This window comes from Salmo trutta, chromosome 5, assembly GCF_901001165.1.
Source record: "Salmo trutta chromosome 5, fSalTru1.1, whole genome shotgun sequence".
Classification (NCBI taxonomy): domain Eukaryota; kingdom Metazoa; phylum Chordata; class Actinopteri; order Salmoniformes; family Salmonidae; genus Salmo; species Salmo trutta.
The window spans coordinates 55850395-55916169 of NC_042961.1; the positions used below are offsets into that span (position 1 = coordinate 55850395).

Below are 65775 nucleotides of genomic sequence, written 5' to 3' on the forward strand. Positions count from 1 at the left end.
GAGTCTTCTAATGACAGTGGTGAGGAAGAAACGGTGTCGTTGTCACGGAAGAAGGTGACCGAGTTTTGAAATCAGTGGAAGCAGGGAGTTGATTGCCAAATAAGGAGAGAGTCCAAAAGAGAACACAGAAGGCTGTTGTATAAATCTTCAAACTAAGGGCAACCATAGAGGGAGAAGCTTTCATCCATGTATACGAATAATAGTATAGCTACATTTTCAGATATTATACGCTTTTAATTTTGTCGGAAAGTTTTTTTTCATTGCAAGTTAAAGTGTACTGTTAGATAGCTGTCTAGCTAACGTTAGCTGGCTGGCTCACTAGCTAACATTACTTATATGATTTGTGTAGTAATGTTATTCGTATCTCGGAAAACAATTTGCATTGATAGTTATAGCCTAATGTTCGCTAGCTAAAATTGAACCTATTTGGTTAGCTTTAGCTGTTGCAGATTCATGCATTGTTGTATTGCCACATTCAAAACAACTGGGAACTCGAGTTCAAATCATGACGTCAGTGATCTTCAGGTCGGAAAGTCGGTCTCTAGAAAGAGGCTTGAGTTCCCGAGTTGGAATTCCGAATTGGATGACTGTATAAATCGATTTTTCCAGTTGGAGCTAGTTTTTTCCCAAGTTCCCAGTTGTTTTGAATGCTCGGAAGTCAGAGATTTCCCAATTGATTTGAACGAAGAGTTAGGTGAGATTATGGTTCATTGTTTAGCTAGCTAGCTACATGTCTAAACAAAAGACTCCAACATGCAACTAACCATTTCACTGCACAGTTTAGACCTTCTGTATCCTGTGCATGTGACAAATAACCTTCGATTTTATTTGATGTTTATGTTTACCAGACACGGTAATCTGAAGAACAACATGACCTGCACCAAAGTCAAATTAGGATATAGGCCAAATCAAATCAAACTTTATTTGTCACTTGCGCCGAATACAGCAAGTGTAGACCTTACCGTGAAACACTCGGAAGTCAGAGATTACCTGTATAAAAGACACCTGGGAGCCAGAAATCTTTCTGATTGAGAGGGGGTCAAATACTTATTTCCCTCATTAAAATGCAAATCAATTTCTAACATTTTTGACATGCATTTTTCAGGATTTTTGTTTGTTTGTTATTCTGTCTCTCACTGTTCAAATAAACCTACCATTAAAATTATAGACTGATAATTTCTTTGTCAGTGGGCAAAGGTACAAAATCAGCAGGGGATCAAGTACTTTTTTCCCTCACTGTAGGTGTTCCTTTTGTCCAGGTGGGAAAGGGCAGTGTGGAGTGCGATTGAGATTGTGTCATCTATGGATCTGTTGGGGCGGTATGCGAATTGGAGTGGGTCTAGGGTATCCAGGAGGATGCTGTTGATGTGAGCCATGACCGGCCTTTCAAAGCACATCATGGCTACCGACATGAGTGCTACAGGCAGTAATCATTTAGGCGGGTTACCTTCGCTTCCTTGGGCACAAGGACTATGGTGGTGTGCTTTAAACATGTAGGTATTACAGACTTGGTCAGGGAGAGGTTGAAAATGTCAGTGAAGACACTTGCCAGATGGTCCGCGCATGCTCTGAGTACACGTCCTGGTAATCCATCTGGCCCCGCGGCTTTGTGAATGCTGACCTGTTTAAAGGTCTTGCTCACATCGGCTACCGAGAGCATTATCACACAGTCATCCAGAACAGCTGGTGCTCTCGTGCATGCTTCAGTGTTGCTTTCCTCGAAGCAAACATAAAAGGCATTTAGCTTGTCTGGTAGGCTCGTGTCACTGGGCAGCTCGCATCTAGGTTTCCCTTTGTAGTCCGTAATAGTTTTCAAGCCCTGCCACATCTGACGAGCGTCAGATCCGGTGTAGTAGGATTCAATCTTAATCCTGTATTGACGCTTTGCTTATTCGATGGTTTGTCTGAGGGCATTGCGGGATTTCTTATAAGCGTCCGGATTAGTGTCCCGCTCTTTGAAAGCAGCAGCTCTAGCCTTTAGCTCAATGCAGATGTTGCCTGTAATCCATGGCTTCTGGTTGGGATATGTACGTATGGTCACAGTGAGGATGACGTCATTGATACACTTATTGATGAAGCCGATGACTGAGGTGGTATTCTCCTCAATGCCATTGGATGAATCCCGGGACATATTCCAGTCTGTGCTAGCAATACAGTCCTGTAGCGTAGCATCTGCATCATCTGATCACTTCTGTATTGAGCGAGTCACTAGTACTTCCTGCTTTAGTTTTTGCTTGTATGCAGGAATCAGATGAGAACTCTCTTGGTCGATAGTGTGGTCTACAGGTACTCAACCTCAGACGAGCAATATCTTGAGACTTCTATGATATTAGACATTGCGCACAAGCTCTATATTATCCGTGTCGTCGTTCAGACACGACTCTGTGAAACATAAGATATTACAGTTCTTAATATCCCGATAGTGATAATCATGATCGTAGGTCATGAATTTTATTTTCCAATGATTGCATGTTAGCAAGTAGAACGAAGGCAGTGGGAGTTTACCCGCTCGCCTATGGATTTTCAGAAGGCAACCCGATCTGCGTCCTCTCTTCCTCCATCTTTTCTTCACGCAAATGACAGGGATTTGGGCCTGTTCCCGGGAGAGCAGTATATCCTTCTCGTCTGACTCCTTAAAGGAAAAAGCTTTTTCCAGTTCGTGGTGAGTAATTGCTGTTCTGATGTCCAGAAGTTATTTTCGGTCATAAGAGGCGGTAGCAGCAACATTATGTACAAAATAAGTAAAAAAATAAGTTACAAACAACGCAAAAAAACTAACAAAATAGCACAATTGGTCAGGAGCATGTAAAATGTCAGCCATCCTCCTCGGCGCCATCTTAACAATCATGAGATAAAGTGTATTTTTCACTTTTTGAAATCTTTTGTTTTTTACTACACTGTGAATCCTTAAAGAGATGAGTGGGGCTAAGGCGTAAGAGTGTGTGAACGATGCGGAATGGGTGTAGACAAAGAAGAGCTCTCCAGTTGGTGTACCAAATATTCACGGACCGTTTTCTCAAAAGTGGGATTACAAGTTATCCTGTTAAGGCTAGGGGGCAGTATTTACACGGCCGGATAAAAAACGTACCCGATTTAATCTGGTTATTACTACTGCCCAGAAACTAGAATATGCATATAATTATTGGCTTTGGATAGAAAACACCCTAAAGTTTCTAAAACTGTTTGAATGGTGTCTGTGAGTATAACAGAACTCATATGGCAGGCAAAAACCTGAGAAGATTCTGTACAGGAAGTGCCCTCTCTGACCATTCCTTGGGCTTCTTGGCTCTCTTTATTGAAAACTGAGGATCTTTGCTGTAACGTGACACTTCCTACGGCTCCCATAGGCTCTCAGAACCCGGGAAAAAGCTGAATGATGTAATTCCAGCTCCTGGCTGAAAAACATTAGCGCCTTTGGTAAGTGGTCTATCAGAGGACAATGAGACTGAGGCGCGTGCACGAGGCGACCCCATGTTTTTATTTTCTCTGTCTTTGAACTAAAACACGGTTTCCCGGTCGGAATATTATCGCTTTGTTACGAGAAAAATGGCATAAAAATTGATTTTAAACAGCGGTTGACATGCTTCGAAGTACGGTAATGGAATATTTAGAACTTTTTTGTCACGAAACACGTCGGTCGCGTCACCCTTATTTACCCTTCGGATAGTGTCTTGAACGCACGAACAAAACAGAGGATATTTGAACATAACTATGGATTATTTTGAACCAAACCAACATTTGTTATTGAAGTAGAAGTCCTGGGAGTGCATTCTGATGAAGAACAGCAAAGGTAATGGTACCTTGCCTACCGGCCTGAAAATCCCAGGCCTCACCACAGCCCCAACCCCAAAGCACGGGATCTGTCCAGTCTGCCCTACAAGGGTACGGGGAGCTGGCCTGGGGCTGTAATCTCGCCCCGCCAAATAGCCCTTGTGCCCCCCCCTAAAAAATTCTTGGGGGTGCCTCTCGGTCTCCCAGTCCTTGCCAGCCTTCTTCCGCCGCTTGGTCGTGTGTCGGTGGGGAATTCTGTCACGGTTTTCTTCGTGGATATGAAAGGAGGACCAAGGCGCAGCGGAAGTGTGGACACTCATTCTTTTTTATTACCAAAAAAAGGAGTAGAGCATCCACTTGAGAAAAAACAAAACAACAAAACAATGAACGGTACTCACGATGTGACGGTGTGGCAGGCTAAACCAAACAAAGCAGTGCACACAACAATTCCCCACAACCCCAAAGACAAACACACACACCTATATAGGACTTCCAATCAAAGGCAACTATACACACCTGCCTTCAATTGGAAGTCCCGATCATCCAACCAACATATACAAACACAAACCTGTCACGTCCTGACCCCAAAACTAAAACACTAGCTCCATCTGCTGGTCAGGACGTGACACTAGCTCTGAGTCTATACTTTTATCCAATGTAAAAAACACATTTTCAGATTTGCTACATAGGACCGAATCCAGGTGGTGGGTCACATTTCTGCTTAATTCTGCACAAAATGTAGACAGGCCCATTGGGCTAAAGATGGACCAGCCAATCTGGCATTTGTCCGGACATCCCTATAACCAGTCCGTTTCTGCTTATGCTTAAGCTTGAATAGCTTTTTAAAACAATAACAATAACTAAACGGGAGATAGATACTAACCTGAGAAAATTACAATGAGAAACACCCCAAGTTCCATGGTTCTTTTGGTATTCCCTCTAATACATGGATGAAAAAAAGATGAATCAAATTCAAAATAACTTATAAACAATTATTATTTTCAATTATACATTTAAATACTAATCAATAATACAAATTGAAATATGTTGTCTCAAAACAAAAGGTAGCCTAAACAGTAAGCAGTTAAAAATCTCATTCAGTTTTTCTAAGTGAGATTTTTCTATCAATACGGAAAGCCTACCTGTAAGTGACAGTGTTCACTATTCTATACATTTACATTTTGATAATAGTGCATGTACTTTCAATGTATAATAATTGATAGAATAATAGAAAACGTCTCACCAAATGGTTGCTGCTTGTCTTCCTCAGTGTTCAGGCTTCTGTGAGCTCCTCATCAACTGATCACCATAAGTTTCTGTTTTATAATTTGTTCCCTGTCAGCTGGCATCCCAAATGGCACCCTATTCCCTATATAGTGCACTACTTTGTCTAGGGCCCATAGGGAATGGCGAGCCATTTGGGATGCACTCTCAGTCTCTGGTAGTTACATAAACTGTGCAGTTAAACAAGGAAGAAGAAACTACATTCCAATACTATCATGCCAGTAAGCAACTTCTGGTAACACTTGAAAATCAAGCAAGGATTTTTCAGCATTTGTGACTGCATTTCTCTATGTGAACTTCTGTCAAATGTTGAAGGTGATCTTTTTTGTACATATAAAAGTACGGATCATAGCTTCAAAATGGTATATCATACACTGTAGTTGGTGGAAACATAGGAAAGTTATACTGCTTTTAAAGTTGATAAACGTGTTATCCCACTTACGAGACAATAGGAGAAAATGCCCTTGAAAGTGTTTCACACTTGCTCAAGAGCTCTTCTATGAGTATGCCCATTCAGCATTGTTCACACCATCTTACGCCTTAACCCCACCCATCTATTTAAGGACTCACATGTGAGGACATGTACTAAAAACAGAGTGAGTAAGGTAGTAAAGTAAGCAAGTGTTGAAAGTAATAGCCTACAATCAGGAAAAACTCCAGGTAAAAATATACTTCATCTAGTCCTTGGACTATATCTTAACATGTTGTTCTTCAAATGATGGTCTCTTGTAAACACACTCCATATCAAATAAAACCAGCATTTATTTGTCACGTACACAGGATACAGAAGGTGTAAACGGTAGAGTAAAATGCTTCCTTGCCAGCTCTTCCTCAACAGAAAAGTATCAATAGAAAATATAGAAAAATTGTCAACAGAAAATAATCAATATGAAGAAATAGAAGGGAAAAAGTCTAAATGCCAGTAAAGAAAGAACAAAAGAATATACACTAAGTAAAAAACAATATAAATAACGACGGCAGTAATACGGGTGACAGACAAGGTAGATAGTTATATGTGTACATTCAGGCGTAAAGTGGCTGAGCAGCAGGATTAATATAAAAAGTAGCAGCAACATATGGTGGTTGAGTGTGTTAGTGTGTGTGTGTGTGTGTGTGTGTGTGTGTGTGTGTGTGTGTGTGTGTGTGTGTGTGTGTGTGTGTGTGTGTGTGTGAGTTTGTGTGTGTGTGTGTGTGTGTGTGTGTGTGTGTGTGTGTGTGTGTGTGTGTGTGTGTGTGTGTGTGTGTGTGTGTGTGTGTGTGTGTGTGAGTTTGTGTTGTGTGTGTGTACGTGTGTGAGGGTTAAGAGAGAGTAATGTGAATGTGTATAGAGGCAGTGCAGATAGTCCAAGGGCGCCGGTAGACAGCCATTGACAGTAGCAAGAAGAACAGTCTATGGCTGAGGTGTTTGGATACCTTGATGATGTTGCGGGCCTTCCTCATACACAGCCTTGTATAAATGTTCTGGATAACTGTGAACTCCAGTGATGGACTGGGCCGTCCGTACCACACATGAACAAGGGATTCTATATTCGTAGAGCCTGTTTCTGACCTGCTCTTGGCTTTGTTGGAGGGCTTGTGATGTCCATGGCCTCGCACTGATCTAAAATAGAGGTTTGTCGTGTTGTGTCCAGTCCAGGTGGTGCTTGTACAGGCAGACCATCTCTGGGAAGAGTGACATCAGTGTTGCGCAGCGGCTAAAACCTGGTCTCAACACTGAGCTCAAACCTCAGTCCAAACACTGCTTTATGACAACACCAGACCCCAGAGCATTAAAGCTGTTAACGGTCATGAACAGTTCAAGTGTTTTTCATGAAATGGGATGGTATTTGGATGAAACCAGATCAAAGTATGATGACCAAAGTATGAAGAATGACTTTTTCTTCTACGTTGATAACGTTTTTCAGCAGCAGGGAATGGGAGACTAGTCAGGAACGAGCGAAAGATAAACAGAGCAAAGTACAGAGCTCCTTGATGAAAACCTGCTCCAGAGCGCTCAGGACCTCAGACTGGGGCGAAGGTTCACCTTCCAACAGGAAAATGACCCTAAGCACACAGCCAAGACAACGCAGGTGTGGCTTTGGGACAAGTCTCTGAATGTCCTTGAGTGGCCCAGCCAGAGCCCGGATTGAACCCGATCAAACATCTCTGGAGAGACAATGAAATATCTGTGCAGCGACACTCCACACTAAACCTGACAGAGCTTGAGAGGATCTGCAGAGAATAATGGGAGAAACTCCCCAAATACAGGTTCTGTCAAGGTTGTAGAAGACTCGAGACTGTAATAGCTGCCAAAGGTACTTCAACAAAGTACTCATTAAAGGGTCTTAATACTTTTGTAAATGTGATATTTCAGTTTTTTTTATTTTTTATTGATTTGCTAAAGTTGCTAAAAACCTGTTTTTGCTTTGTTATCATGGGGTATTGTGTGTAGATTTTAGAATAAGGCTAATACTACAAACTATGTAAAAAGTCAAGCGGTCTGAATACTTTCCGAATGCACTGTATATATATTTAGTTGTTTATATTAGATTGTTTATATTAGATGTGTAGCAGTTTTTATTAGTTGTATTAGTAGTTGTAGCAGTAGATTAAATTATATGTAGACCTATTAGTAGTTGTAGTTGTAGTTTACATTAAATGTAGACCTATTAGTAGTTGTAGCAGTAGTTTGTATTAGCTGTATTAGTAGATGTAGCAGTCGTTTTGATTTGATGTAGACCTATTAGTAGTTGTTGTAGCAGTTTATATTAGATGTAGACTTATTAGTAGTTGTAGCTGTAGTTTGTATTAGCTGTATTAGTAGATGTAGCAGTCGTTTTGATTAGATGTTGACCTATTAGTAGTTGTAGTAGTTTATATTAGATGTAGACCTTTTAGTAGTTGTAGTAGTTTATATTAGATGTAGACCTATTAGTAGTTGTAGTTTACATTAGATGTATTAGTAGCTGTAGCAGTCGTTTTGATTAGATGTAGACCTATTAGTAGTTGTAGTAGTTTATATTAGATGTAGACTTATTAGTAGTTGTGGCAGTAGTTTAAATTAGATGTAATAGTAGTTGTAGCAGTAGTTTATATCAGTTGTATTAGTAGTTGTAGCAGTAGTTTGTCTTAGATGTATTTGTACAACAACTTTTCTATGCTGTTAATGTACATTTTTATTTTCATTTATTATTTCATTGTTATATTAGACAGTATTATTCTTGTCATTATTCCGGTGCCAGAACGAACCAGTTGGACGGGCCTTTGATTTCCATAGGCGGGCATGTTTTTTCACGGGACCTCCTATGTGTGTGCACGTGCTTGCGTGTAATAGGGTATTTTAGTCAGTGTTGCCAACTTAGCGACTTTGTCGCTATATTTAGCGAGTATTCAGACCCCTCTAGCGACACATTTTCAAAAAAGTGACTAGCGACAAATCTAGCGACTTTTTCTGGTGTTATTGGAGACCGACATGAAAGCACGTATCGTTCCTACTCTTCTCAATGAGCAGCGGGTGCTGCCGAGGGCCCCACCCCGGTCCCAAAGCACTCACAGGCGGCCCAGTCCTCGCATAGCAGTCCTTCCCAGCTGCAGTCAGAGCAGGAGATGTTCACCCCTCCGCGTCCAGACTGCAAATGAATCGCACATGCGGGAAGCCGCCACTGGCTGATCCCGCCCTGGCTTACATTAAAAAAAAGAGTTAACCTGAATTAGGGCCAGACAAGTTACCATAATTTGCAACATTGTATAAAATCATCGCTGGGTCCAGCAGAAGCTGTTGCTTGCAAACTTGCAACGTTGTATCAACTAGCCTATTCCTCAGTGTTTCCTGCACCAGTAAACTTGTGACAGAAAGCTGCTTTTTTATGACGTTTCCACCGGATATATGGGATCATCAGATCATGATATTTGCTCTTTCACACCGAGGCCTTTTGATTATCGAGGCCGAGAGTGTTGGAAAGATTTTTCAAATACTGAGGAACTATCATTCGCAATGGATGATAAAAAAAAACGGACTTCATTGACTAGTTTGAGGTGAAGAAAAAAATGACTGTGAAGCTCATCTTATTATTGGTGTACGTGGTGAGTTAACATTGAGTCAGACATTGCCAAATGGGCACTTTCCTACATATGGGTACATTCTGGAGAGAGACGCACCATATACTGTATTTGTCACACACCCCTCCCCTTCTTCTTGATGCAACATTTTAAATGATAAAATTCACACATTTTAGACGTTTTTCACTGACAGCTTCAACTCAGTCAGCTAGACCCATTGCCACACGCACTACCCAAAATGCATACTTCCCAAATAGACATAAGCCTATACACTTGTGATGTCAAACAATCCACAGCTACTTCTTTCAAAATAAGCTAATGATCCTCTGTGGCTAAGTCATGCTCCATGGTGAAGTGTTTTGAATGATTTTATTTAAAATTCAATAGGCACTCTTTTGAGCTTTTGCTCTGATGAAGGCCGTCAGACGTTCCGCTAGCGGAACGTGTAGATGTAAGAGGTTATTAAAGAGCATTGATTTTATTTTGACGGGAGAAATTATATGCTGAACAAAAATATAAATGCAACATGGAACAATTTCAAAGATTTACTGATTTACAGTTCATATAATGAAATCAGGCAATTGAAATAAATTCATTAGCCCTAATCTATGGATTTCACATGACTTGGAATACAGATATGCATTTGTTGGTCACAGATACAGAATGTAATGTTAGGGCTTGGATCAGAAAACCAATCAGTATCTGGTGTGACCACCATTTGCTTCATGCAGCGCGATACATCTCCTTCGCTTAGAATTGATCAGGCTGTTGATTGTGGCCTGGAGAATGTTGTCCCACTCTTCTTCAATGGCTGTGCGAAGTTGCTGGATATTGGCGGGAACTGGAACACGCTGTCGTATACGTCAATCCAGAGCATCCCAAACATGCTCAATTGGTGATATGGCTCGTGAGTATGTAGGCCATGGAGGTACTGGCACATTTTCAGCTTCCAGGAATTGTGTATCGATCCTTGCGACATGGGGTCTTGCATTATCATGCTGAAACATGAGCTGATGGCAAACGATGTCATCTGCCAGGTACAATTGGAACCAGGATTCATCCATGAAGAGCACATTTCTCCAGCGTGCCAGTGGGCATCAAAGGTGAGCATTTGCCCACTGAAGTCGGTTGCCACTCCAAACTGCAGTCATGTTAAGACCCTGGTGAGGAAGACAAGACCCAGGTGAGGAAGACAAGCACGCAAATGAGCGTCCCTGAGACAGTTTCTGACAGTTAATGCAGAAAGTCTTCAGTTGTGCAAACCCACAGGTGGATGGATTATTTTGGCAAATGAGAAAATGCTCAAAACAGGGATGTAAACAAATTTGTGAACAACATTTGAAAGAAATACACTTTATGTTCATATGGAAAATGTCTGCTATCTTTTATTTCAGCTCATAAAACATGGGACCAGCACTTTACATGTTGGGTTTATATGTTTTGTTACTAGCTAAGTATTGTTTGTTTGTAGTTTGTTGTTTTTTGGAAAATGTGTTAATTTCCTTGAAAATGAGAATGTAAATCTCAAGAGATTTCATCCTATAAAATTTCTAATAAATAAATAAACTATAACAAATTAAATATATCTGCTTTTAGTTGACTGAAATTGCATTAACCATAATAAATAAATATCCACTAACCTTAAGCCGAGCCCTCACCCCTAACCTATTCCTGGCCCCTAACCATAATTCTAACTTTAACCCCAAACCAAGTTGTTGCCTATCAGCAGAGTTGCAGTTGTTAGTTTATTGACATTGAATATTACACCCTAACTAGTTTTAAGTGAAATATATACAGTACCAGTCAAAAGTTTAGACACACCTACTCATTCAAGGGTTTTTCTTTATTTTTACTATGTTCTACATTGTAGAATAATAGGGAAGACATTAAAACTATGAAATAACGCATGGAATCATGTAGTAACCAAAAAGTGTAAAACAAATCAAAATATATTTTATATTTGAGATTCTTCAGAGTAGCCACCATTTGCCTTGATGACAGCTTTGGACACTCTTGTCATTCTTTCAACCAGCTTCATGAGGTTGTCGCCTGGAATGCATTTCAATTAACAGGTGTGCCTTGTTAAATGTTCATTTGTGGAATTTCTTTCCAACTTAATGTGTTTGAGCAAATCAGTTGTGCTGTGACAAGGGAATCAATTAAAATCAAACTTTATTTTGTCACATGCGCCAAATACAACGTGTAGACCTTATCGTGAAATGCTTACTTACATGACCTTAACCAACAGTGCAGTTCACGAAAGAGTTAAGAAAATAATTACCAAATAAACTAAAGTTACATTTTTTTTAAACTAGCACAATAAAATAACAATAACGAGGCTATATATGGGGGGTACTGGTACCAAGTCAATGTGCGGGGGTACAGGTTAGCCGAGGTAATTTGTACATGAAGATAGGGGTGAAGTGACTATGCATAGATAAACAGCGAGTAACAGCAGTGTACAAAACAAATGGAGCGTCAATGTAAATAATCCGGTGGCCATTTGGTTAATTGTTCAACAGTCTTATGACTTGGGGGTAGAAGCTGTTAAGGAGCCTTTCAGTACTAGACTTGGCACTCCGGTGCCGCTTGCCGTGCAGTAGCAGAGAAAACAGTCTATGACTTAGGTGAATGGAGTCTTTGACAAATATTTGGGCTTTCCGCTGACACCGTCAAGTGTATATAGGTCCTGGATGGCATGAAGCTTGGCCCCAGTGATGAACTGGGCCGTACGCTCTAACCCCTGTAGTGCCTTATGGTCAGATGCCGAGCAGTTACCATACCAGGCGGTGATGCAACCGGTCAGGATGCTCTCGATGGTGCAGCTGTAGAACATTTTGAGTATATGGGGACCCATGCCAGATCTTTTCTGTCTCCTGAGGGGGAAAGTTGTTGTCGTGCCCTCTTCACGTCTGTCTTGGTGTGTTTGGACAATGATAGTTTATTGGTGATGTGGACACCAAGGAACTTGAAACTCCCGACCCACTCTACTACAGCCGTGTCGATGTTAATGGAGGCCTGTTCAGCCCGCCTTTTCCTGTAGTCCACGATCAGCTCCTTTTTCTTGCTCACATTGGGAGAGAGGTTGTTGTCGTGGCATCACACTGCCAGGTCTCTGACCTCCTCCCTATAGGCCGTCTCATCGTTGTCTGTGCTCAAGCCTACCACTTGTGTCGTCAGCCTACTGAACGATGTTGTTGGAGTCATGTTTGGCCACGCAGTCGTGGGTGAACAGAGAGCACAGGAGGGGACTAAGCACACACCCCGGAGGGGCCCCAGTGTTGAGGATCAGCGTAGCAGACGTGTTGTTACCTACCCTTACCACCTGGGCGTGGCCCGTCAGGAAGTCCAGGATCCAGTTGCAGAGGGAGATGTTTAGTTCCAGGGTCCTTAGCTTAGTGATGAGATTTGTGGGCACTAGAGGTGGTAGACAGAAAATAGTCCTATTTGGTCCATATTATGGCAAGAACAGCTCAAATAAGCAAAGAGAAACGACAGTCCATCATTACTTTGAGACATGAAGGTCAGTCAATGCGGAACATTTCAAGAACTTTGAAAGTTTCTTCAAGTACAGTTGCAAAAACCATCAAGCACTATGATGAAACTGGCTCTCATAAGGACCGCCACAGGAACCAGAGTTACCTCTGCTGCAGAAGATAAGTTCATTAGAGTTACCAGGTTCAGAAATTGCAGCCCAAATAAATGCTTCACAGAGTTCAAGTAACAGACACATCTCAACATCAACTGTTCAGAGGAGACTGCGTGAATTACGCCTTCATGGTTGAATTGCTGCAAAGAAACCACTACTTTATTTATTTATTTCACCTTTATTTAACCGGGTAGGCAAGTTGAGAACAAGTTCTCATTTACAATTGCGACCTGGCCAAGATAAAGCAAAGCAGTTCGACAACATACAACAACACAGAGTTATACATGGAGTAAAACAAACATACAGTCAATAATACAGTAGAAAAATAAGTCTATATACAATGTGAGCAAATGAGGTGAGATAAGGGAGGTAAAGGCAAAAAAGGCCATGGTGGCAAAGTAAATACAATATAGCAAGTAAAACACTGGAATGGTAGATTTGTAGTAGAGGAAAGTGCAAAGTAGAAATAAATAATGGGGTGCAAAGGAGCAAAATAAATAAAATAAATATATACAGTAGGGGAAGAGGTAGTTGTTTGGGCTAAATTATAGATGGGCTATGTACAGGTGCAGTGATCTGTGAGCTGCTCTGACAGCTGGTGCTTAACCTGTTGGGGGTAGGGGGCAGTATTTACACGGCCGGATAAAAAACGTAACCGATTTAAACTGGTTATTACTACTGCCCAGAAACTACAATATGCATATAATTATTGGCTTTGGATAGAAAACACCCTAAAGTTTCTAAAACTGTTTGAATGGTGTCTGTGAGTATAACAGAACTCATATGGCAGGCAAAAACCTGAGAAGATTCCTTACAGGAAGTGCCCTCTCTGACCATTCCTTGAGCTTCTTGACTCTGTTTATTGAAGACTGAGGATCTTTGCTGTAACGTGACACTTCCTACGGCTCCCATAGGCTCTCAGAAGGCGGGAAAAAGCTGAATGATGTAATTCCAGCCCCAGGCTGAAACACATTAGCGCTTTTGGCAAGTGCTCTATCAGAGGACAATGGGCTGAGGCGCATGCACGAGTCGACCCCATGTTTTAATTTTCTATCGTCTTTGAACCTAAACACAGATTCCGGTCGGAATATTATCGCTTTTTTACGAGAAAAATTGCATAAAAATTGATTTTAAACAGCGGTTGACATGCTTCGAAGTACGGTAATGGAATATTTAGAAATTTTTTGTCACGAAATGCGTTGTGCGCGTCACCCTTCTTTACCATTCGGATAGTGTCTTGAACGCACGAACAAAACAGAGGATATTTGAACATAACTATGGATTATTTTGAACCAAACTAACATTTGTTATTGAAGTAGACGTCCTGGGAGTGCATTCTGACGAAGACAGCAAAGGTAATAACATTTTTCTTATAGTAAATCTGATTTTGGTGAGTGCTAAACTTGGTGGGTGTCTAAATAGCTAGCCCTGTGATGCCGGGCTATCTACTGAGAATGAGTGCTATAAGTCATAAAACAACTAAATAAACTTTTGTTAGACAAACAACAATCTAATGCAACAGTTTCACATTGAAGTTTCTGAAGTCAATCTACTGTAACAGTTTGACTTGATTATTTATTGTCATGGCTAAGGTGCAATCAGAAACATGTCAAACGTGTGTGGGTGTAGGTGGTGTGTGGGTGTAGGTGTAGATGGTGGGTGTAGATGGTGTGTGCGTGTGTGTGCGTGCGTGCGTGTGTGTGCGCGCGCGTGTGTATGCGCGTGCGTGTAGACAATGATGTGGGACTACCAAGCTTTGATTCAACTCGGAGGAATATCACGTCCTCTATCGAAACGTGAAATCAACCCGGTAAGCCATGGTTAGTCATTTTATGACTTACTTTCACTACTCAATATTTCACATGCTTTTGTTTTTAATACTAACAAATCGTTGTCCTCAGTAAGGACTGAACTAGGGTTTAAGATGTCATGTTGGAGATGGGTTTCCCCCAACCTTTATATGTGTCACTCTCCTTCACACACAGTATATAGACCTGCTATACAGAGAAATGGTGGGTTTTCTCTGTGTTCTTCTATCGCCAGGAGACACCATCATAGGTTTGTCACCAAGATGGTTGAAACACACTATTGGGCTTACCCGATCAGTACTGTATTGGCTGAGATGCAGGGATGAACTGGGGCCAGTAATCTGCACGTGCATTTGTACTACACAACCCATTTTATTCCTATTCCTAATGTTCATTTTGCGAGAAAAATAAAGAAAAAATCTGACAGAGCGAAAGATAGACCATTTACCAGAATTTCCCTTTGGCAGTCCGTCCCTGCTGAAATGTTAACTTTTCACATAGCATATTCCATCACAGCTGACCTAACAATATAAGATTTCTGTGAGGCGTAGAATCATTACTTAGTCCAAGTACATGTTGTCCAGCGTTTCAGCTCTCTCTCGCTCTCTCGCTGCATATGCATATGTTAACATTGCCAAAGCAAGTGAAGTAGATTATATACAAAAGTGAAATAAACAATAAAAATGAAAAGCAAATATTACACTCACAGAAGTTCCAAAATAATAAAGACATTACAAATGTCATATTATGTATATATACAGTGTTTTAGCAATGTGCAAATGGTTAAAGTACAAAGGGGAAGATAAATATGGGTTGTATTTACAATGGTATTTGTTCTCTCTCTCTCTCACTCTCTCACGAACCATCACCTATAAAGGATTCAATCCCTGCTCACTGTAACTTCCTGATTTGGGAGATCCTCCAACTGGGATTTCAACCCTATATACTATACAGCACAGGACATTCTGGCCATATTCTTCACTGTTATCAGTTTACCTACTGATTTACTGGATTATATTGACTCATCAATATGTCAAATGAAACTGACTTGAGCACACTAATAGGATAGTTTTTACTGGTCAGGCTACACAGTGAGGAAATACTCCTGGCTTTCCTAAACATCTGTTTGATTCCGGATTTCCTGGTTATTCCTGGAATCTTCTAAACCATGATTTCTGGGAAACCTGGGAATTTTGGGCAAGTTATCGTAATTTTCCAACCCAAGACAAGAGTTTGTTACCTTTACCTACTATAGCTAGAACCACCAATAACACTGATCAGTGCCTTACCTTACATGATTGTGTACCAATGTCATTGTTCTCTATTGATTGACTTGACCTGTTGTTTTACTGTTAGGTCTCTGGGGTGAGTCAAAGCAACAATCAGCCTAAATCATCAGTAACAGTCACCTGGACAGCACCAGCCTCAGCCTACTTGGGCAACATCATAGTCAAGTGAGTCTCCGCTACAATTGCCAAATTACAGTAACTTTACCAAAATTGCGGGGTTTTCCAGAAATCCTGCTTATTTCCTCCTGATTACAGAATCCTGTGAACCTTACAAACAGGATTTCTGGAAAATATGGGAATTTAGGGAAAATAACACGCATGATTGTTCTCTAGGAAGAAACAGCTCCTAATACAACAACTACAGCTCCTAATACAACAACTACAGCTCCTAATACAACAACTACAGCTCCTAATACAACAACTACAGCTCCTAATACAACAACTACAGCTCCTAATACAACAACTACAGCTCCTGATACAACATCCACAGCTCCTAATACAACAACTACAGCTCCTAATACAACAACTACAGCTCCTAATACAACAACTACAGCTCCTAATACAACAACTACAGCTCCTGATACAACAACTACAGCTCCTGATACAACAACTACAGCTCCTGATACAACAACTACAGCTCCTAATACAACAACTACAGCTCCTGATACAACAACTACAGCTCCTAATACAACAACTACAGCTCCTAATACAACAACTATAGCTCCTGATACAACAACTACAGCTCCTGATACAACAACTACAGCTCCTGATACAACAACTACAGCTCCTGATACAACAACTACAGCTCCTAATACAACAACTACAGCTCCTAATACAACAACTACAGCTCCTAATACAACAACTACAGCTCCTAATACAACAACTACAGCTCCTAATACAACAACTACAGCTCCTGATACAACAACTACAGCTCCTGATACAACAACTACAGCTCCTAATACAACAACTACAGCTCCTAATACAACAACTACAGCTCCTAATACAACAACTACAGCTCCTAATACAACAACTACAGCTCCTAATACAACAACTACAGCTCCTAATACAACAACTACAGCTCCTAATACAACAACTACAGCTCCTAATACAACAACTACAGCCTCTATTCTGACAACAATTACAGCCTCTATTCTGACAACAATTACACAACCAATCCCTGAACTACCAACAACTATACAACCAATCACTCAACAGACGAGCACTACACCTCAAACCACTGGACAGTCATCCACGTAAGTTAATTGAATATTTAATGTAATTGGTAAAAAAGGCCAACCCTGTCACATCCTTTCCTTTTTAAATACTGTGTTTGTCTGTCAGTCTGTTTGTTTGTTTGTTTCACGCTTGTTCGTATTATTGACTCATTGTGTCTCTACAGGATATAAGTTTGAGTTAACCGAATCAGATCTTGAAGCAGGTGAAAGTCACTGTCAAACATACAGTACCCAGTCATGAGTTTGGACACATCTACTCATTTAAGGGTTTTTCTTTATTTTGTACTATTTTCTACATTGTAGAATAATAGTGAAGACATCAAAACTATGAAATAACACATATGGCATCATGTTGTAACCAAGTGTTAATCAAATTAAAATATATGTTATATTTTTGATTCTTCAAAGTAGCCACCCATTGCCTTGATGACAGCTTTGCACAGTCATGGCAAAGGTGTGTCCAGGATGAGGAAAAATCTCACTCATCAAAGGGATTTAAATGTATTGGTTGCTTTAACAAATAAGGATATTGTATAAAGATGGAAAGTGAAGTGAAGGAGTAGGAAGGAGCGTGAGGAAAGTAGCATTAACAAATGTACTAAAGGATGTAACCACTGTGTTAATTCCAGCTCTGTGAGGAACCAATCAGACGAGGGCTGCCAGGGGACTTTACACTGTGGTTGAGAATCGTTCAGAGCTAGTTGACAGGGGGAAGAGGAGGAGGACAGCGGAGAGAAAACACAGTCAGAACGGAATGCAAACCTGATCACAAAGACAGTTTACACACATATTTTACAATAGATTATCTTGCAGATTACATTCTTACCACATGACCTACAGTACTGTAACTATAAGGATTTAAATATCTATCTACTTTTGGTTGTTTGAATTTGCATTAACCATTATAAATATCCTGTACTACCTTTGAAATGGGTTAATGACTATATTTGACCTAAAAATGTTTATTATAGATCAGAATAAGATTTTGACAAATCAAACTTATGTTGCATCTTTTGAAAAGAAAAGGTTTTGTCCTTCAGAATGTCTGTGTGTCAGACCTTTCTGGCGTGGATAGGGTTAAAAGATGGGGAGGCAGACAAAATCATACATACAGCACTGTAGAAAGGGGAGGGGCTAAACTTTACCTCAGCATTTGATTGACACACAGCGGAACCTGATTAACTACACTGCCACCTGAGAGGTCAACCTCCTGTCAGCCAAGGTACGTGACTTAACACAGGGATGCAGGAGATAGAATTTCTGCTATGCAGTTATTTGCTATCAGCTTTAATCTAAAACACTTGGTTGTCTGTCACTGGATTCTGGTTTTCCATAGTTCAGAGTATGATTCAAGATGACACTCTGGACCGCTGGGTGTCTGTGATTCGCTCGCAGGCAGCTGATAAGGCGCTAGGGCTGTATTGACAAGGAAACAAATGGAAGCAAACGGGGAGGGACTAATGTCCCAACTAACGTCCGAACTAACGAACTTGACCAATAAGAAACGTTAATTTTCTAGCAAAACGTCTTCCGTGTGCACTAATGAATAGAGTTTTAAAGTCAACCCTTGTGTTGTCTTTAGGGGCAAAAATTACCCGTCACTTTGTTAAACAGCAGAGAAAAGCCCCAAAATAATATTTTTTTCTACTTGAAATTTGATGTCTTTTCCTAGAGTGACCCCCAACATTAGAAAAAGTGAAACATCGCCTTTATTCATATTTCCATGAAAGCTGTACACCACCAGTGTACAAAGATTGTCTTTGGGTCATTTTTTGACCCGGCAGTTATAAAATCATTTACACACACACACACACACACACACACACACACACACACACACACACACACACACACACACACACACAATGAGAAATTGAAATTATGTGTGCTACTGATTGAACTCAGCCAGCAGCTCCTGAAGAGGAAGATCACCATGGTTGGCACAGTTAGAAAGAACAAGCCTGAACTCTCCCCTGCACTCCTCGCAACAAAGGGGAGAGAGGCCTTCTCATCAAAGTTTGCCTACACCCCCACCACCACATTAGTTTCTTACCTCCCAAAGAGGAACAATAATTTGGTCCTCCTGAGCACACTGCACAAAACGGCTGAGATCAGTGATTATGAGGACAGGAAGCCAGCCATCATCCTGGACTACAACCACAACAGAGGAGGCATGGACAACCTGGACAAGGTGATTGGAACTTACACCTGCAGGAGGATGACTGCTCGCTGGCCCCTGGTCATTTTCCATAACATCATTGATGTGTCCTCATACAATGCTTTCGTGATATGGAACAAGATCAACCCTACCTGGATGGCTGATAAGCAGAACAAGAGGAGGGTGTTCCTAGAGCAGCTGGGAAAGGCACTTGCAACCCCACACATTCAAAGAAGGGAGCACCTCCCCTGCACAGCAGCCTCTGCAGTGCTTGTGGAAGCTGTTCAGGGGGTGAATCTTGTCCTGATCCACCTGAGGCTGCAGCTGGGGCAGGCAAGAGGAGGAGATGCCAATTCTGCCCCCAATGAAGGACTGTAAAACAAATACTATGTGTTGCACATGTGAGAAATACATCTGTAAAGTCCATTAACACACACACTTCCGTACTGTCCTACATGTGCTAATTAGAGTTGATTGATTTATGTTCTTTACTTTTTTGTTTTGTATCTATTATTTTATTTGTATTTCTTGTTGTTTATACACCTTGTGGGTGGGGGCAATGGTTGAAAAAATGGGAGAAGACCAGTATTTTGTAGTTGAATTCCTCATTGTGCAGTATATAATAATATATCACTATGATGTCAAAAACGTTCAAGACTTATTGTTTCCCTTCAATAAAACACATTCAAAACTACTTTCTGCACATTTCTGCTACTTTCTTAGGCTACACAAATGCTATCTCTTGCTAAAAAATTCATGTTTACACCTATGCAGTACCTTTAACAATAATAATAATAATAATAAACCTCTTCTTTAGTAAAGAAAACAATTATGACAGGTATGTTGAAATAAAGATTAGTGGTGTCTATTGATTAAATGCAGTCTTTCTGCATTGTGAAGAGGGAAAACCCAGATATTCACAAAGTTTGTGATGAATGTCAGGTTGTTTCTTCATGAAAAAAAGATTTTGGGTTTAAAATTCAATTAAGCTGCTTTATTTTAGCGGTTTAGTGAAGGCGGTTCATTTTTTTATCTTTCGGACAGGAGGAGTATACAGAATGTTAAGACTACACAAGGGTTAAAGTCATGGTTTATCGCAAAAGCAGCCGCATGCATGTGAACTATGAATGAGTTTGAGTTAATTACTTGATATACTTTCTCTGTTTTATTTAGGATTAGAAGACTTTTAGATATTTATTCATAGTGTTTTATATAGAATTAAAAAGCGTTTTAGATATTTGTCAATAGTGTATTATATTAGATTAGAAGTTATTTTCAGATATTTGTCCATAGTGTTTTATATTAGATTAGAATATATTTGTCCAGTGTTCAAATTAGGACGTTTTTTATTTCATTTACAGTGGATATGCCTTTCAAAACTCTACTTTAGCCGTCACTCTGAAACAGTGTTCCATTCTTTACATTTTTCAACCTGAAGACATGGCTTCTCCCAGTGGTCTATGTTGTGAGCTCTGTGGTTCTTATTAGAAGCATCTTGTATCTTGTTTATCTACTGTTGCCGGCTCAGTTCCATTGGCACAACAGAATGTGACTGTTTTTCTACAGTATTTCCTTGATGGCATCAGACAAGTTCCAAGAAAGAGATAACTGATAGCGTGCAAGTCTTCAATGTGATTTTCTAGGTGGGGTTACACAAGGTTCAATTCTCAGACCTGTAACGGCCGTCAAAGGGAGTAGACCAAGGCGCAGCGGGTTGAGTGCTCATTTTAACGTTTTATTTAAATAAACTTGAACACTTAACAAAACAAGAAAACTAATGACAGCTAAACAGTTTTGCAGGCTAACCCTAGCAGTGCAAAAACAACTTCCCACAAAGGACAGGTGAAAACAGGGCTACCTAAGTATGACTCCCAATCAGCAACAGCGATGTACAGCTGTTCCTGATTGAGAGCCATACCAGGCCAACAAAGAAATAAACATAGACAGAACATAGAAATACAAAACATAGAACATAACCAAAAAACCCCAGAATACTCTAAACAAACACCCCTCTACATAAACACATATCCCAACAAACCCCGAACCACATAAAACAAACACCCCCCTGTCTGCCACGTCCTGACCAAACTACAATAACAAATAACCCCTTTACTGGTCAGGACGTGACAAGACCAACCATTTTTTGAATGTATTTTTTTTCATCAGATCAGATAGAAAGGGAGGATGAAGTGGAGGTCTTGACTGCTCTGGTGCGCTCCGTCGAGAGACGCCAGGCTGAGCTCATCAAGGTGATTGAGGAGAAGCAGAAAGCAGCAGATCGGCAGCCTGAAGAGTTAATCAAGGAACTGGAGCAGGAAATCACTGCGCTACAGAGGAGAAGCACTGAGCTGGAGCGGCTGCCACACACAGAGGAACACCTCCACCCCCTACAGGTCAGTGTCAAACAAACAAACCCTGGCCTACCCTATATAGGCCCCCCCAGATCAGACCTTCTGCCACTTTGGCTGCGTTTAGAAAGGCAGCCCAAATCTGTTTTTTTTCCCACTAATTGGTCTTTTGACCAATCAATAAGCTCTAAAAAAAATCAGAAATAGAACTACCACTCTAGTCGAAGGACTCGACAGGGGAGAAATCGACACCAACATATTCCTTACAAATATTCCACTAGCAATCAGCCTACCCACCAAATTTACTATTTTCATGAACACGACCACAGCTTTCTTCATTTTAGATTGAAAGAAAACACCAAGAAAAAATTCAAGAAAACGGCCTCTCAACTACACACGGCCTCTCAACTACCAAACACTCCCAGCATGCACAGAGCGAGAGAGAAAAGGTGAAAGAGCAGGAGAGAGAGAGAGAGAGACAGAAAGACAGAGAGAGAGCGAAAGAGCGAGAGAGAAAGTGAAAGAGCTAGAGAGAGAGAGACGGAGAGGGAGAGAGAAAGAGAGAGAAAGAAGGAGAGGGAGAGAGAGAAAGAAGGAAAGGGAGAGAGAGAGACAGAGAGAGAAAGAGAGAGAGAGGAGAGGGAGAGAGAAAGTGAAAGAGCGAGAGAGAGAGATAGACAGAGAGAAAGAAAGAGAGAGCTGAGACCAACCCAAAAACAGGGGGGCAGGCAAATTACAGGTCAAGGCCAGGTAGAGGTCAGTAATCCTGAGCACAGTCCGAAAGGTACAGAACGGCAGGGAGGCTCAGGGTCAGGGTAGGCTGAGGTCAGTATTCCATGGTGGTGTGACAAGGTACAGAACGGAAGGCAGGCTCAGGGTCAGGGCAGGCAGAATTGGTCAAAACCGGGAAAACTAGAAAACAGGAACTAGGGAAAGACCGGAGCATGGGGAAAACGCTGGTAGGCTTGACGAAACAAAATGAACTGGCAACAGACAAAAAGAGAATACAGGTCGTAATACTTCTTTTTAGTCCAAGTAAAGTTACACAGGATGGTTAAAATTCTTCTTGACAGTGTCATAAAGAGCATTTTCTTAATCCATGTGAAATGAAACAGGATGGTCATAATGCTTAACTTCTTTGGGATAGAGGGCAGTATTTTCTCGGCTGGATAAAAAACGTACCCGATTTAATCTGGTTACTGCTCCTGCCCAGAAACTAGAATATGCATATAATAGTAGATTTGGATAGACAACACTAAAGTTTCTAAAACTGTTTGAATGGTGTCTGTGAGTATAACAGAACTCATATGGCAGGCCAAAACCTGAGAAGATTCCATACAGGAAGTGCCCTGTCTGACAATTTGTTGTCCTTCTATTGCATCGCTATCGACAATACAGCATCTGTGCTGTAACGTGACATTTTCTAAGGCTTCCATTGGCTCTGTAAAGCCGCCAGAAAGTGGAATGGGGTGTCTGCTGTCTCTGGGCAAAGTACAACAGCTCTGTTTGTAAGTGGTCAGCCTGAGGACAGTGAGACTGAGATGCGCGGTCACGAGACTACTCCATTTTTTTCTTTCAGCCTTTGAATGAATACAACATTGCCCGGTTGGAATATTATCGCTAATTTACTAGAAAAATAGCATAAAAATTGATTTTAAACAGCGTTTAACATGCTTCTAAGTACGGTAATGTAATTTTTTTTTTTTAATTCTCCACAAAATGCGCTCGCGCGTCACCCTTCGCATAGTGACCTGAAAGCATGAACAAAACGGAGCTATTTGAATATAACTATGGATTATTTGGAACCAAAACAACATTTGGGGTTGAAGTAGAAGTCCTGGGAGTGCATTCTGACAAAGAACAGCAAAGGTAATCCAATTTTTCTAATAGTAATTCTGAGTTTAGTGAGCCCCAAACTTGGTGGGCGTCAAAATAGCTAGCCGTGATGGCTGAGCTATGTACTCAGAATATTGCAAAATGTGCTTTCGCCGACAAGCTATTTTAAAATCTGACACCGCGATTGCATAAAGGAGTTCTGTATCTATAATTCTTAAAATAATTGTTATGTATTTTGTCAACGTTTATGATGAGTAATTTAGTAAACTCACCGGAAGTTTTCGGTGGGTATGCTAGTTCTGAACATCACATGCTAATGTAAAAAGCTGTTTTTTGATATAAATATGAACTTGATTGAACAAAACAAGCATGTATTGTATAACATAGTGTCCTAGGAGTGTCATCTGATGAAGATCATCAAAGGTTAGTGCTGCATTTAGCTGTGGTTTGGGTTTATGTGACATATATGCTTGCTTGGAAAATGGCTGTGTGATTATTTGTGTCTATGTACTCTCCTAAAATAATCTAATGTTTTGCTTTCGCTGTAAAGCCTTTTTGAAATCGGACAATGTGGTTAGATTAACGAGAGTCTTATCTTTAAAATGGTGTAAAATAGTTGATTGTTTGAGAAAATTGAATTGTGGTGATTTAGTTGGTTTTGTATTTCGCGCCGTGCGATGCCATTGGCTGTTGGCTAGGGGTTCCGCAGGCGGAACAGGGTTCCGCTAGGGGAACGTCTGTCCTCAACAGGTTAATGACAGTCTCATAGTGTGTGTTTAAGTTATTTAAAATATTATGAAAAAAACATGATTGAAAAGAATTCATTACAAGAGCAACAAAGGTTTTAAGAAACAAACTTTCAAATCAAAGGAAACTTCTTGGCAGGGAAAAAAAAATATTTGAATAAATGTGGGTTTTGACACTCTTATGAAGGTGTCATAACCAGCCATAATATAACGCAATATATGTCTCAACAAGTGTAAATATATGTGTCATGACAGTGTTATGACCATTTTATGAGAGGTTATGACATGTTGTGTCAGCTATTATGACATATAATGACATGGTTATGACCGTGTCATAATGTGTTATGACGCTGGGTGAGGCACCGGTGCATCAATGCAAGTTACATAGCAAAAACATTACCATAAAAAATCTGTCAATTTAAGATAGACATACTGTATTGGATGAATTTCAATCCACCACATCCGCCAGTGTCGCACTTCCGCATCTGCGGTGAAATGTGGAAGAGCTAGAGTGGTGTTGGTTAGACCATGAGACATCCCGGAAATCGGTCTTCTCACGAAAACATCTGTAGCATCCAAACAGATTGACCTACATGTTATGTATGGTACGATGTGCTGTACGTCGTACTTTACCTTGGTATGTTTTACGACAGTCTGCTGCTTGAATGTGTTGTCAGAATGAGTGGCCCATGTCATTAAACATCAGAGTGATGTGCAGGATGAAACCGTGCAGATGAGCGTTCTTCTACAGCTAAGTTAGATAAAATGTTGGCGACTAAGATGGCTGAACTCAGTTTACCACCGCCAGCAACATTCCTCACTGTGGAATAACTGGCTTGAAAATGTTAACACTTATCTCAAAGCTATGGATTTTTAAAACTTGGTCATTACAAACAAAAAGTCAGGTGGAATCCGGACCTATGTGAATCTCCACACTGAACAAGGTTGTTGTCCCGGATAAATACCCCTTCCCTACAGCTGAGGAGCTGACCACACAATTCACGGCTCCAGGGTCTTCACGAAGCTCGACCTGCGTCAGGATTATCTTCAGCTACCCCTCCACCTAGCAAGCAGAGACCTCACGGCCTTCGTCACAAATCAAATCAAATGTATTTATGAAGCCTTTCTTACATCAGCTGATATCTCAAAGTGCTGTACAGAAACCCAGCCTAAAACCCCAAACAGCAAGCAATGCAGGTGTAGAAGCCCGGTGGCTAGGAAAAACTCCCTAGAAAGGCCAGAACCTAGGAAGAAACCTAGAGAGGAACTAGGCTATGAGGGGTGGCCAGTCCTCTTCTGGCTGTGCCAGGTGGAGATTATAACAGAACATGGCCAAGATGTTCAAATGTTCATAGCTGACCAGCAGGGTCAAATAATCATAATCACAGTGGTCAGCAACTGTGCTCATAATCTGTGCAACTGTGCTCATAATCACAATCATAATCACAGTGCAACAGGTCAGCAACTCAGGAGTAAATGTCAGTTGGCTTCTTCATAGCTGATCATTGAGAGTATCTCTACCGCTCCTGCTGTCTCTAGAGAGTTGAAAACTGCAAGTCTGTTTTGTCTGGTCCTAGGGCTCAAGTCCTCAAAGAGAGAAAGAAAGAAAGAAAGAGAAAGAAAGAAAGAAACAAAGATGAGAGAAAGATGAGAGAAAGAAAGAGAGAGCATACTTAAATTCACACAGGACACCGGATAAGACAGGAGAAATACTCCAGATATAACAGACTGACCCTAGCCCCCCGACACATAAACTACTGCAGCATAAATACTGGAGGCTGAGACAGGAGGGGTCAGGAGACACTGTGGCCCCATCTGAGGATGCAGGGCTAAACAGGGCCAAACAGGCAGGATATAACCCCTACTTCATAACACCTACTTTACCAAAGCACAGCACCCACACCACTAGAGGGATATCTTCAAGCACCAACTTACCATCCTGAGACAAGGCTGAGTATAGCCACAAAGATCTCCGCCACGGCACAACCCAAGGGGGGGCGCCAACCCAGACAGGAAGATCACGTCAGTGACTCAACCCACTCAAGTGACGCACCCCTCCTAGGGACGGCATGGAAGGGCACCAGTAAAGCCAGTGACTCAGCCCCTGTAATAGGGTTAGAGGCAGAGAATCCCAGTGGAGAGAGGGGAACCGGCCAGGCAGAGACAGCACATGCTGGCGTGTTCAGATACACACGCATTGGCACACCCTGATCCGTTTCACCTGTCTTTGTGCTTGTGTCCACCCCCCACCAGCTGTCTATCATCTCCCCCCATTATGCCCTGTGTTATTATACCTACGTTTTCTGTTTGTCTATTGCCAGTTCGTCTTGTCCCGTCAAGTCCTACCAGCGTGTTCCCGTGTTTCCTGTGCTCTAGTTTTGTTTTTTCCTAGTCTTCCCAGTTCTGACCTTTCTGCCTGTCCTGACCCTGATCCTGCCTGCCGTCCTGTACCTGCCTGACTCTGATTTGGATTACGATCCTTTGCCTGCCTTGACTTAACTTTTGCCTGCCCCATCGTACTATCCTCCTCCAGTGTCTGCATCTGGGTCTTAGCCTGAGTCGTGATAGTACGAACTGGCCATGACTGACCCAGCAGACTCGGACCAGCTCCGCAACACTGTCTCCTCCCAAGGAGTCACCATTGGAAGACACGAGGAGTTACTGCAAAGCCTTATGGAGGGACTCCAGACACTGGCAGAACGCCATGACCAGGCATTCAATACCTTGCTGGAGCAATTCCACGGATTCCCAACTAGGCAGCAAGCCACAAAAGTAATCCCCCAGACTCTCAGTTAACCCGCCACCAACAGCCTCTCTTCCCAGCCTACCTCGGTGTCCTCGAGAACCTCGCTTACCTCCTCCGGAGCGCTCCGCTGAAGATTCTGTAACCTGCTGGGCTATTCTCTCCCAGTGCTCCCTCATCTTCAAGCTGCAGTCTTCTTCGTTCCCCTCGAACCACTCCCCTTGGCGGCTGAGAGTGCCTGGAATCCAGAAGCCCTTATCAACACGTTCCTTCACAGATTATCGGAAGAGGTTAAAGACCAGCTTGCAGCCCGGGAGCTTTTCATGTTGTGCAACATTTTTATAGGCTATGCAATTGAGTGAGAAGAGAGTGATGGCCTCTATTAAAAAGAGGAGGATCCCATCAGCTTTCTATAAGCTAGGCCTACTATATTTGTTTATCAACTTTCCTAATACTAAGCACATTGCTTCTCTTTACAACAAGAGTATAGCCTACCTGACTGGCATGAAAATGAACCACATGAAAGCAACCTCCATACGCTATTTAAGTGCATAGATCACGTGTTTTTCCTCTACTCCTGTTTTTAGACAGGTGCATGATAATGGTCCGTTCTAAATCAAAACTAATTTCACCATATATTATTTAGTATATGTAAAGTCAAGATTAAATATGTGTAATGTCAAGAATATTGTGATGGGTGGCAATATTAGCCTATCTCTTGTGAATGACGCCCTTCTTACTTTGTCAAATCATAGTCGCACACCTCATGTAGCCTAGCCCATAGGCCTATATGTTTTGATAAGGTTTGTATTCCAACTATAGTGGCCAAAAAACATCTTAAAATAAAGCACATTATTCCGCTTTAATTGGGTGTGTGCAATGAATACGATGGGAGACAGAGTGATGGTTTCAAGCAAAGGGCGCAGCAGGTGTTTATTAGCAAAGGACCACAGGAGGAGGCAGGTAGCTGGGTTCAGGGACAGGCAGAAGGTCATACACAGGGACTCCAAAAAGGTAACAGTACAGGAAGGGAAAAGGCTAATAACGTAGTCCGGGAGATCAGGCAAGAGGTTGATGACAGGAAATCTGATAGGCAAAAGTACAGGCAGGGAACAGGCAAAAAGGTGTTGTTAGTGAGGATGGCCAAAAACTACAATACACGGGAGGACTAATACTGTCACGTCCTGACCTTAGAAAGCTGTTATTTTCTATGGTAGAGTAGGTCAGGGCGTGACAGGGGGGTGTTCTAGTTTAGTTTTTCTATATTGTCAGGTTCTAGTTTTGTATTTCTATGTGTCACGCCCTGACCAATAAAGGGGGTTATTTGTTATTGTAGTTTGGTCAGGGCGTGGCAGGGGGTGTTTGTTTTATGTGTTTCGGGGTTTTTGGTTTATGTTCTATGTTAGTATATTTCTATGTTTATTCTAGTGTGTCTATTTCTATGTTTAAGTTTCTTGGGTTGACCTTCAATTGGAGGCAGCTGTTCCTCGTTGCCTCTAATTGAAGGTCCTATTTAGTAGGGGTGTTTTTTCCTGTGTTTTGTGGGTGGTTGTTTCCTGTTTTGTGTATGTTGCACCTGACGGGACTGTTTACGGTCGTTTTGTTGTTTGTTTGATTTTGAGTTAAATAAAAGTGAATATGAGCACGTCACACGCTGTGTCTTGGTCCCCTTTAGACGACAAACGTTACACTATGTTGGGTTTTGTTTGGGATGATCTCCAATTAGAGGCAGCTGGTCCTCGTTGTCTCTAATTGGAGATCATACTTAAGTAGGGGATTTTCCACCTGGGTTTGTGGGAGATTGTTTTTGAGTAGTGTATGTTTCACCTCTGCGTCACGGTTTGTTGTTTTTGTTCTTTCAGTTTATTTTGTATGTATCGAATATTTTCACGCTGAAAATAAAATGTGGAATGACACACACACTGCACTTTGGTCCGCTTCATCTTACGACAACCGTGACAAATACGGAAATAAACAGAGCTCCAAATAGAACATGTAACAAAACAAACAATACCTCACAATGATGGGGTGCAAAGAACTGAAGTAAATAGTGTGTAAACGACATACAGGTGTGGGAACAGGTGATCAGAATCCAGGTGATTGGGATCTAGAGAGTGAGCTGCGTTCAGGGGGATCTAAACTCAGCAAAAAAAGAAACGTCCTCTCACTCTCAACTGCATATATTTTCAGCAAACTTAACATGTGTAAATATTTGTATGAACATAACAAGATTCAACAACTGAGACATAAACTGAACAAGTTCCACAGGCATGCGACTAACAGAAATAGAATAATGTGACCCTGAACAAAGGGGGGGTCAAAATCAAGAGTAACAGTCAGTATCTGGTGTGGCCACCAGCTGCATTAAGTACTGCAGTGCATCTCCTGCTCATGGACTGCACCAGATTTGCCAGTTCTTGCTGTGAGATGTTACCCCACTCTTCCACCAAGGCACCTGCAAGTTCCCTGACATTTCTGGGGGGAATGGCCCTAGCCCTCACCCTCCGATCCAACAGGTCCCAGACGTGCTCAATGGGATTGAGATCCGGGCTCTTCGTTGGCCAGAACAATGACATTCCTGTCTTGCAGAAAATCACACACAGAACGAGCAGTATGGCTGGTGGCATTGTCATGCTGGAGGGTCATGTCAGGATGAGCCTGCAGGAAGGGTACCACATGAGGGAGGAGGATGTCTTCCCTGTAACGCACAGCGTTGAGATTGTCTAAAATGACAACAAGCTCAGTTCGATGATGCTGTGACACACCATCCCAGACCATGACGGACCCTCCACCTCCAAATCGATCCCACTCCAGAGTACAGGCCTCAGTGTAACGCTTATTCCTTCGACAATAAATGCGAATCGACCATCACCCCTGGTGAGACAAAACCGTGACTCGTCAGTGAAGTGCACTTTTTGCCAGACCTGTCTGGTCCAGCGACGGTGGGTTTGTGCCCGCAGGCGACGTTGTTGCCGGTGATGTCTGGTGAGGACCTGTTTACAACAGGCCTACAAGCCCAGTCCAGCTTCTCTCAGCCTATTGTGGACAGTCTGAGCACTGATGGAGATTGTGCGTTCCTGGTGTAACTCGGGCAGTTGTTGATGCCATCCTGTACCTGTCCCGCAGGTGTGATGTTTGGACGTACCCATCCTGTGCAGGTGTTGTTACAAGTGGTCTGCCACTGCGAGGACAATCAGCTGTCCGTCCTGTCTCCCTGTAGCGCTGTCTCACAGTCCGGATATTGCAATGTATTGCCCTGGCCACATCTGCAGTCCTCATGCCTAAGGCACGTTCACGCAGATGAGCAGGGACCCTGGGCATCTTTCTTTTGGTGTTTTTCAGAGTCAGTAGAAAGGCCTCTTTAGTGTCCTAAGTTTTCATACCTGGGACCTTAATTGCCTACCGTCTGTAAGCTGTTAGTGTCTTAACGACCGTTCCATGTTCATTAACTATTTATGGTTCATTGAACAAGCATGGGAAACAGTGTTTAAACCCTTTACAATGAAGATCTGTGAAGTTATTTCAAATTGTTATGAATTATCTTTGAAAGATAGGGTCCTTGAAAAGGGACGTTTCTTTTTTTGCTGTGCTTACATTCCAATACTATCATGCCAGTAAGCAACTTCTGGTAACACTTGAAAATCAAGCAATAGTCTTTCAACATTTGTGACTGCATTTCTCTATGTGAACTTCTGTCAAATGTTGAAGGTGATCTTTTTTGTACATATAAAAGTACGGATCATAGCTTCAAAATGGTATATCATACACTGTAGTTGGTGGAAACATATGAAAGTTATACCGCTTTTAAAGTGATAAACGTGTTACCCACTTACGAGACTATAGGAGAAAATGCCCTTGAAAGTGTTTCACACTTGCTCAAGAGCTCTTCTATGAGTATGCCCATTCAGCATTGTTCACACCATCTTACGCCTTAGCCCCACCCATCTATTTAAGGACTCACATGTGAGGACATGTACTAAAAACAGAGTGAGTAAGGTAGTGTAGTAAACAAGTGTTGAAAGTAATAGCCTACAATCAGGAAAAACTCCAGGTAAAAATATACTTCATCTAGTCCTTGGACTATATCTTAACATGTTGTTCTTCAAATGATGGTCTCTTGTAAACACACTCCATATCAAATCAAACGAACAGATATTTGTCAAGTACACAGGATAAAGAAGGTGTAAACGGTAGAGTAAAATGCTTCCTTGCCAGCTCTTCCTCAACAGAAATGTATCAATATAAAATATAGAAAAATTGTCAACAGAAAAGTATCAATATCAAGAAATAGTAGGGAAAAAGACTAAATGCCAGTAGAGAAAGAAAAAAAGAATATACACTAAGTAAAAAACAATATATCAATAATGACGGCAGTAATACGGGTGACAGACAAGGTAGTTATGTGTACAATCAGGCGTAAAGTGGCTGAGCAGCAGGATTAATATAAAAAGTAGCAGCAACATATGGTGGTTGAGTGTGTTATTGTGTGTGTGTGTGTGTGTGTGTGTGTGTGTGTGTGTGTGTGTGTGTGTGTGTGTGTGTGTGTGTGTGTGTGTGTGTGTGTGTGTGTGTGTGTGTGTGTGTGTGTGTGTGTGTGAGTTTGTGTTGTGTGTGTGTGTGTACGTGTGTGAGGGTTAAGAGAGAGTAATGTGAATGTGTATAGAGGCAGTGCAGATAGTCCAAGGGCGCCGGTAGACAGCCACTGACAGTAGCAAGAAGAACAGTCTATGGCTGAGGTGTTTGGATACCTTGATGATGTTGCAGGCCTTCCTCATACACAGCCTTGTATAAATGTTCTGGATAACTGTGAACTCCAGTGATGGACTGGGCCGTCCGTACCACACATGAACAAGGGATTCTATATTCGGAGAGCCTGTTTCTGACCTGCTCTTGGCTTTGTTGGAGGGCTTGTGAGGTCCATGGCCTTGCACTGATCTAAAATAGAGGTTTGTCGTGTTGTGTCCAGTCCAGGTGGTGCTTGTACAGGCAGACCATCTCTGGGAAGAGTGACGTCGGCGTTGCGCAGCGGCTAAAACCTGGTCTCAACACTGAGCTCAAACCTCAGTCCAAACACTGCTTTATGACAACACCAGACCCCAGAGCCTTAAAGCTGTTAATGGTCATGAACAGTTCAAGTGTTTTTCATGAAATGGGATGGTATTTGGATGAAACCAGATCAAAGAATGATGACCAAAGTATGAAGAATGACTGTTCCTTCTACATTGATAACGTTTGATAATTAAGTTACTGGTCCCCCCCATGTCAAACACTTTGTTTTAGGAGGCGAGATTATTAAGGGATAGGGTGACATCACCCTAGCTCTCTCATTTTAATACACCAATGGTAACATGATATTCTCTTCCCTAATTTAGATAAGTACTGTCTTGTAACCAACATTGGAGAAGGTGTGTTTGCAGAGGGGTGTGATTTATATAGCTAAATAGCTACTTTAAATTTGACTCAGTGTCAGCAAATATAATTAAATGTTTACACTATTCATCTATGGCAAAGATTATTTTTTGTTTCCCCTTTTATCTGTGTCTGTTGTTAGCTAGTTACTAGCTAGCTGGGTCTTCAGCAAGCATGAAACAAATGGGGGGGAAGGGTCGTTCAAAACTCTCACACAGTTGTCATGCCAACACATCTTTCAATGCTTCTGAGATCCGTACCAAAAGAGTCATACCAAATAGGAGAAGTATATATTAATGGGAGAAGTATATATTTTTTTACATCATTGATGCAATTTCAATGTTGCTTGAGATGATTTTACTGCAACACTGCTCACTGCATCCAAGTTTGGCATAGGCGTTTCAAAGAGCTGTCAGTCAAGGCAAGCTCATGAATATAAGCTCCCTGCCCATTCAGCATGTCTTTTCAAACTTCCTGGTAGTTAGCAACGAGAGAGAGTATAGAATGTCTTTGATGTGGATATTGGTATCACCTTTGCTATGAGACTCGAATTTGAGATCAGGTGCATCCTGTTTTAATTGATCATCCTTGAGATGTTTCTACAACTTGATCGGAGTCCACCTGTGGTAAATTCAATTGATTGGACATGATTTGGAAAGGCACACTCCTGTCTATATAAGGTCCCACAGTTGACAGTGCATGTCAGAGGAAAAACCAAGCCATAAGGTCAAAGGAATTGTCTGTAGAGCTCAGAGACAGGATGGTGTTGAGGCACAGATCTGGGGAAGGGTACCAAAACATTTCTACAGCATTGAAGGTCCCCAAGAACACTGTGGGCTCCATCATTCATAAATGGAAGAAGTTTGAAACTACAAAGATTCTCCTTAGAGCTGGGCGCCTGGCCAAACTGAGCAATCGGGGGAGAAGGGCCTTGGTCAGGGAGGTGACCAAGGAACCCGATGGCCACTCTGACAGAGCTCCAGGGTACCTCTGTGGAGATGGGAGAACCTTCCAGAAGGATAACCATCTCTGCGGCACTCCATCAATGAGGCCTTTATGGTAAAGTGGCCAGATGGAAGCCACTCCTCAGTAAAAGGCAAATGACAGCCCGCTTGGAGTTTGCCAAAAGGTACCTAAAGGACTCTCAGACTATGAGAAACAAGATTCTCTGGTCTGAAGAAACGAAGATTGAACTCTTTGGCCTGAATTCCAAGTGCCACGTCTGGAGGAAACCAGGCACAGCTCATCACCTGGCCAAAACCATCCCTACAGTGAAGCATGGTGGTGGCAGCATCATGCTGTTGGGATGTTTTTCAGCAGCAGGGAATGGAAGACTAGTCAGGAACGAGGGAAAGATGAACGGCGCAAAGTACAGAGAGATCCTTGATGAAAACCTACTCCAGAGCGCTCAGGACCTCAGACTGGGGCGAAGGTTCACCTTCCAACAGGATAACGACCCTAAGCACACAGCCAAGACAACGCAGGTGTGGCTTTGAGACAAGTCTCTGAATGTCCTTGAGTGGCCCAGCCAGAGCCCGGATTGAGCCCGATCAAACATCTCTGGAGAGACCATAAAATAGCTGTGCAGCGACGCTCCCATTCAAACCTGACAGAGCTTGAGAGGATCTGAAGAGAATAATGGGAGAAACTCCCCAAATACAGGTGTAGCGTCATACCCAAGAAGACTCGAGGCTGTAATAGCTGCCAAAGGTGTTTCAACAAAGTACTCATTAAAGGTTATTAATACTTTTGTAAATGTGATATTTCAGTTTTTTGTTTTTTATTAACTTTCTAAAGTTGCTAAAAACCTGTTTTTGCTTTGTCATCGTGGTGTATTGTGTGTAGATTGATGAGGATTTAAAAAAAATCAATTTTAGGATATACTTTTTAGGAATACTTTCCGAATGCATTGTATATATATTTAGTCATTTATAATAGATGTATCAGTAGTTGTAGCAGTAGTTTGTATTAGATGTAGACCTATTAGTAGTTGTAGTAGTAGTTTACATCAGATGTAGACCTATTAGAAGTTGTAGTAGTAGTTTGTATTCATTGTATTAGTAGATGTAGCAGTAGTTTATATTAGATATATTAGTAGTTGTGAAAGTAGTTTGTATTAGATGTATTAGTAGTTGTGAATGTAGTTTGTATTAGATGTATTAGTAGTTGTAGCAGTAGTTTATATTAGATGTATTAGTAGTTGTAGCAGTAGTTTATATTAGATATATTAGTAGTTGTGAAAGTAGTTTGTATTTGTCATGTCCTGACCAGTATAGGGGTTATTTGTTATAGTAGTTTGGTCTGGATGTGGCAGGGGGTGTTTGTTTTATGTGGTTCAGGGTGTGTTTTGTGTATGTGTTTAGGTAGAGGGGTATTTGATTTATTAGTCCGGGGTTTGTTAGTCATTGTTCTATGTTAGTATATTTTCTATGTTCTATCTAGTCTTTTGTATTTCTATGTTTAGTTAATTGGGGTTGGACCTTCAATTGGAGGCAGCTGGTTATTGTTGCCTCTGATTGAGGGTCCTATAATTAGGAGTTTGTTTTTCATGGGTTTTTGTGGGAGATTGTTCTTGTTTAGCTGTTTGCCTGATGAGACTGTCCAGTTCGTTTTGTTTTGTATACGTATTTTGTGTTTTCCTTCTTCACCAATAAAAAAGATGCGTGTACATTTTCCCGCTGCATCTTGGTCTCTACCCTACGACAACCATGACAGTATTAGATGTATTAGTAGTTGTAGCAGTTGTTTTGATTAGATGTAGTTTATATTAGATGTATTAGTAGTTGTAGCAGTAGTTTATAATAGATGTAGTAGTAGTTTATATTAGATGTATTAGTAGTTTATATTAGATGTATTAGTAGTTGTAGCAGTAGTTTATATTAGATGTATTAATAGTTGTAGCAGTAGTTTATATTAGATGTATTAATAGTTGTAGCAGTAGTTTATATTAGATGTATTAGTTGTTGTAGCAGTAGTTTATATTAGATGTATTAGTTGTTGTAGCAGTAGTTTATATTAGATGTATTAGTTGTTGTAGCAGTAGTATGTATTAGTTGTTGTACAACAACTCTTCTATGCTGTTAATGTACGTTTTTTATTTGTATTTCATTGTTATTATTAGACAGTAGTATTATTCTTGTCATTATTCCGGTGACATAACGAACCAGTTGGACAAGCCTTTGATTTCCATATGCGGGCATGTTTTTTCACGGGACCTCCTATGTGTGTGCACGTGATTGCGTGTAATAGGGTATTGTAGTAAAGACCATAAGCAACTGGTAGTTTCAAGTTTGGGGATGCTTATAATTTATCTTACCATTTCAATCGATCTGTTTGGTAGTTAGGATTCTTTTTATATTCGTATTTTCATGGAACAGTTTCAATTCGATAATAAAAATTTTGTTTCTCAAAATCATTGTCACGTAGTTTATCATAAAATTATAAAAATCTAAAAGTTAAAATTCAACAATGGCGAGAGCACCAGTCTCTGCCATATGGACACATTGATTTACTGTGATCCATTGGGGGCTAAAGAAATTAGTGCTTGGAACTCAGAGATAGCCTATAGGCCAATGCAGTAGTAGGCCTATAACTTCCATCATCAACTAAGTAAAATACATAGGCCTAAAGCCAACAAATAAAAACAGTAGAAAATATCCCGATGAATATTCAGGTTCTTTCAATCATATTAATCTATCTACTTCGCTTGTCTGCCTCTCTTTCTTTTTTTTCTTCTTTTTTTTCTTAACAAATAACAAACAAAAGAGGAATAGTCACATGCAAACAAGCATCATAAACTATTTACATTGCCAGGAATCCTAAACAAACAAATCATTCATTTATAATTTTATACATACATATATTCACAGTACCAGTCAAACGTTTGGACACACCTAGTTTAATGTCTTCACTATTATTCTACAATGTAGAAAATAGTCAAAATTAAGATAAAGTATTGAATGAGTAGGTGTGTCCAAACTTTTGACTGGTACTGTGTATATATATGTATGTATAAAATTATAAATGAACGATTATTACATATTTCTTTTTTAAACAAAAAGTTAATAATTTCAATAAATGTGCACATTTTCAGGTAAAAGTTTATTTTGAGTCCTTAAAACACAGCAATGTTTATTGTTTACGCCTGTTCTACACACTCCAACAGAATCAGTGAATGGGGAGCAGGTTGAAGTTGCACCTAGCTGCTGATCTTGGGTGGCAGGTACCCTGGCATAAAAGAGCATCGGGCCAGTAACCAAAAGGACACTGGTTCGAATCCCCAAGCCAACGAGGTGAAAAATCTGTCAATGTGCACTTGAGCAAGGCACCTAACCCTAATTACGCCTGTAATTCACTCTGGATAAGTCACTCTGGACTAAAATGTAAATGCCAGTTCTGCCTCTACCCCACTAATGGTTTAGGAATGTAAAACCAACCAGACTTGATTCAGAGTCAGACTGGAAATCTTTCTGCGTAAGGCATGTCGAATGTAAACAAATATCTACATAGCTGAAGAAATGTGGAAATATTGCTTTTAATGCTTCATAGTTCATGACTTATGATCAATATATAATACTTTACTTTAGCCCCCTGATATTACCTATAAGTCTTAAAACAATTGAATTAAACTTATGTTAGACAAACAACAATCTAATGCAACAGCTTAAAATTGACGTTTCTGAAGTCAATCAACTGTAACAGTTTAACTTCATCATTATTTATTGTCTTGTCACGGCTAAGGTGCAATCAGAAACATGTCAAACAAGTGTGTGTGTGTGTGTGTGTGTGTGTGTGTGTGTGTGTGTGTGTGTAGACGATGATGTGGGACTACCAAGCTTTGATTCAACTCGGAGGAATATCACGTCCTCTATCGAAACGTGAAATCAACCCGGTAAGCCATGGTTAGTCATTTTATGACTTACTTTCACTACTCAATATTTCACATGCTTTTGTTTTTAATACTAACAAATCGTTGTCCTCAGTAAGGACTGAACTAGGGTTTAAGATGTCATGTTGGAGATGGGTTTCCCCCAACCTTTATATGTGTCACTCTCCTTCACACACAGTATATAGACCTGCTATACAGAGAAATGGTGGGTTTTCTCTGTGTTCTTCTATCGCCAGGAGACACCATCATAGGTTTGTCACCAAGATGGTTGAAACACACTATTGGGCTTACCCGATCAGTACTGTATTGGCTGAGATGCAGGGAGGAACTGGGGCCAGTAATCTGCCCGTGCATTTCTAATACACAACCCATTTTATTCCTATTCCTAATGTTCATTTTGCGAGAAAAATAAATAAAAAATTAGACAGAGCAAAAGATGGATGTTAACTTTTCACATAGCATGTTCCATCACAGCTGACCTGACAATATAAGATTTCTGCGAGGCGTAGAATCATCACTTAGTCCATGTACATGTTGTCCAGCGTTTCAGCTACACGTCTCACTCGGTCTCCCAGAGTCTCAGACTAGAAAGGGAACCACACATTCTCTCTCTCTCTCTCTCTCTCTCTCGAACCTTCACCTATAACAGTGGAACTGGGATTGTTCTTGTGCCGTGCAATGGGATAGCAGTGAGTGACGGTTAGGGTTGCAAAATTCCTGAAACTTTCCAGTTAGAGGATTCAATCCCTGCTCACTGTAACTTCCTGATTCTGGAAAACCTGGGACATTTTGGGAGAGTTTGAATTGAATAGTGGAAAAAGCAATAAACAAAGCTGTTTTCATCTGTTGTCCTCATATTACAGTTTTAAAATCCATTGGAAGACATCATCGAATTAACCTTTTACTGCAGTGGTCTACATTAGGGTCATACAGAGTGATTCTTGGTAGTCTTAAAAAATCCACTTTGAAACACCTCACACACATGGTTATGGGCTTCAAAAAAAGAAGACACCTGTACCATGTCAGATGTAGAGTTGAAATTTATAACATTTTGAGTTTGCATCTCAATATTACACTTTATATACATCACAGAGACGGAAACATAACAAAACTGTTTGACATAGAAACAACAGATTTTCAGCATAAAAAAAAAAAATATCTTTATTAATGTTAAAATTCTGAAAAATATTAATAACATTCTACCCATGAGGCCAACGAGGGCGCTTTTGGTCATTGACTGCAGGAAAGGTCTACAACCCATTTTAATGTGGTGTTTTCTGAAAATACAATGTTTGGCCTTGATTCAAATCCTTTCAATTAATCCTTTTTATCTTCCTTCATTGTTCAGCTATTGCTTCTATGGCCAGGGAGTCCATCAACAGGAAGAGCTTTGTCACGCTGAGCCCCAAGGAGGGCTATTGGACAATATACACTGCTCAAAAAAATAAAGGGAACACTAAAATAACACATCCTAGATCTGAATGAATGAAATAATCTTATTAAATACTTTTTTCTTTACATAGTTGAATGTGCTGACAACAAAATCACACAAAAATAATCAATGGAAATCCAATTTATCAACCCATGGAGGCCTGGATTTGGAGTCACACTCAAAATTAAAGTGGAAAACCACACTACAGGCTGATCCAACTTTGATGTAATGTCCTTAAAACAAGTCAAAATGAGGCTCAGTAGTGTGTGTGGCCTCCACGTGCCTGTATGACCTCCCTACAACGCCTGGGCATGCTCCTGATGAGGTGGGGGATGGTCTCCTGAGGGATCTCCTCCCAGACCTGGACTAAAGCATCCGCCAACTCCTGGACAGTCTGTGGTGCAACGTGGCATTGGTGGATGGAGCGAGACATGATGTCCCAGATGTGCTCAATTGGATTCAGGTCTGGGGAACGGGCGGGCCAGTCCATAGCATCAATGCCTTCCTCTTGCAGGAACTGCTGACACACTCCAGCCACATGAGGTCTAGCATTGTCTTGCATTAGGAGGAACCCAGGGCCAACCGCACCAGCATATGGTCTCACAAGGGGTCTGAGGATCTCATCTCGGTACCTAATGGCAGTCAGGCTACCTCTGGTGAGCACATGGAGGGCTGTGCGGCCCCTCAAAGAAATTCCACCAGACACCATGACTGACCCACCGCCAAACCGGTAATGCTGGAGGATGTTGCAGGCAGCAGAACGTTCTCCACGGCGTCTCCAGACTCTGTCACGTCTGTCACATGTGCTCAGTGTGAACCTGCTTTCATCTGTGAAGAGCACAGGGCGCCAGTGGCGAATTTGCCAATCTTGGTGTTCTCTGGCAAATACCAAACGTCCTGCACGGTGTTGGGCTGTAAACACAACCCCCACCTGTGGACGTCGGGCCCTCATACCACCCTCATGGAGTCTGTTTCTGACCGTTTGATCAGACACATGCACATTTGTGGCCTGCTGGAGGTAATTTTGCAGGGCTCTGGCAGTGCTCCTCCTGCTCCTCCTTGCACAAAGGCGGAGGTAGCGGTCCTGCTGCTGGGTTGTTGCCCTCCTACGGCCTCCTCCACGTCTCCTGATGTACTGGCCTGTCTCCTGGTAGCGCCTCCATGCTCTGGACACTACGCTGACAGACACAGCAAACCTTCTTGCCACAGCTCGCATTGATGTGCCATCCTGGATGAGCTGCACTACCTGAGCCACTTGTGTGGGTTGTAGACTCCGTCTCATGCTACCACTATAATGAAAGCACCGCCAGCATTCAAAAGTCACCAAAACATCAGCCAGGAAGCATAGGAACTGAGAAGTGGTCTGTGGTCACCACCTGCAGAACCACTCCTTTATTGGGGGTGTCTAGCTAATTGCCTATAATTTCCACCTGTTGTCTATTCCATTTGCACAACAGCATGTGACATTTAATGTCAATGAGTGTTGCTTCCTATGTGGACAGTTTGATTTCACAGAAGTGTGATTGACTTGGAGTTACATTGTGTTGTTTAGTGTTCCCTTTATTTTTTTGAGCAGTATATTTGAGGAGAGGAAGTGAGTACAGATAGTCTGGGGACTGTGTAAGGTGGGGATGTTTGTGGATTACGATGAGATGTTTTATGTAACGGGCAGGTCACCTATTTATTCGTTCATGTGAAACCAGTTCACTGAGAAAGTGTTACCTTGTTCAACCCCGATTTGATTGACAGTGGAAACAACAAATCGCCGCTCATTATACACTGCGTGCACAATTATTAGGCAAGTGAGTATTCTGATCTTATCATTATTTCTATTCACATTTTCGAACTCCAAACCATACAAACTTGAATACTTATTGGATTTAATCATTTTTCAAGTGATATGTATTTGTGTAATGACGGAGGGTGTGGCGAAAGTGAATAACACCTTATATCAAGGTGTGCACAATTATTAGGCAGCCTCATTACCTCAGGTAAAATGGGCCAAAAAGGAGATTTGACTGACACTGAAAAGCCAAACATGTAAAATGCCTTTCAGACGGACGCGACACTCTTTAAATAGCTAAACTATTGAGGTGTGGCCACCGGACAATCAAACGTTTTGTTGCGAATAGTCAACTGGGGCGCAAAAAACGCATGGGGAAGAAAAGGTGCAAATTAACTGCAAAAGACTTAAAGAAGAATTAAACGTCAAACTACCAGCAACCCATTATCCTCCAGTGCCACTGTATTCCAAAACTGCAACCTACCTGGAGTGTTCAAAAGTACAAGGTGTCAAGTGCTCAGAGACAAGGCCAAGGTCAAGAAGACTGAAACAAGACCACCACTGAATAAGATTCACAAGTTGAAGTGTCAAGATTGGGCAAAGAAATACCTGAAGACAGATTTTTCAAAGGTTTTATGGACAGATTAAATGAAAGTGACTCCTGATGGACCAAATGGATGGGCCCGTGGCTGGATCAGTAATGGACACAGGGCACCACTTTGAGTCAGGTGCCAGCAAGGTGAAGGAGGGGTACTGGTATGGGCTGCTATCATTGAGGATGAGGTAGTTGGACCTTTTCGGGTTGAAGATGGACTGAAACTCAACTCCCAAACCTACTGCCAGTTTCTGGAAGATTCTTTCATCAAACAGTGGTACAGGAAGAAGTCCTCAGCATTCTAGAAGGCCATGATCTTTATGCAGGACAATGCTCCATCACATGCATCCAAGTACTCCACTGCTTGGCTAGCCAGCAAGGGCCTCAAAGATGCCTGAATAACGACCTGGCCCCCTTCCGCACCTGACTTAAATCCTATTGAGATCTTGTGGGCCCTTCTCAAACGTGAGATTTACAGTGAGGGAAGACAATACACCTCTTTGAACAGCATTTGGAAGGCTGTGGTTGCTGCTTCAGCGAAAATTGATCGTGAACAGACCAAGAAACTGACAGACTCCATGGATGGAAGGCTCATGGCAGTTCTTGAAAATAAGGGTGGCTATATTGGTCACTGAATATTTTTGAAAGGCCAAAAATGTTATATAATTGTCATTGTGTGTTACTTATCTGTTACACTTACTCTAAAAATGGAGAATCAACAAGTGAATTGAGAGAAATTATTTTTGTAATTGAGTTGCCTAATAATTGTGCACACTTATATATATTTCCCTGAGAAAGACAAAACTCACTTTTCCTTTGTTAATCAGGTTTGAGGTTCAATAACATTTTGGATTGACTGAGAGCATTGTGTTTGTTCAACAATAAAATTAATCCCTAGAAATACAATTTGCCTAACAATTGTGAACGCAGGGTATGTCCTGTTGGTGTTGTCAGTGGAGGCAGGACTTTGGATGATGACATCAATATGAAACGTACTTTGCCATGGACAATCCATTTCCTTTTGAAAGTGCCATAAAGAGGACAATAGAAAATAAAATAGGATTTACTTAAATGTAGAAAAGCAGAGCCTCTTTATTGATACACAGTTAATCATAGTTACCTGATCTGGGTTATAGAAATTAATTCTCTGTAAGAATCACATGTTCTTTTGTTGAATTAAATTAAATGATGGATGCTCTTTTCTATGTAGCTATGTTGTGTTTTTATTTTTGCCTCAGAAACCATTCTGTCAATCGATGTTTTGGAGCAGAACAGAGAGGGTAGTGCGACTATACAAACCAATCATACCATTATCTCATGTCCTGTATCCCTCAGTGACGTGTGGTGAGGTCTGAGGCTGGCTAGGGTTAGTACAGGAACAGGTAGGACATTGAGACCCGGTCCAAATGGCACCCTATTCCCTATATACTGTAGGGCCCTGGTCAAAAGGAGTGCACTAAGTAGAATAGGGTGCCATTTGGGACAGAAACTGAGACAAGCTGGAGGCTGTACACCAAGGAGAAGGAGAGAGAGCAACGGACCGTGAAAGAGCAAGAGACCGTGAAAGAGTGAGGTAGAGAGAGAGAGAGACAGAAAGAGCGAGATAAAAAGCAACATAACGTGAAAGAGAAAGAGAGAGCCGAGACCCACCCTAACAAACCCTGGCCACACCTTATACCCCCAGATCAGACCTATGCCCCCATGCTCCCCGCCCCTGCAGCAAAGATCTCAACATGACAGACGCACACATTCCAGGCCGTGAGCAGAACAACAGACCCAACCCTCACTAATACACCGGTCCAAGCCCCATCCTGAGACCTAAGAGGTATGTATCAGATACTCAACATGCTCTGCTCACATCTACTGTAATAGTCCAGGCCTAAATCACAAGAAAACAAAACGCTATAGTTGGCTCAGGGAATAGGACCAGCAACTTTTCAGTTACTGGCCCAACACTGTAACGATAAACGCCGTGTGTCGAGTAGCAGGTGCAGGTAAAACATTTAAAGAAAACAACAAACATGAAACAAGACAACGTAACAGAAGCGAGGTAACATGAACACAGGTGCAATACCAACTGAGGAATGAACAAAAGGAAGGGACCAATAAAGGGGAGGTAATGAGGTCCAGGTGTGAATCATACCGATGAGTGCCAGGTGTGCGTAATGATGAGTGCCAGGTGTGCGTAATGATGATTCCCAGGACCGGTGGTCAGTATTGCGGCAACGTCACACGCCCGAGGGGAGGAGCAGGAGTAGACGTGACAAACACTCATAACCACAGTGTATATTACAGTATGTTAAATGTTCTCGTTTTTTTGTGTCAATAGATAAAAAATATATATACCCATGAAAGATAGTCAAACACACATTTTATTGTAAATAACAGTTTTTATTTTAAAAATGGTCTGATAAAATATTTCCATGATTGCATATACTTTAAAAAGGTAATCAGGGAGGACAGTTCACCATCCAGTGGCTTCATCATTATGCACACCTTCACACACACACAGTATATACACACAGTATAAACCCACAAATTCCCATTTCTGCCACCTTGGCTGCGTTTAGACAGGCAGCACAATTCTGGGGTTTTTTCAACTAATTGGTCTTTTGACCAATCAGATAAGCTCTGGAAAAAGATCAGATACAAAGAGATCAGAAATCGTCTGCCTGTCTAAACGTAGCCCTTGTGACTTCATCTATGGCCCACTGCACACACTGGTTGAATCAACGTTCCCACGTCATTTCAATGAAATGACGTTGAACCAACGTGGAATAGATGTTGAATTGACGTCTGTGCAAAGTGGGGGGTAAGTGTGCGAACACAAACATTTACACACATCCACCAAGAAACAGACAAACATAAGTCTTCCTTCATAAAGCGACTTCAGCAGATAAAAAAAGTTTAAACATTTGCACAAATATATTTGTTAAATAAAGGAGACGACATGGAGGTATATGAATATGAAGGATATGTTTTTTCAGATAGAAAGTAAATGGTGATGTTGGACTGTTGCTGGAGATGATGAATATGAGGATGAATGTTTTTATATGTTTTTTAAGCCATTGTCTATCAACACAATCTGTTAGTACTTGGCCTTGTATCACTGGGTCCATTATGTTGGTTAATGTCTTACTACCGCCAACTAGAATGGGTTTCATTATGTGGAAAAACATGACTGGATTTATAGGCATATAACTTCAGATCTGACATGGTCCTTCGTTCTGGTACCAATGTGACTCCAAAATGGCACCCTATTCCCTACATAGTGAAAGTAAAGTGGTATTTAGGGAATAGGGTGCCATTTGGGGACCCAGCCTGGCCAAGGTGAGTAAAGGTAAGGAGACAGGATTCCTGAGTGCATGGTGCTTCACCTTCAGACCTGCATTACAGCATCATCATACCTAGTACACCTAGCAGGCTCAGAAGAGCTATGGAGGAAAGATAGAGAGAGAGAAGTAGTAGAGAGAGAGAGATAAGTAGTAGAGAGAGAGATAAGTAGTAGAGAGAGAGAGAGAGAAGTAGAGAGAGAAGTAGAGAGAGAGATAAGTAGTAGAGTGTGAGAGAGAAGTAGTAGAGAGAGAGAGAGAAGTAGTAGAGAGAGATAAGTAGTAGAGAGAGAGAGAGATGGGATTATATGAGATTAGGTACTGCGGTAACACTTTATAAAAGCTTCCATGAATTACAACGTTATAAATGGTCATACATGTTTATAAATACTTTGTAAATTATTTATTTATAAATGTTAACGATTTATAAATGATAAAAGTGCTCATGCCTTGAAGTGCTTTTAATGCTTAGAAATGAATAATGAAATAGTTTGTTATAGTTTAATGTTTAATCATTGCATCAGTTAATATTATGAAGTGTTTGTGGTGCCTCTTATGGTTTATTACCTTGAGACAGGCCGTTGGCATGGCTGGAGGAGGGAGCAGCGTTCAAAGAGTTTGACACGGTAGTGTTGGGGTTGGCCAGGTCCACAGCTTTATCACTGAACAGGACAGTGTTCGGAGAACCTAGGGTACCTGTTACTAAGGGAGGAGAAAATGACAAGACGGAGAGAGAAAGAGAGATAGTTAGAGACAAACCAGAAAGAAGAGATGCAGTGTCCACAAGGTGTTTGGAGGTGTAGGGTGAAGTTGAAGCTGATCCTAGATCTGTACCCAGGGGAAACTTCACCAGGAGCGTGTTTGGATGAGTGACTCACCGTTACTAAAAGTCCCGTTGGCGATGAAGAGGTAGAAGCTGGTGTCGGTGCTCCGGGTGACAGTAGCTTTGGGGACAGTAGCAGAGAAGGTGCACTGGATGATCTGACCGTTGACTGAGCCCTTCACAGAGTCCACAGGCAGCTACCCAACACAACGGTATTAACCACAATGAACATTAGTCAGATGTCAGTAGGCTACACTGTAGTATTAGTCAGGTACACTGTTATTCTCCCAGGCACTGTCTCAAATGGCACCCAAGTGTATATGCAGGGAATAAGAGTCAGAATTGGGAACAAATTCAACTTCAATGACCGATCAAAAAAGTATGTAATTCAAAATCATGAATCCTCTGATTTTGGCTATCAGTATCTTGTTTAATTCATAAAACTCATTGATTACATATCAGTTCACTTCTGGAATTTGCCTGAAATCAAACTGTCAAACTAAAATCTGTTCCAGGAAGTCCAAAATGAAACACTGTGTTCTGATTGGTCCAACTCACCGTGTTGTTGATGGTCAGAACTCCTTTGTCGAGGAGAGCGGTGAAGAACTTCACGTTGCTGTTGTTGTTTGCACACACATAGGTGGTGTCGTTCCCTCCCTGTAGAGGAGAGAGGATGAAATCAAATAAATCAAAATAAATCATCATTTTAACAGTATTAATTTTGGCTATTTTTTCCCAATTCATTAATAAAATGTAAATCCTGAATTTCCTCAAGTTAAAATGACTTCTCCCACCAACCCCAACTCCCTTGTCCTGGGTATGGTAACATGTATACTAATTCTAAAGGCAGGTTTCCATACCTGTGTGGAGTCTGTGGACAAGCCTACAGCGATGTAGCCGCTGGACACTCCTCGTAGCTGGAAGAAGAAAGTCTGTCCCGAGGACTGCTGGGCAGAGACGAAGAAACAGGAACCAGCCACGGCCGGATCACAGTTTTCCGGCTTAGCAGCACAGAGCTGAGTCTTTCCACATTCCTTATTTGTGATATTTACCTGTTGAAGAGTTCATTATTAGTTACTGTTGTGTTTGCCATTCCTTTTACATTAAAGGGGCAATCTGCAATTGGTACTGTACAATTTTAAACTTTAAAGGGGAAATCTGCAATTGCTATATACATTTTTCACTTTTAAATTATTAATATATACCCATTGATTCTTGAAGAACATAACTTACCTCACAAGCTTAGTTTAACTACCTCATCAGAACACAACATAATAACTTTTTTAAATTATGATTTCTACATTGTTTTCTGCATTGTTATAAAGCACTTTGACTTTTAAAAAGCCCAATAGAAAACCTATGTGAGATAGTGTAGTACATGAGTTTACTTTAAACTCCAAAACAGGCACCTTGCTTAATCTACTTTCTGTGTCTCTATCTCTATCTCTAGCTTGTTAATGAACCTAGTTATGTGTGTTTTATGAAATACTAGAAATAAGTTTTCCACACTGTCATGGATTATATTAATGGTTAAACTGCAGGGCAATGTAACAAACACTCTTTTGCTTAATCTACTTTCTGTTTCCATGGCAGTGTGTGCGATTTATTGTTGAGATCCTATAAATGCACTTAAAATAATATTTGATTTTGAAGAGAAAGAGAGAGAGATGGAGATCTTGTGGTTCCTTTTTGTAGTCAGAGACTCTGGGAGACCGAGTGAAACGTGTAGCCTAGGTAACTCACTGTGAGAGCTGTGACGGTGGTGTTGACAACAGGTGCCGTCGGTCCGTTGGATGCCGTTGTTACGTTGGATGCCGTTGTTACGTTGGATGCCGTTGTTACGTTGGATGCCGTTGTTACGTTGGCAATAGTAGCATTGGAGTTCGGAGCCATTGTGGAGTTCTGTGCCTCGGTTCCCATCGCCATGTACGCAATTGCCATGACGACTGCGAACATCAGTCTTCTGATATTGTCCATTCCTGATAGAGTAACAGAGATCCACGTAGTAAGCAGTGGTGGAAAAAGTACCCAAATGTCATACTTGAGTCAAAGTAAAAATACCTTAATAGACAATTACTCAAGGAAAAGTGAAAGTCACCCAGTAAAAATACTACTTGAGTAAAAGTCTAAAAGTATTTGGCTTTAAATATAGTTAAGTATACTTAAGTATCAAAAGTCAATGTAATTGCTAAAAATGACTTAAGTATCAAAAGTAAAAGTACAAATATAAATCATTTCACATTCCTTATATTATGCAATCCAGACGGAATGATTCTTGTTTTTTACATTTACAGATAGCCAGGGACACACTGCAACACTTAGACATAATTTACAAACGAAGCATTCGTGTTTAGTGAGTCTCCCAGATCAGAAGCAGTAGGGATGACTAGGAATGTTCTCCTGATAAGTGTGTGAATTTGACTATTTTCCTGTCCTGCTGAGCTTTTTAAAGTGTAATAGGGACTTTTTTAGATATCGTAATTAAATTAAATCATGTGACAAAAGAAATGAAAAACATCTCTATTCCAAGGAGAAAAGGTTAATCATGTCTGATCTGATAGTGGAGGCTCAGCTGCAAAATACAAAAAAACGACCCTATCCCAGGCTTGAAAATGCCCTCCACCAGTGAAACGTAAATAAATGAAGAAATAGTTTTTGTTTTAAAATATCCACATCATTACATAAAATAGATGTAAATGTTACCTGTACTTTTGTGACTTGGAAGATTTCTTGAAGTAAAAAAGTTCTGTGGTTCTCCTTGAACAAGTTGTTCTAGAAGCTAATGTAAATACCAGGTGCGCTGCGCTGTGGTTCTCCTTGAACAAGTTGTTCTAGAAGCTGCGCTGTGGTTCTCCTTGAACAAGTTGTTCTAGAAGCTAATGTAAATACCAGGTGCGCTGCGCTGTGGTTCTCCTTGAACAAGTTGTTCTAGAAGCTGCGCTGTGGTTCTCCTTGAACAAGTTGTTATAGAAGCTGCGCTGTGGTTCTCCTTGAACAAGTTGTTCTAGAAGCTGCGCTGTGGTCCTCCTTGAACAAGTTGTTCTAGAAACTAATGCTGCGCTGAGAAGTAGATGTTCTCAACAGGTGTCCTTGCGGCGATGTCACCACCTGAGCTCACTCTCCCGCTATTTAAAACAGCACTCGCGATGGGAGGAGGGACAAAATATTGAGAAACCTGCCTCTCTCCTCCGTCTTTTTGGGGGTGGTTTCACAATGGCATGCTGGTTGGCATTCCATAGGCTTCCCGGAGGAGTGGTGAACCGGTGACAACACTCAATGGAAACAATTATGTTGCTAAACCTAACCCTCCTCCGACAATAGCTATGTCAAGTCACCCTTTTTTAAAGACCCATCTTCCTGGACCCAATTTATTCTATTCACTTCCTTGTGTATAAAATATGCTTGGAAACTATAGACAAGACTATTTGCAAAGAAAGGGAAATAAGAATAATATCATTAAATTAGTTACCAATTGATACAATTTAGGTCTAAATATAATCCACGTCCAACGTCCAAATGACATTTAATCCTTTTTTAAACCTATTCTATGATTCATTCCAGGCCAATAACACGTGTCATTCACACCTGTCCAACTCAAATAACACTTTATTCTTGCTTTGTTTTTTGGATTGAGCTGAGTTGAGCCTCACACAGTGGATGAGAGCAGGCAGTCTTTTGAATTCAATCTTGATTGCGTCAAGTTACCCAAAGGGTTAGATACCAGTTTTGGTGAATCAAGACATTACAAACTAGCTTTAGTTTCAAAGGATGAAATTGAAAACATTACATTTGTCTGGAGGTGACAGAAGGTTAAGATATGGATGTCCTATTTTCATTAACAAGCCAGATAAATAAAGTGCAATATTTTGAACCTAGTTATGTGTGTATTATGAAATACTATATATTTAAAAAATGTTTTTTACTGTCCCACCCTAGTGTTGTCAGGGAATCATTAGGAACATGCCTGTCTGATGTCACTTTCTGACTACACTATCAGAGACATCTTTCCACACACCCAGTATCATACTGTAACAGGTTCAGCTGGCAAGATTGTATCATGGTGACTTTTAATCTGCTATTATGACGTACACACATCCACATACTGAACAGTAACCTAGTCGTGTGCACAAACACACAAACACACAAACACACATGCACACGCACACACAGACACTCCTTGGTTTTGATCCACATGTATGACAGTGCTGATGGTTGCAGATGCCACACTAGGCCTCTTGAACCGATAAGGAAGCATTTCATTAGTGCTTTTTTGTTGTGGGCTTTTAAAATGTGTTGCATGACACATGCAGACTTGCGTTGCCGTGTCAAGTTGCATCTTACTGTGGCACTTTGTGTATTTTGAAAGTTCTATAACTTGAAAACTTGACTGCTGACATGCTAATAATTTTGTGGACTGTATCAACAGTGGACTAATGAAACAAATACCAAAATATAGTTTTTGAGTGGAATATTCCTTTATGGAGAGGAATTGGGGCTAAGGTCCTGTGATAGACTGGCATCCTATAAAGGCGGGTGTATTGTACATCAAGCTGCCTCACGCCACAGAAACAGGAGATAAGCTCCTGTCCTATGGAACCCAACACTGGCTTACAGTCATCACTAGCAAATACAAACAGATCACTAGCCAAAACAAGACAAATAATGAAGGAATACTTTATAAATTAACATTTTGACCAAAGCATTTTTTATATGTTAGCTGGTTATTTAGCAACGTCAAAAATCTCCTGCTTAGCATTTTTGGAGAATGTAGCCACTGTCCAATGGCATTAGAAATAGGGAGATACACATACAGGCGAAAAATAAAAATAAGGTAATTATTTTGAGTTATTACGGTAAAAAGTATCACTCAATAGTAGGATATCTCAGTCACTCTTGTTTCAGTGAAATGTCTTCCTGTCACGACTTCTGCAGAAGTTGGTGCCTCTCCTTGTTCGGGCGGCGTTCGGTGGTCATCGTCACCAGCTTTCTAGCTACCTGTAACGGCCGTCGACAGAAAGAGACCAAGGTGCAGCGGAGGATGTGTTCATCATTAGGAATTTTAATAAATGAAAGAACACTACAAACGAAACATGAAAAGAAACGACAGCCAAACAGTCCTTTCAGGATTAACTCTACACGGAAAACAATCACCCACAAACCCCAAAGGAAAAACAGGCTGCCTATGTATGACTCCCAATCAGCAACAACGAACTACAGCTGTTCCTGATTGAGAGCCACACACGGCCAACCAAAGAAACAAACCAACATAGAAAAATAAACATAGAACGCCCACCCATGTAACACCCTGGCCTAACCAAAATAGAGAACTAAAAACCCCTCTCTATGGCCAGGGCGTTACAGTACCACCGATCCACGTTTCTTTTTCCATTTGTTATGTCTTGATTGTTCACACCTGGTTCCCATCTCGTTATGATTATTTTCCCTATTTAACCCTCTGGTTCTCATTATGTTTTGTGCGTGATTGTTTGCTTGTGATTGTGTTCGTTGTTTTGTGTCAGGATTATTTATCCCTGCGTAGATTTTGACTTACGAGTTTCTTCGAGAGTAAAGTACGTTATTTTACTCAGTTCTGTGTCCTGCGCTTGACTCTATCCTCACCTCCACATAACTGACACTTCCTGTCACGTCCTGACCAGTATAAGGGGTTATTTGTTATTTTAGTTTGGTCAGGACGTGGCAGGGGGTGTTTGTTTCATGTGGTTTGGGCTAGGTATTTAGGTAGAGGGTTATTTGTTTTATATGGTTCGGGGTGTGTGTGTACTTAGAGGGGTATTGTATTTATGTGTTCCGGGGTTTTTGGTTTATGTTCTTGTTTTTGTATTCTAGGTTGTCTATGTTGTGTATTTCTTTGTTGGCCTGGTGTGGCTCTCAATCAGGAACAGCTGTACATCGTTGTTTCTGATTGAGAGTCATACTTAAGGAGCTTATTTTTCACCTGTCCCTTTGTGGGTAGTTGACTTTGCACTGCTGTTAGTTTAGCCTACAAAACTGTCATTCTGTCGCTTCTTTGTTTTCTTGTTTTTTCGTGTTCACGTTTAAATAAAATATGATGAGCACGCAACCCGCTGCGCCTTGGTCTAATCTCTACGACTACCGTGACACTTCCTCTCTCCAAGGACTGCTTGCGTGTGTCTCTTCAGTCTCTTCATCACTATACTTTATGGATGGAGTCTGTTAATCTATCACGTCAGTTTATTGCCTTAGCAACATGTAAATCATAGCTTCTCGACTTGTAGTTTGTTTAGTCAATGTCAATATATGATTTTCCATAAAGGCATGGAACACAACAGATTAATTTCATTGTTCAAAGTACAAGATAATAATGCTGTTGTCCATGTAACTCTCTGACACCATATTCTAATCTTTAAGTAATTATATTGAATCTTATTTTTATTGGTAACAGTATATATGGTAAGTCCTGCTACAAATTGTTTATAAACTAACTATCAAGAAATTGTTCAACTGACTATTCACTAACCTTAACCTTAACCCTGGCCCTAACCTTACCATAACTTGTCCCTGTCCCCCCAACCATAACTCTAACATTAACCTTGACCTTAAACCTCCAAACCTGGCCCTAACCTTAACAAGTTGTTGCATATCAACAGCATTGCAGTTGTAAGTTTATTGATATTTAATATTACACCATAACTAGTTTAAGGTGAAATATTTGTACATACTAAGTATTATTACATATTTATATAACAAAGTTATTAATTCAAATTGAAGTAATTTTCAGTAAATGTGCACATTTTCAGGCAAAATGTGTGTTTGAGTCCTTAAAACACAGCAATGTTTAATGTTTAAGCCTATTCTACACCCTCCAACATAATCAGTCAATGGGAAGCAGGTTGAAGTTGCCTGAAACTGCTGATCTTGGGTCAGTTCTGCCTCTACTCCACTAATGGTTGAGGTTAGGAATGTAAAACCAACCAGACTTGATTCAGAGTCAGACTGGAATTCTTCCTGCGTAAGGCATGTCGAATGTAAACAAATAGCTACATAGCTGAAGATATGTGGAAATAACATAGCTTTTAATGCTTCATAGTTCATGACTTATGATCCATGTATAATAATGTACTGTAGACCCCCCATATTACATAAAAGTCTTAAACAACTAAATGAAAACTATATTAGACAAATAACCATCTACTGTAACAGTTTCACATTAAAGTTTTTGAAATCAATCTACTGTAACATTTTAACATTTATTGTCTTGTCACAGCTATGGAACCTTGCCATGGTACACTCAAAAACATGTCAAGCAAGTGTGTGTGTGTGTGTGTGTGTGTGTGTGTGTGTGTGTGTGTGTGTGTGTGTGTGTGTGTGTGTGTGTGTGTGTGTGTGTGTGTGTGTGTGTGTGTGTGTGTGTGTGTGTGTGTGTGTGTGTGTGTTGTGTGTGTGTGTGTATAGACAAGGATGTGGGACTGCCGAACTTTGATTCAACTCCTCAAGTCCTTGAAACAGTTATATTTTGTACTCTTCTATCTGCCTTTCTAAAATCATCGAAAGCCAAGTTAAAACAGATCACTGACCATTTCAAATCCCACCGTACCACGTTCACTATGCAATCTGGTTTCCGAGCTGGTCATGGGTGCACCTCAGCCACGCTCAAGGTCCTAAATGATTTCATAACCACCATCAATAAAAGACAGTACTGTACAGCCGTCTACATCGACCTGGCCCAAGGCTTTCAACTCTGTCAATCACCACATTCTTATCGGCAGACTCAACAGCCTTGGTTTCTCAAATGACTGCCTCGCATGGTTCACCAACTACTTCTCAGATAGAGTTCAGTGTGTCAAATCGGAGGGCCTGTTGTCCGGACCTCTGGCAGACTGTATGGGGGTGCCACAGGGTCCAATTCTTGGGCAGACTCTTTTCTCTGTATATATCAACGATGTCACTCTTGCTGCGGGTGATTCCTTGATCCACCTCTACGCAGACGACACCATTCTGTATACACCTGCCCCTTCTTTGGACACTTAACCTGTTGAGGTGTAGGGGGCAGTATTTTCACGGCCGGATGAAAAACGTACCCAAATTAAACTGGTTACTACTCTTTCCCAGAAACTAGAATATGTATATTATAAGTAGATTTGGATAGAAAACACCCTGAAGTTTCTAAAACTGTTTGAATGGTGTCTGTGAGTATAACAGAACTCATATGGCAGGCAAAAACCTGAGAAGATTTCAACCCGAAAGTGGAGGATCTGAGAATTGTAGTTCTTCTTTCTAGTCCCTTTCGAAACTACAGTATTTGTGGAGTCACGTTGCACTTCCTAAGGCTTCCATTGGCTGTCAAAAGCCTTCAGAAAGTGGTTTGAGCATTCTCCTGTCACTGGGCAGAGTATAGGAGCTCAGTTACTGAGTGGACTGCCTGGGGACAAAGAGATTGGATATGCGCAGGCCCGCGAACACGCTGTTCCTTCTTTTTCTCCCTGAATGAATACGCTATTGTCCAGTTGGAATATTGTCACAATTTTACGTTAAAAATACCATAAAGATTGATTTTAAACAGCATTTGACATGCTTCTAAGTACGGTAATGGAACATTTAGACTTTTTGTGTCTCGAATTGCGCTTGCGTGTTAGTCTTTGGATAGTGACCTGAACGCACGAACAAAACGGAGGTATTTGGACATAACTATCGATTATTTCGAACAAAAACAACATTTCTTGTGGAAGTAGCAGTCCTGGGAGTGCATTCTGACGAAGATCAGCAAAGGTAAGTGTCACGTCCTGGCCAGTATAAGGTTAATTGTTTTTGTAGTTTGGTCAGGGCGTGGCAGGGGGGATTCGTTTTATGTGGTTCGGGGTGGTGTGTTTTGGTGAAGGGGCATTTGGTTTAAGTATTCCTGGGTTTTTGGGCACTGTTTGGTTTTCAGTTATTCTATGTCTAGTCTAGTATGTCTGTTTCTATGTTTGGTTAATTGGGGTTGGGACTCTCAGTTGAAGGCAGGTGTTGTCTATCTGCCTTTGATTGAGAGTCCCATATAGGAGGGTGTGTTTGTTATTTGTGGGTGATTGTTCTGTGTTTAGCCTTAGGCTTTGCCAGACTGTTTATTGTCTACGTTGTGTTACCGACAGTTTTTTCGAGGGATTTACCGGGCTGCGCTCCTTGCCTTTTTGCGCCTTGGAATTATATTTTGTGTTTTATGGGCGCAGTTAAAAATACGTGAACTTTGTATAGCGCCCTGTGCTTTTTGGCGTTTGTATGTGTCAGTTGTATTAAAAGACACTCACCTCCAGCACCTCTGTCTCCTGCATTTGATTCCGCCTATCCGCCAATCCAAGTCAGACGTGACAGTAAGACCATATTTCTAATACTAATTCTGAGTTTAGGTTGCCCCGAACTTGGCGGGTGTCTGTATAGCTTTCTGTGATGGCGAGCTATGTACTCAGAATATTGAAAAATGTGCTTTCTCCGTAAAGCTATTTTAAAATCTGACACAGCGGTTGCATAAAGGAGTACTGTATCTATAATTCTTAAAATAATTGTTATGTATTTTGTCAACGTTTATGATGAGTATTTTTATAAATTCACTGGAAGTTTTTGGTGGGAATACATTTTCTGAACATCACGCGCCAATATAAAATGCTGTTTTTGGATATAAATACACTCTACTCAGCACTCTACACTCTACACTCTACTCACTCTACTCAGTTGACACAAAAGGGTAACATTGCAAAAATCAGACATTTTCTGTCCAAAAATGATGTAGAAAAATGCATCCATGCTTTTGTCACTTCTAAGTTAGAGTACTGCAATGCTCTACTTTCCGGCTACCCGGATAAAGCACTAAATAAACTTCAGTTAGTGCTAAATACGGCTCCAGAATCCTGACTAGAACCAAAACATTTGATCATATTACTCCAGTGCTAACCTCCCTACGCTGGCTTCCTGTTAAGGCAAGGGCTGATTTCAAGGTTTTACTGCTAACCTACAAAGCATTACATGGGCTTGCTCCTACCTATCTTTCCGATTTGATCCTGTCGTACATACCTACAGGTACGCTACGGTCACAAGACGCAGGCCTCCCAAATTGTCCCTAGAATTTCTAAGCAAACAGCTGGATGCAGGGCTTTCTCCTATGAGCTCCATTTTTATGGAATAGTCTGCCTACCCATGTGAGAGACGTAGACTCGGTCTCAACCTTTAAGTCTTTACTGAAGACTCATCTCTTCAGTAGGTCCTATGATTGAGTGTAGTCTGGCCCAGGAGTGTGAAGGTGAACGGAAAGGCACTGGAGCAATGAACCACCCTTGCTGTCTCTGCCTGGCTGGTTCCCCTCTCTCCACTGGGATTCTCTGCTAACCCTATTACAGGGGCTGAGTCACTGGCTTACTGGTGCTCTTCCATGCTGTCCCTAAGAGGGGTGCGTCACTTGAGTGGGTTGAGTCACTGACGTGATCTTCCTGTCTGGTTTGACGTCCCCCCTTGGGTTGTGCCGTGGCGGAGATCTTTGTAGGCTATACTCGGCCTTGTCTCAGGATGGTAAGTTGGTGTTTGAAGATATCCCTCTAGTGGTGTGAGGGCTGTGCTTTGGCAAAGTGGGTAGGGTTATATCCTGCCTGTTTGGCTATGTCCGGGGGTATCATCGGATGGGGCCACAGTGTCTCCTGACCCCTCCTGTCTCAGCCTCCAGTATTTATGCTGCAGTAGTTTATGTGTCGGGGGGCTTGGGTTAGTTTGTTATATCTGGAGTATTTCTCCTGTCTTATCCGGTGTCCTGTGTGAATGTAAGTATGCCCGCTCTAATTCTCTCTTTCTCTCTGAGGACCTGAGCCCTAGGACCATGCCTCAGGACTACCTGGCATGATGATTCCTTGCTGTCCCAAGTCCACCTGGCCATGCTGACCTGTTGCACCCTCGACAACCACTGTGATTACTATGCTGGTCATTTATGAACATTTGAACACCTTGGCCATGTTCTGTTATAATCTCCACCCGGCACAGCCAGAAGAGGACTGGCCACCCCTCATAGCCTAGTTCCTCTCTAGGTTTCTTCCTAGGTTCTGGCCTTTCTAGGGAGTTTTTCCTAGCCACCGGGCTTCTACACCTGCATTGCTTGCCGTTTGGGGTTTTAGGCTGGGTTTCTGTACAGCACTTTGAGATATCAGCTGATGTAAGAAGGGCTATATAAATACATTTGATTTGATTTGATATACCATTTTTCACTTTTAAATTATTAATATATATCCACTGATTCTGGGCAGCAGGTAACCTAGTGGTTAGAGTGTTGGGCCAGTAACCGAAAGGTTGCTAGATCGAATCCCCGAGTTGACAAGGTACACATCTGTTGTTCTGCCCCTGAACAAGGCAGTTCCTAGGCCGGCATTGTAAATAAGAATTTTTTTCTTAACTGACTTGCCTAGTTAAATTAAAAACAATTCTTGAAGAATATAACTTATAATTGCCTCACAAGCTTAGTTTAACTACCTCATCAGAACATCTTATTTTTATTTTCTTACATTGTTTGCTGCATTGTTATAAAGCATTTTGACTTTTAATAAGCCCTTTATAAATATTATGTGAGATAGTGTAGTACATGAGTTCACTATAAACTCCAAAACAGGCACTTTACTGAATCTACTTTCTGTTTCTCTATCTCTGTCTCTAGTTTGTTAATGAACCTTGTTATGTGTGTCTTATGAAATACTTTATATTTTTAAAACATATTTTGCTTAACTTTTCCACACAGTCATGGATTTTATTTATGGGTAAACTGCACAGTAATGTAACAGGCACTCTTTTGCTTAATCTACTTTCCATGGCAGTGTGTGCAGTTTATTGGTCCTTCAAATGCACTTAAAAAAACATTTGATTTTGAAGAGAGAGAGCGAGAGAGAAAGAGAAAGACTTTTGTTTGCAACTGTTGGACTAATGAGTACATCCTAAATCAGCTAAGTGCAGACAAGAGCATTCAAGGCTGTATTAAATGTGTCACTGTCTGTCACCTTGATTACCCTAATTTGTCTCTCGACCTATGTGCACCTACGTTGCAGACTTTCATTCATAGGCTAGGTTGTAGCAACCTAATGACGGGTATATGGTATAGGGTTTTTTTGTTGTGGGTTTTCCAAATGTATTGCACGATTTGGCATTGCTGTGTCAACAGAGACTTGATAACAAAGGGAATTTGTGTATCAGTGTGTAACGCCCTGGCCATAGAGAAGGGTTTTTGTTCTTTATTTTGGTTAGGCCAGGGTGTTACTTTGGGTGGGCATTCTATGTTCATTTTTCTATGTTTTTGTATTTCTTTGTTTTGGGCCGTGTGTGGCTCCCAATCAGGCACAGCTGTAGTTCGTTGTTGCTGATTGGGAGTCACACATAAGGAGCCTGTTTTCCCTTTAAGTTTTGTGGGGGATTGTTTCTGTTTAGTGTCTTGCACCTGACAGTACTGTTTGGCTGTCGGTTTTCTTGTTTTGTTGTATAGTGTTCTTACGTTTATTAAAACTCAAGATGAACACTAACTCCGCTGCAACTTGGTATACTCTTTCCACAGACAGTCGTTACACAGTGTCCTTTCACTTGGTTGTTTACTTGGTTCTTGCATCAGATAAACATGTAAACCAGCCAGACTTGATTCAGAGTAAGGCAGGAATTCTTCTTGCGTGAGGCGTTTCAAAAGTAAATATACAGTCGTGGCCAAAAGTTTTGAGAATGACACAAATATAAATTTTCACAAGTTTGCTGCTTCAGTGTCTTTAAATATTTTTGTCAGATGTTACTATGGAATACTGAAGTATAATTATAAGCATTTCATAAGTGTCAAAGGCTTTTATTGACAATTACATGAAGTTGATGCAAAGAGTCAACATTTGCAGTGTTGACCCTTCTTTTTCAAAACCTCTGCAATCTGCCCTGGCATGCTTTCAATTAACTTCTGGACCACATCCTGACTGATGGCAGCCCATTCTTGCATAATCAGTGCTTGGAGTTTGTCAGAATTTGTGGGTTATTGTTTGTCCACCCTCCTCTTGAGGATTGACCACAAGTTCTCAATGGGATTAAGGTCTGGGGAGTTTCCTGGCCATGGACCCAAAATATTGATGTTTTGTTCCCCGAGCCACTTAGTTATCACTTTTGCCTTATGGTAAGGAGCTCCATCATGCTGGAAAAGGCATTGTTCGTCACCAAACTGTTCCTGGATGGTTGGGAGAAGTTGCTCTGGGAGAATGTGTTGGTACCATTCTTTATTCAAGGCTGTGTTCTTAAGCAAAATTGTGAGTGAGCCCACAACCCTTGGCTGAGAAGCAACCCCACACATGAATGGTCTCAGGATGCTTTACTGTTGGCATGACACAGGACTGATGGTAGAGCTCACCTTGTCTTCTCCAGACAAGCTTTTTTTCCGGATGCCCCAAACAATCGGAAAGGGGATTCATCAGAGAAAATGACTTTACCCCAGTCCTCAGCAGTCCAATCCATTTACCTTTTGCAGAATATTAGTCTGTCCCTGATGTTTTTCCTAGAGAGAAGTGTCTTCTTTACTGCCCTTCTTGACACCAGGCCATCCTCCAAAAGTCTTTGCCTCACTGTGCTTGCAGATGCACTCACACCTGCCTGCTGCCATTCCTGAGCAAGCTCTGTCTGTACTGGTGGTTCCCCGATCCCGCAGCTGAATCAACTTTAGGAGACGTTCCTGGCACTTGCTGGACTTTCTTGGGCGCCCTGAAGCCTTCTCCACAACAATTGAACCGCTCCCCTTGAAGTTCTTGATGATCCGATAAATGGTTGATTTAGGTGCAATCTTACTGGCAGCAATATCCTTGCCTGTGAAGCCCTTTTTGTGCAAAGCAATGATGACGGCACGTGTTTCCTTGCAGGTAACCATGGTTGACAGAGGAATAACAATGATTCCATGCACCACCCTCCTTTTGAAGCTTCCAGTCTGTTATTCGAACTCAATCATCATGACAGAGTGATCTTCAGCCTTGTCCTCGTCAACACTCACACCTGTGTTAACGAGAGAATCACTGACATGATGTCAGCTGGTCCTTTTGTGCCAAGGCTGAAATGCAGTGGAAATGTTTTTGGGGATTAAGTTCATTTGCATGGCAAAGAGGGACTTTGCAATTAATTGCAATTCTTCTGATCACTTTTCAAAAAATTCTGGAGTATATGCAATTTGCCATCATACAAACTGAGGCAGCAGACTTTGTGAAAATGTATATTTGTGTCATTCTCAAAACTTTTGGCCACGACTGTACAGTTGAAGTAGGAGGTTTACATACACTTTGGTTGGAGTCATTAAAACTTGTTTTTCAACCACTCCACAAATTTCTAGTTAACAAACTATAGTTTTGGCAAGTCGGTTAGGACATCTACTTTGTGCATGACACAAGTAATTGTTTCAACAATTGTTTACAGACAGATTATTGCACTTATAATTCACTGTATCACAATTCCAGTGGGTCAGAAGTTTACATACACTAAATTGACTGTGCCTTTAAACAGCTTGGAAAATTCCAGAAAATTATGTCATGGCTTTAGAATCTTCTGATAGGCTAATTCACATAATTTGAGTCAATTGGAGGTGTACCTGTGGATGTATTTCAAGGCCTACCTTCAAACTCAGTGCCTCTTTGCTTGACATCATTGGAAAATCAAAAGAAATCAGCTAAAACCTCAGAAAAGAATTGTAGACCTCCACAAGTCTGGTTCATCCTTGGGAGCAATTACCAAAAGCCTGAAGGTACCACGTTCATCTAAAACCAATAGTACCCAAGTATAAACACCATGGGACCACGCAGCCCTCATACCGCTCAGGAAGGAGACGCGTTCTGTCTCCTAGAGATGAGCGTACTTTGGTGCGAAAAGTGCAGATCAATCCAGGAACAGCAGCAAAGGACCTTGTGAAGATGCTGGAGGAAACAGGTACAAAAGTGTTTATATCCACAGTAAAACGAGTCCTATATCGACATAACCTGAAAGACCGCTCAGCAAGGAAGAAGCCACTGCTCCAAAACCGGCATAAAAAAAACAGACTATGGTTTGCAACTGCACACAGGGACAAAGATCGTACTTTTTAGAGAAATGTCCTCTGGTATGACGAAACAAAAATAGAACTGTTTGGCCATAATGGCCATTGTTATGTTTGGAGGAAAAAGTGTGGGGGGGTGGGGCTTGCAAGCCGAAGAACACCATCCCAACCGTGAAGCACGGGGGTGCAGCATCATGTTGTGGGGGTGCTTTGCTGCAGGAGGGACTGGTGTACTTCACAAAATAGATGGCATCATGGGGGAAGAAAATTATGTGGATATATTGAAGCAACCTCTCAAGGCATCAGTCAGGAAGTTAAAGCTTGTTCGCAAATAATGGGTCTTCCAAATGGACAATGACCCCAAGCATACTTCCAAAGTTGTGGCAAAATGGCTAAAGGACAACAAAGTCAAGGTGTTGGAGTGGCCATCACAAAGCCCTGACCTCAAACCTATAGAAAATGTGTGGGCAGAACTGAAAAAGTGTGTCCGAGCAAGGAGGCCTACAAACCTGACTCAGTTACACCAGCTCTGTCAGGAGGAATGGGCCAATATTCACCCAACTTATTGTGGGAAGCTTGTGGAAGGCTACCCGAAACGTTTGACCCAAGTTAAACAATTTAAAGACAATGCTACCAAATACTAATTGAGTTTATGTACACTTCTGACCCACTGTGAATGTGATGAAAGAAATAAAAGCTGAAATAAATCATTCTCTCTATTATTATTCTGACATTTCACATTCTTAAAATAAAGTGGTGATCCTGACAGACCTAAGACAGGGAATTTTTACTCTGATTAAATGTCAGGAGTTATGAAAAACTGAGTTTAAATGTATTTGGCTAAGGTGTATGTAAACTTCGGACTTGAACTGTATATGTGGAAACAATGTAGCTTTTAATGCTTCATAGTTCATGACCTACTTAAAAAATGCACAATGCGGAAATCGCTACGCCATTTCCTGGTTGCTAAAATTCTAATACTAATACCTAATTTCAGTTTATGTGGCAAAACAAGCAAGTATAGTGGACAGCTTTCAAACTCAACTCTGTACCTCGAAGCCAGTTCCACTAAATGTTTTAATTGTTCCCCTCTAATCAGGGACTGATTTAGATCTGGGACACCAGGTGTGTGCAATTAATTAATACAGATATGCATCTGTTGGTCACAGATACTGTACCTTTAAAAAAAGGAGGGGTGTGGATCAGAAAACCAATCAGTATCTGGTGTGACCACCATTTGCCTCATGCAGCGCAACACGTCTCCTTTGCTTAGAGTTGATCAGGGTGTTGATTGTGGTCTGTGGAATGTTGTCCTACTCCTCTTCAATGACTATGCAAAGTTGCTGGATTTTGCCGGGAACTGGAACACGGTGTCATACAAGTCGATCCAGAGAATCCCAAACATGCTCAATTAGTGACATGTCTGGTGATATGCAGGCCATGGTAGAAATGGGACATTTTCAGCTTCCAGGAATTGTGTACAGATCCTTGCGACATGGGGCCATGCATTATCATGCTGAAACATGAGGTGATGCTGCGAATGAATGGCACGACAATGGGCCTCAGGATCTTGTCACTGTATCCCTGTGCATTCTAATTGCCATTGAAAAAACGCAATTGTGTCCGTTGTCCATAGATTATGCCTGCCCATACCATAACCCATTGGGCACTCCGTTCACAACGTTGACATCAGCAAACGACGGCATCTGCCCGGTACAGTTGAAACCAGCGTTCATCCATGAAGAGCACACTTCTCAAGCATGCCAGTGGCCATCAAAGGTGCGTATTTGCCGAACTGCAGTCAGATCAATGACGATGAGCACACAAATTAGCTTCCCTGAGACGGTTTCTGACAGTTTGTGCAGAAAGTCTTCGGTTGTGCAAACCCAGAGATGGATGGATTATCTTGGCAAAGGAGAAATGCTCAAAACAGGCATGTAAACAAATTTGTGCACAACATTTATGAGAAAAAGCAAAATATCCTCAACAAGCCTAGTTAGCTGGCAAGCTAACATCTAGCTATTTTAGCTAGCTAATGTTTTGCTACTAGCTAATTATTGTTTTGTTGTTTTTTTGGAAAATTCTAGAATTATCATGAAAATAGGATTTCATCCTGCAAAATTTCTAATAAATAAGTGAACTATAAGAAATTGAATATCGATTTGCTTTTACTTGATTGAAATTGCATTAACCACAAGAAATGTGCTGTAATACTTTTGAAATGAAACTAACTATCAAGAAATTGTTAAACTGACTGTCCACTAACCTTAACCCTAGCCCTCACCCCTAACCTATACTGGGCCCCTAACCATAACTCTAACCCTAACCGCAAACCTTTGCCCTAACCCAAACAAGTTGTTGGATATAAGCATAGTTAGTTAGTTTATTGATATTGAATATTACACCCTAACTAGTATTAATTATTTAATTTTTTTTACATACTAATGATTATTAAATATTTATTTATTGAACAAAAACATATTCATTTAAATTGAAGTCATTTTCAATAAATAGTTTTTGAGTCCTTAAAACACAGCAGTGTTTAATGTTTAAGCCTATTCTACACACTCCAACAGAATCAGTCAATGAGGAGCAGGTTGAAGTTGCACCTAGCCACTGATCTTGGGTCAGTTCTGGCTCTACTCCACTAATGGTTGAGGTTAGGAATGTAAAACCAACCAGACTTGATTCAGAGTCAGACTGGAATTCTTCCTGCGTAAGGCATGTCGAATGTAAACAAATGGTTACATAGCTGAAGATATGCAGAAATAATATAGCTTTTAATGCTTCATAGTTCATGACTTATGATCCATATATAATACTTAACATTTTTTTATATATTTTTTTACCTTTAGTTAACTAGGCAAGTCAGTTAAGAACAAATTCTTATTTACAATGATGGCCTACCAAAAGGCAAAAGGCCTCCTGCAGGGATGGGGGCTGGGATTAAAAATAAATATAAAATAAATACAAATATAGGACAAAACACACATCACGACAAGAGAGACAACACAACACTACATAAAGAGAGACTTAAGACAACAACATAGCATGGCACATACTTTACTGTAGCCCCCCTATATTACCTATAATTATTAAAACAACTAAATTAAAATTATGTTAGACAAACAATTACCTACTGCATCAGTTTAAAATTGAAGTTTCTGAAGTCTATCTACTGTAACAGTTTAACATGAACATTTATTATCTTGTCACAGCTATGGAACCTTGCCATGGTACACTCAAAAACATGTCAAACAAGTGTGTGTGTGTGTGTGTGTGCGTGCGTGCGTGCGTGCATGTAAACGATGATGTGGGACTGCCAAGCTTTGATTCACACTCGGTGGAATAGGAGGTCCTTGAAACAGTGAAATCAACCTGGTAAGCCATGGTTAGTCATTTTATTATTTACTTTCACTACTAAATATCTCACGTTTATGTTTTTAATACTAACAAATCGTTGTCCTCAGTAAGGACTGAACTAGGGTTTATGATGTCATGTTGGAGATATGTTTCCCCATATCTTTTTATGTTTAAAACATGTTTTATTTAATTATAATTATTATTACAATTGAATTATCATTCATGACTACTTATATCGTTGTTATTAGTGTTTAACTTTCTGTCTAAAGAAGAGAGCTTTAACGACAAAAGGTCAGAGTTGATGTTTCCACAGGTGTTTGTGTTCCATTGTCTGTGGTAATGCTCTGTCAACTGTTCATTACCTATATATGTTTGTAGTTATAACATGACTATGTCATTAGCAATATTATCATTTAGAGATTAGTGTATTTATAAATGGATGCATTGGTTCATATGTGGAAAGAACATTCACTCAAAATGTGAAACTTTTGCTGTTTTTGTTTGGATAATATAATAATCTCTCTCGCTCGCTCTTTCACTCCCTATCTCACTCTCTCTCTCGCTCACTCTCCCTCACATACAGAATGTAGACCTGCTATACAGAGAAATGGTGGGTTTTCTCTGCCTTCTCCTCTCTCTGACTGATGTACAAGTGGAGGGTTTCAGTGGGGGAGGATCTTCCATTGCTTCTCAGTGTGGCTCAATGGTACCTAGTAATGTTCATGGCAGCACAGGGCAGAGCTCTTCCTCACCATACACTGTCACTGTCAACCAGACCACCTACCAGCCAGGAGACACCATCCAAGGTGAGTCACCAAGATGGCTGAAACACACTATTGGGCTTACCCGATCCATTCTGTATTGGCTGAGATGCAGGGATGGACTGGGACCGGGAATTTCTAATACACAACCAATTTCATTCCTTGGGGCCCCCTGCAAATAATGTTCCTTTTGCAAGAAAAATGTAATAAAAATTTAGACAAGGCTAAAGATTTACCAGAACTGCGCTATGGCAGTCCGTCCCAAGTCAGATGTTAAATTTCACACAGCATCTTCTAGCACAGCTGACCTGACAATATAAGATTGACTTAGTCCAAGGACATGTCATTCAGCGTTTCAGCACTACATTTCTCTCTCTCTCTCTCTCTCTCTCTCTCTCTCTCTCTCTCTCTCTCTCTCTCTCTCTCTCTCTCTCTGTCTCTCTGTCTCTCTGTCTCTCTGTCTCTCTGTCTCTCTGTCTCTCTGTGTCTCTGTGTGTGTGTCAGGAACCTTCACCTATAAGGGGTTTCTTCTGGAAGCCCATGAGGAAGGACAGAACACCGCTGTGGGAACGTTCTCTCTCGGCAGTGGGACTGGGGTCGTTCTTGTGCTGTGCAACGGGATTACAGTGAGTTAGGGTTGTAAAATTCCTGATACTTTCCCAGTTGGAGGATTCAACCCTGCTCAAACTGTACCTTCCTGATTCTGGAGACCCTCCAACTGAGATTTCTGGAAAACCTGAGGATTTTGGGCAAGTTACCGTAATTTTCCAACACTAGACAAGAGTTTGTTACCTTTACCTACTATAGCTAGAACCACCAATAACACTGATCAGTGCCTTACCTTACATGATTGTGTACCAATGTCATTGTTCTCTATTGATTGACTTTACCTGTTGTTTTACTGTTAGGCCTCTGGGGTGAGTCAAAGCAACAATCAGCCTAAATCATCAGTAACAGTCACCTGGACAGCACCAGCCTCAGCCTCCTTGGGCAACATCATAGTCAAGTGAGTCTGCTAGAGTTGAAAAATGATGGTAACTTTCTCAAATTATCAGGTTTTCCAGAAATCCTGTTTGGAAGATTCCGGATTTCCTGCTTATTTCCTCCTGAATTCATAAACCCGGAAACCTTACAAACAGGTTTCCTGGAAAATGTGGGAATTTGGGGGAAATTACAGTACACAGAACACAGTTCTTTTTTACATTATTTTTCTGTTGGAATATTTTACAAAATGTTTGCAAAAGTGTCATGGATATTGAAACAATTACAGTACTGTATATCCATTTGCAGGATGTTTTTTCACACAAGATGTATAACAATTTGGTGCATTATGCTTCTAAATATTTGCTCTGGGTAACACATTTCCAGGAACTTTCTCTAACTGTGTTTTTCCAGAAATCCCAGTTAGAGGATCTCCAGAATCAGGAGGGAATGAGCACAATCCTACAACCAAGGGAACGTTTCAGAAATGTTG

The 65775-nt window shown here is 41.1% G+C and overlaps 2 protein-coding genes across 5 annotated transcripts in view; one reads left to right on the forward strand and one right to left on the reverse strand.

Annotated features, from left to right (window-relative positions):
* Positions 1 to 43366: 43366 nt before the first annotated feature.
* LOC115194607 (putative ferric-chelate reductase 1) lies at positions 43367 to 48286 on the reverse strand. Of its 2 annotated transcripts, none has more exons than XM_029754452.1 (7): positions 47871 to 48286; positions 46911 to 47146; positions 46028 to 46219; positions 45726 to 45824; positions 45223 to 45364; positions 44912 to 45040; positions 43367 to 44446 (listed from the first exon to the last, which is right to left on the reverse strand). In XM_029754452.1, exons 2-7 carry the CDS (start codon positions 47142 to 47144, stop codon positions 44403 to 44405), a joined length of 840 nt encoding a protein of 279 aa, XP_029610312.1. In that variant the 5' UTR covers positions 47145 to 47146; positions 47871 to 48286; the 3' UTR covers positions 43367 to 44402. The 2 variants fall into 2 exon arrangements, with proteins under 2 accessions (XP_029610312.1, XP_029610311.1); XM_029754451.1 differs by having other exon boundaries at positions 44912 to 45046; positions 47871 to 48285.
* Positions 48287 to 63464: 15178 nt separating this feature from the next.
* The window catches only part of LOC115194613 (putative ferric-chelate reductase 1), a 2503-nt gene continuing 192 nt past the window's right edge, over positions 63465 to 65775 (forward strand). The window contains exons 1-5 of one of the 3 annotated variants that reach the window (XM_029754461.1): positions 63497 to 63568; positions 64124 to 64346; positions 64806 to 64927; positions 65210 to 65307; positions 65697 to 65775. The exon at positions 65697 to 65775 is cut by the window's right edge and continues 192 nt beyond it. In XM_029754461.1, the coding sequence (XP_029610321.1) occupies positions 63566 to 63568; positions 64124 to 64346; positions 64806 to 64927; positions 65210 to 65307; positions 65697 to 65709 (459 nt within the window). In that variant the 5' untranslated portion in view covers positions 63497 to 63565 and the 3' untranslated portion in view covers positions 65710 to 65775. Of the gene's footprint in view, positions 63569 to 64123; positions 64347 to 64805; positions 65047 to 65209; positions 65308 to 65696 lie in introns of those variants that run through there. The other 2 variants (XR_003878408.1, XM_029754462.1) reach the window with 2 other exon arrangements.

What these genes read in the sequence shown, in the direction of transcription:
- LOC115194607 (XM_029754451.1), bottom strand. Translation starts at nt 47,144, where the DNA reads ATGGACAATATCAGAAGACTGATGTTCGCAGTCGTCATGGCAATTGCG. An exon ending in CCACCGTCACAGCTCTCACA is followed by an intron (nt 46,220 to 46,910) that starts GTGAGTTACCTA and finishes ACTCTTCAACAG; the next exon opens with GTAAATATCACAAATAAGGA. An exon ending in TTCTGACCATCAACAACACG is followed by an intron (nt 45,365 to 45,725) that starts GTGAGTTGGACC and finishes TGTGTTGGGTAG; the next exon opens with CTGCCTGTGGACTCTGTGAA.